This window comes from Sander vitreus, chromosome 20 (assembly GCF_031162955.1).
Source record: "Sander vitreus isolate 19-12246 chromosome 20, sanVit1, whole genome shotgun sequence".
In the NCBI taxonomy this organism is placed as follows: Eukaryota; Metazoa; Chordata; class Actinopteri; order Perciformes; family Percidae; genus Sander; species Sander vitreus.
Window position 1 is genome coordinate 16,043,464 of NC_135874.1, and position 70,490 is coordinate 16,113,953.

The following is a 70,490-nucleotide window of genomic DNA, read 5'->3' on the forward strand; positions in this document are numbered from 1 at the left end:
TGAAAGGGTGACGTTACTGACATGCGCAGATTCTAGCATCTGCGCATGATCGCCACGCGCTCCGCGGGCTTCGCGCGCAGACTTGGCAAGTACATTCGGTGTGGCGGTTTCAGTAGCTACCTGTAGGACTTCCACATAGGTTCCTTTTTGTTGTTACTAACCTATTCACCGAATTTTACAGATGTATTAATGAGTTTGGTATTATACGTCCATTAACCTGCCTTTGCGAGGTTTTAAAATGTTTCGTAGCAGCACAGAGGAGGTAGGTGACACCCCAGAATATGGACAAACATGGAGGGTGTCCCCAATGGACAGAAGCGGCCTAAATGAAACTACCTCGCACGGTCCCGCATCAACTTCCTCCGGTTCATCCCATCAAAGTTTAGATGAAGGCAGTACGAGCTTCAACCATGGTCCATTACTCCCCCGAATGGCCTCAGGTGATGTTATGGATAGCCAAAGTAGTTTAAGCTAACACTAGCATCTTTTACTTTCACAACAATGGCACACAAAGCGAGGATAGAGACAGTAAGATATAATAATGACATTTCTGATACAAAATGCTCACGTCTGAAATTGTTTTTAAAAAATGTGGATCATAGAAGGACAATGGGGCCCCATTTGTAAGACTGAAAACCTTGTGTCTGGGCAGTATCAACATTAATATGACACAGACCCTCTCCTGATATTTTATCTTGACACAGGTCAGTTCCATCACAGCCTCAGGTTAGGCAGGAACAATTCATCACTCTTTGCATCTACCTCGGATAGCTCTTCCCACCGCAGCCGTGGAGGAACACCAAACCAAAGGAGGCCCCCGGGGTCTGCTGGGGCTACTGGCACACACCCAGCACGGACACCAGTGACTGATCACACTGGTACTTCAGCCCTAGACAATGTTTGACCATGTCAATACGGCTGAAGCTGTACTTCTTATTCTGATTTCTGTGTTTTTGCAGCAACAAGTTGCTCCTCTGCGACCACAACCTCTGGTGCATCTGTGATTGTGGCAGTAGTTGAAGGGCGTGGTTTGGCCAGGGGAGAGATTGGCATGGCCAGTCTCAACTTGAAATATCCAGAGCTTATACTCTCGCAGTTTGCAGACACTGGGACCTATGCCAAGGTAACCCATGCATTGTCAAAAGCTATACCCTACATGCTTGCTGTTAATCATGGCTACACTAAGCAGAGACTCTAAAATAGAGGAAACTCCTGTCTCAGTCATATGTTACTTTTCTGAAGGTCATAACCAAGATTCACATTTTGGTGCCACTGGAAATACTGATGCCAGACACAGCCAGTGAGAAGGGGAAAGGGACAAAGCTGTTCAACCTCATCACGGAAAACTTTCCGGTACCAATGCAGAATAGATGTTATGAGTAAAAATACCCACTTTTCAAAGCATAAAGTAGCTCACTGTACGTTACTACTGCACTGCTGTGAACTGTGTATTGTACGCACATGTTGTACCCCCTATGACGTGTTCCTGTAATATTTTAATATATAATATATTGGGTTTTTTTTGTCAGGGAGTAGCTTTCACTGCTATCCAAAGAAAGTATTTTAATGAAAGGAAAGGACTGGAGTACATTCAGCAGCTGTGTGCTCCAGAATTTGCCACCGTCCTCATGGAAGTACAAGCTAAGTACGCCACTGAGTACAATATGGTATAGAAATAGATGTACTATGTACTGTTTTTTTATGACCAAATGTCTTGATTTGTTCAGATATTATTGCCTAGCAGCAGCAGCTGCTTTGCTGAAATATTTAGAGTTCATTCAGAACTCCGTCTACGCTGCCAAGTCTCTCAAAGTGAGCTTTAAAGGGAGTGAACAGACAGCAATGATTGACTCAGCATCTGCCGCTAATTTGGAGTTGGTGGTCAATAATAGAGACCACAGGTAAGAGGGCAAGACAATGACAGCACCATCTTTGTATGTGTAGTGCATTTATAATCATGTACAGTAAGTATTCAGTCCGTCTGTCTGCTTATCTTTTTATAGGAGCGAGCATACCCTTTTAGGAGTACTTAATCACACCAAAACGCCTGGTGGTGCTAGAAGGTTGCGATCCAATATTCTGGAGCCTCTCGTTGATGTGGACACCATCAACATACGCTTGGACACCATACGAGAGTTGCTGCAGGATGAGGAGCTCTTTTTTGGCCTGAAGAATGGTCAGGAATAAGCACCAACTTTTTTTTAAGCATACATTCAATAATGTGCTTACTGAAAATGAGAGCATGACAAAGTATTTGAATGTCTCTTCTTTTTTACTCTTAGCCATAGGTCATTTCCTTGACATTGACCAGCTGCTCTCTGTTCTTGTCCAGATCCCAAAGCAGGAAACAGTATGTACACTACCTTCAGTACTTCAGATTTTATCGCAATGGAATGTCTGGCATGGAGTGAATTTGTGTGTGTGTGTGTGTGTGTGTTTCGAAATGCTTTACTAACTAAATGTCCCAAAATTGCTGTATTTGTACAGGTTCAGGTGGCTGAAGCAAAAATTACACACATCATTCAGCTGAAACATACATTGGACCTGGTGTCACGGTTAAGGGTCTGTAAAATGTGTTCACAATCATTCTGTAGCCATGGATAGAATTAGAAACAAAATGTTACTCCACAAACCAATAGCATTTTACTAATTGTTATTTAGTTCGTATGCAAATAGTAAGTCCTTTAAGCATTACACTTTATGAACAGATGGTGTTAAAGAACTGCAAGACAACTCTGCTCAAGGCATACTACACCTCACTGGAAGACAACAGGTACCAAGACTTGTGCCTATGTCGGATATACATTTACTATCATGTACTGTCTACTGACTTCTTCCACTGTATATATTTGTGTCTGCCTCAGGTTTGACATGATCCTAGAGCAGATCAAGACGGTAATTAATGATGACACCACCTACCTGAAGGGGAGCCTGAACATGCGCACCCAGAAGTGTTATGCTGTCCGCCCAAATATCAACGAGTTCCTCGACATTGCACGCAGAGCTTACACTGAGATAGTAGACGACATTGCAGGTGTGTATTTTGTCAGTTAATATCTTTGGTTTGCAATATTTGTATGTAGTATTTATACAACACAGCTTGTTAAATGGCATTGTATTGCACAGGGCTAGTGAACCAGATGGGGGAGAGATACGGTTTCCCAATGCGTACCAGCTTCAGCACAGCTCGAGGTTTCTTCATCCAGATGAAGCTTGAAGGAGTGGTCTTGCCTGAAGGGAAACTCCCCTCTGAGTTTATCAAGGTAAAGTCCACTAAAGGTCAGGCATGGTGAAAACACTGAGAGCTAACGGACTAACTAAAAACTGAAAAAATTAGCTCAGCTGTGAGTGAAGAAAGATGAATTTCCCCCATAGGGACAATAAAGTTTGAATCATTGAATGAACACAAAAGCTGGGTTTCAACATCTACCACTGCAGGTCACCAAGCACAAGAACAACTATGGCTTCACTATTGCTGACCTCATGAAGATGAATGACCGCTGTGATGAGGCCCTGAGGGAGATCTTTCACATGTCCTATGTGTAAGGAGATCATGATCCTGTGACTTACAAATGTGCACAGTAATGTATTGTAGGCACTTAATTACACTGTCCTGAATATTGAAAGTGACAGAAGGATTTGTACAGTAAGGGCTGTCCTCAATTAAAGGATTTCTTAGCTAAGTAATCATAGAATTCCTTTGAGTAATTAGTAAATTGAAGCTGTCAAATTGTTTCCCTGGCACTCTTTCCATTTCAAAGATGAATATGATTACACAGAAATGTAGCGAAGTTCAAAGCTTATCTTTCAATATTGTTTTGATACCACAGATGTGACTATTATTGTACTGTAATGGCTTTTAAGTCCCATATAAAAGGCCCCTTAGCTGACAAAGACCTTAACCACCAATTAGTCAACTCAGTCATTAAAAGGTGGAGCTGCAAGTTTTTATATTTCTCTACCTAAGCAAGTTTTTATCTTATTACCCGCCGATTCAATTTATTGTGTTCTACTTTTCGTCCTCTGGTGGGTGCTGTTTGTTAGCTTATTTTCCTCCAGTGCTATGCCCCTGCAGCAGCTAACCTGTCTCCATACAGGGTGATATGTCAACTGCTCAGCACTATCCACGAGCACATTCACTGCCTTTATAAGCTCTCTGATGCCGTATCCATGCTCGACATGTTGCTGTCACTGGCCAATGCTTGCACCATCTCAGACTATGGTAAGTATGATCACTGTTTATTTCTACTCTCGAGTCAGTCAAACTGTAAAATTAACCTTAAAGAAGTCTGATCTGTTGTCTGAGGGAGGGCTGTGTGCACACAAGGCAGGACCCTGCTTCACTGAGCTGGCAGCTCTGCTGGCCTCAGCTCTTTTTTTTTTTGGTGGGTTGTGGGCAGCACCAGCCACGTGGGTGGTGAGCGCTGCCCCTCAGCTGTCTAAAAGTGTATCTCCATGGACATGTGCTGACTGCCTGCCCCCCTCCATCCCAGCCAGCTTGTACTCAGATTACCCTTGTTACATAAGTGTGCCCTGGTGCGCTGCATTTACTGAGACAAATCTCCTCAGCAGAGGGGCTAGCTGGCTATAACCATTGAACACGCCTCTCACAGAAATCCGCTTTTAATATATTGTGACACACATTTCAGTGTAACACCGTAAGAATTCAATTCTATAGATGAAATAATACACCTAATAATTGACTCACAGTTTACTGGCTATATAGGTTTGTAACAAAACTGCCAAATACTAACTCATACAGTGTAGCTGTATTTTAATGCATTTTGATCATTCCATGGAAATGCATGACAGAGTTATTATATAAACAGAATACAAACAAATAGAGGTATGTTTGATTGTTGCTTCTTTTCTGCTGTGTCTGCCAGTGCGCCCAGAGTTCACAGACACACTGGCCATCAAGCAGGGTCGTCACCCCATTCTGGAGAGAATAGTTGGACAGCAGCCTATATCGAACAATAGCTACATCTCCGAGGGCAGCAACTTTGTCATCATCACTGGACCCAACATGAGCGGCAAATCCACCTACCTCAAACAGGTGGCGCTGTGTCAGATCATGGCTCAGATAGGTCAGCAGCGGCAAACCTTTTAGCCTCACGTGAATTTGGAATGCTTAGTGCTAGGCATTGACTTGTCCCGATTATTGAGTAACGCTTTTGCATTATTGTTGCAGGTTCTTTTGTCCCTGCTGAGTATGCCTCTTTTCGTGTTGCTGATCAGGTTTTCACCAGAATTGGTGTGGATGATGATTTTGAAACTAACTCTTCCACCTTCATGTTGGAAATGAAGGAGGTATTTTGTGTTTGTGTTCTCTTTTAGCATTAGGGCTGCTCATGTTCTTTAGTTACATATATGAGGAAAATAAATTGTGAAATTATGATTGACTGCATTTTCACTTCCCAAAGATCTCTTATATAATTCACAACGTAAGTGACAGGTCCCTGATCATCATAGATGAGTTGGGACGTGGTACCAGTGCTGAGGAGGGCATTGGCATCTGTCACTCAGTTTGTGAGTTCCTCCTTAGCCACAAGGTAGAGTATGCACTTATACAGTCCTGCACTGACACTCCTTTCTGTGAAATGAAAACCAGATCAATTAGATTCCTATGCTCTATATTTATAATTTAAGCTGTTATTGTCTGTTGTGGTACACCTCTTAAGTCAACATTAAAGCTGTAAAGTCAATACGTGTATAGTGTTTGTTTTCCAGTGTTTTCATTTTTAAGGTGTGTGCTGTTTCCCTGCTGTTTGCAGGCGTTCACCCTGTTTGCCACACACTTTATGGAGCTGTGCCAACTCGAGTCTCTTTATCCCAATGTGGAGAACCAGCACATGGAGGTTCAGCACACACGCAGTGGTGACACTGGCACAGAGAGTGTGGTGTATACATACCTGCTGAATCGAGGATGCTCTGAAGAAAGACACTATGGTACAGAGTCAGTGCAATCTTAGTACAATCCTGTTGAAATTGATCATGAAAATTGTAACAGATTTTTTTGCTCTTCTAGGTCTGAGAGCAGCAGAAATGACTGCACTTCCTTCAGACATAATCCAAGAGGCAAAGATAATTGCCTCCAAAGTTAACCAGCAGCTTTTGGTATGGTTCAGATCAGCTTTTGCCTATTTCTCCTACCATCTTTGGTGCCTCAACCTGTTCTGTGGGCCTTTTATTTACAGTACATTTTAGCGTGTGCTTTTATAGCATGTCCATTTGTGAAACAGGAAAACTGGCTTTAATGTACAAGAAACCAATATTTGACCCTGAGTGAGTCTAATGCTGTACCGTGGCCTCTCATGACAGATAGCGCAACCATTTGTGTGTCATAAATAATTCTGTTTTATATCAGAGAAGTGCTGAGTAAAGAGACACGACCCATGGTGTTGTTTATTATTGCTCTAGGCCAAACATCACAGTGATCCGGAAACACAGAGGCAAAGAGCTGTGTACCACCTGGCCACCCGCCTCCTGCAGACTGCTAGGAACTCCAGACTGGACCCTGACAGCTTGCGTATGTATCTGAAGGGCCTGAAGAAGCAGTATGAGGCAGAGCTGCAGGCAGCAGGGCAACTAGCATCCATTGACACAGAGGAGGAATGACTGATTCAGCCTGAGGCAGTGATACATTTACAAAATGAAAGATCAGTGTCATCTGGGCATATTGTATTTAGTTTTTACGTTTTTTTATATTAAATTGATTTCTTTGAATTCCAGTGTTCATGGGTTTCTTTTTGGCCATCATATTAAAAACAATACAATATCACATGTTCATTTTGAAAATATTGTTGTTGAAAAATATTGTAGCAAAATATGTTAAATCCCCCAAAGAAATACTGTCCTTATATCATCATTAAAGAAGTATGGTTAGTTCACTAAATACCACAGATATACTGGAGGTCCCCTCCCATATAATATTGCGCTTTTTGTACTCGTGTTTAATGGACTTTGGGGAAGTGCAATGACCACTCCCCTCTTTGCTTTTGTCTATAGTAAGATTTACGAATCAAGACTGTCTCGAAAAGGTGGGGCTATCTCCTGCTTTGCCCTGCGTAGTAACGGCTCCGGCCGGTGTGCCTGGAATCTCAAAACAAGCGTTCCCCAGCAGCCTGACTATGACCCGCCCCCGCGAACCAGAAACAGCAGATAGTCTGACGGATAGCGCAGAAGAAACCCAAGCTGGAGCTGCTCTGGGAAGTCGAGAGTCTGCCAGAGTCAACGCAGAACTACGCCATTTCACTACTGGCTAAGGGAACAACAAACTGAAGCTACAGGTATGCTGTGTTTAGCGGTCATCGGCGATATCATGTTTATTGATTGTGAAAAAAGCCGCTCTTCCCATTCTTAGCGCAGCTACACTCTTTACCCAGGCCTGGGAACGGCCCTTAGGACTTGAACGGAAGAATGAAGCAGCAGACCGGGTCAGAGATTTCAGGAGAGGGGGAGGCTGGGTCACTATCAAGACGAGGCCCCCGTCTTGGGGGGGCAGATGTCCACGCCTCCATACGGGCTGAGAGTGTGTGTAAAAAAATTAACTTGGGTGTTCCTGTTAACATTTTTGCTGGTCAGTTCTATTCCTATCGCTGAAGACTTCCTCTGTTCTATTACCGTAATTGGATTGGTCGGCTAACGTTAGTAACGTTACCTGGATCACGTTAGTTGGCTAGCTTTTACGTTAGCTAGCTCATTCATAATACTGAGCTTTATCCACTCTGATACGAACTTGAGTGGCGACAAGCCTTTTCCTGTATGGATATAACTATTATAGCAGCTACTTGTAGCCCTGTCCAGGTCACTATTGAACCTCCACTGTTTAAATAAAAAAAAATGTTGCTAGTCATTTCGGCGCAGTGAGTCTTTCGTCGACATGTGTGCCTCCTTTCGCTTTCATAGTTGATTTGATTATAACATGTCGTGTGACTTCAGGAGCGAGCTAGGCTAACTTAGCAAGGAAGATTAACGCTATAGATAGATCATTTCTGCTATTTCTGTGATAAGAGACTGTCCACATGCAGCCTTTTTTTGTTGTAAGAACAGCTGCCATTACGTATCTTGGTTCAGTTGTGTGCACAAGGCCGACATTAGACATGACTGAGCATGCTGGGACATGGTACTCCACCATAGTGATCTGCCCTTGTTTCATTTTGAGGAAGCTTGCTTGACATCAAAGTCGAGGTATTGTTACTTTTTTCTGGTACTTCACACTTGTGTTGGCAATCCTACTACATCTGCAATAAAGTGGTGACTAAACATATGACTAACTGTCTAGTTGACTTCTAGATATAGTTTTTGTTTTAACTAACTTTAATGCTGAATAAACTCTAAACCTAAGAACCTTTCTGGAGATCCTTGGAAATCCTTTAAGCACCCCATTGGCCCCACTTTGAGAAACGTCTGCAAAGAGTCCATAAAGGTGACTGTTTTGTGGATTAGTATAAGTTCTTTGTCAATTTCTTTGAGGTCTTTGTTGGTTGTACTTGATTCAATATGTACCACGCTCGGGGAAGAGCAGACCATTTCAGAGGAACAATACTTATGGGTTGGTTTCCCCACTATAATCAAAAGCCCTACTGTGTACTTTGCTACTTTCTGTTTAGTTTATTACCAGAATACTGATAATGGTAAATTATCAGTGTGTCCTCCTTAGAGCTTAACTATTTAGACATAACCATCTCTCAATTGTCTTAAACTAGATAACTTTTAACCCTAGTTCTAATTCTGAGTTAAGATTACACTTGTCTGTATGTAAATATATACTAGAGAAATTGTTTACTCAGTTTCTGTGCTTTCCTGGACCTTTTTTTTTTTTTAACGTGCTTTTCAGTGAATTGTTGTCATCTGGCCTAGTTTTCAAGTACTGTCTGCGCCACTTTTTGGGCCCGATAGTTATCAGGAGTTCCCTCTCTGTCAATGCCTGCCAAATCAGGAGGCCTGGCCAGCCAAGTGGCTAGATTCCGAGGAGCCAACAGCCCGAAAGGGCTTTGTCCTCCTGGCTCATTTTGATGCTGGGACAAGGCTCAGGCTGCACTATGAAACTCATGCACCTTCCACTCTGAGGCCTGGGGCTAAAAGAAAGAAAGAAGGCAAGCAGGCTTCTAACTTTTACACCACTTACTCCACCCATGCTAAGACGACAATGTTGCTTCAAGTTTAATTTCACAACTTCATTTGGTCTGACATGGGAGTTTCCTGGAACATACAATGAATGTGATTTGTGTAGCCACTGAAAGTAAGTTACCGTATTCACCGATGCTGTGCATGTACAGTAGTAAATACTTTACTATGGCTTCTTTATGTCTTCGGTTTTATTTTTATAAAACTTTGATCTAGTTGGTTTATGACTAGGTTTCAGACATAATCTCTAGGCCACTGAAAGGCTTTTTTTGGTCTTGGCATGTTGCTTCAGTTCACAGGTAAGAAAACTATAGAGCAGATGGGAAGAGATTTAAAAAAAAAAAAAAACACTCAAGTAAATGTATAATATTTTCATCTTGGTACGGGTTTTTGACTGTACTGGTTTCAACTGTGCTCTCTAAACAAACTGCTGTTTTTTTTCTGCTCACAGTTACATATTTTCTATGAGTTTGCCCCCAGCTGTAACCTTTTGGAGTGTGGAGGAATGCACCAGTAAGCCTATCGAATGGGATCGTCAAAATCAAAGCACTACAGAAAATGTTACGTAAAAGTTTTTTTTAGTCAATGCTCAGAGGAAAAGCTTGGTGCTTAAAAGGCTAAATATTTTTTTCCAGGAAAAGGTGCGTCAAATATTAAACGTAACAGACCTGGTACATTTTTGTGTGTGTTGTGGAAGATGTAATGACAGATTTTCAAGGTGTGAGTGAAAAAACGGGGTCAACATTACACTATAAGGCTAAGCCTGCCATTCCTAAGGAAGCCCTGCAGTGGAAAGTTATTCTTAAATGTATTATCATGGGTAATCTGCTTAATCCAAATTACTAAAGAGGTCTGCTCTACGGCGCTGACTCCTATGCTATATTACTACCACAGATCCTGGGTAAATGATGGGATTGTGCAACACTTCAGGTCACTCACTGTCTGTGCAACTCTGTATTGTTGACAACACAATACTGTTGTGGTCACCCAGGGCTTAACTTGTAAAACCAGAGGCTTTTGTGTATCATGACGGTGGATCACTTGTTACCGGGTTACATCGCCGTGGTAACATGCTGAACACCTAACCTGGTCGGGAGCAGGTTATGTTGGAGATTAGAGATCAACCGGTGTTAAAGCACCGCCTACTGACCAATCAATACTCGATTGATAACGGCATCACCGTTCTTAGAAGATCCGGGGGAGCTCTGTGCGCGGAGAGAGGTTCGCTCATAAAAGTTAAAACATTTAGAGACCGACAACCCCGTTAACATTCCCTGATGGGTATCTTTATGAAAGATATAGATTTTCAGCGGAGGGAATTACGTATAGGTTAGGTATTTGTCGGCTTCTTGAGCTGTGTGTTGCCAATGTCACACATCGGTTTGAATGATGTTTTTATATATATTTTTTTATTTTCTCTCACGATCGCTTACTCACTGCCAGGGTTGCAACTGATAATATAATAGGCTAAAGCAACGACAGTTTATGGAAAGCAAAAGTGTAATTATGGTCAGATCTTGTGCCTGACTGATGGGGAAGTGATATCGATAGCGTTGTGATTTACGCATTTACAGCATCGGCTTTCTTTTTTTTTTTTGCCAGCTTTCCTTCCTGTTTTAGGAAGCAGTGACTGTATTGTGTTTTGCCTGTGAAACCGTGTCAGTGTTCTTCATATTTATGTAGAATTATAGTTTGCTCTTCTTATGTAAAATATGCGGCTCGGGTAGATGTTGAATGCGATTGGTCATGCTGTGCAAACACCGCCTCTTTTATGTGAACGCGTGTTGCTGGATTGGGAAACCCTGGGCTGATTGAACTAGTTGTTAACCACCGTCGTGACACAGTTTATGCAGGATTAGATTAGGTGAAGCCGGGTAACAAATGAATCCAGGGCATGTTGATCTTGATTTGTAGTACAGGCCTCAGGAAAAGACAACACGTGTGTCATATCACGATATTACGATATCCAAAATGTAAGATGATCTCTAGCCTCATATATCGATGTCAAATATCGATATCGATATATTGCCCAGCCCTAGCACCACCTCTGTGATTTTCACATCAAACATGGTATCTGAGGTGTAATCAGGTTGATTAAACAGAAAGAAATAAGATAAGGACATATATAAGAGGAAAATCAAGAGAAACTGCAAGCTCCCTGCTTAAAATGTTGGCATTGTTTGAATGTTTCTTAGACTAATCACATTACTTGGCTAAGTAGCCACATTTATTAACATACAGCAACTTCATTTTCACAGCCATCATGCCGCCATTTTTTTTTGTTTTTTTTATGCCAAGACAATATGACAATAATGCTTACAGTTGGTTTGGTTAATAATAGTGGCTTCTAGTGAGCAATAAGATGCCTTGTGTCTCAAATTATTACAGCTTTATCTGCACTGATTCCACCCCAGGAGACAACACACAGTTCCTAAGAATATCTTTAGCAAATGCTAAACTGATGAAGTCTCACTCTCAGGGCCTCTTCACTCCGTAAACTTTGCCTGCAATGGAAGAAGAACCTCCTCTCCCTTGGCTTAAAGCAGGCAGGGGTCAAACTGCAGCTGCAGCAGACCTAAGCGGGTGACACTTGCATGTGGGTGTATTTTTGCCTCTTGCAAATCCATCCTGATATGAGTTTAGAATTCCACCATGTCGTCTTTGTGGGGGCTGAAGGAGGGAAGTGACTAAAAGACAGCGGGCCATCTTCTTTTTTGGCCTAGTTGTCTTTCTGATGTTCTTGGTTTATTTTGCCCACCTTTTTAAACCAATGTAAGGTTTCAAGTTTTCAATCTGGCTCCTACCAAGCTGGGTTTCAAGTACATACCCCTTATTGTCTGTGTATGTAAAGGTGGGGAGGATGCTAAGCTGTGTAGCTGGGGTAGTGTTATCTAAATTGGGTTATAGCGCTATGAGAGGAGAGGGGGTTATTAAGTCCTCAACGCTAATGATGTACCAACACCTCCACCTCCATATCTCATACTTGCACCAGTTCACACATCGCAGGCTAGCTCTCATGGATGGCAGGTGTGGTTGACCTGCAAATAAATCTGAATATACAGCAAGACTTGTATTGGATGGATATGATCAGATTCATGTACATAATGTCGTTGAGTTATTGTGATCTCTGGATTTGAGCAGCGTTTGCTAGTTGCATTTGTTGGTAGAAAGCTATTACCATAATGGCATGCATTCAGTATGTGGGAAATATTGGCAGATGCATACCATGATGTGGAATGGAGCAGGTCTGCATTTTAACAGTGACTGTGTGCCAAGTAGCCTAAATTAAAGTTTTTCCCTTCATTCTCCTCTTCAGAATGGCTGTGGATATCTATGACTCTCAGTACCTGCTCATCCTGGCCCCTTCCCTAGTCATCGCCCTCATGTTCCTCTTCTTCTGGCTCTTCATGAAGGAAACCTCCTACGATGAGGTGCTGGCCAGGCAGAAACGCGACCTCAAGCTACCACCATCTAAGCCAGACACCCGTAAGAAGAATGAAAAAAAGAAGAGCAAGAAGAAGGAGAGTGCCAGCGGAGGTGGAGGGGAGTCGGAAGAGGATCTTCGGGATTTTGATGTGGCTGATGGTGCCAACAGCTCCACTCTGGAGGTAGAAGAGGAACCTGCACTAGTGGCTACTCCAGATCCTGATCCTCCAACACCTATTCCCTATGTGCCTGTTTCAGTGTCACCTGATGCTCCTGCTGGTCTGAGGGAGAGAAAGAAGAAGGAGAAAAAGGCTGCCAAGGCCGCCGCTGCTGCTGCAGCTGCCACCGCAGCAGCAGCAGCTGCTGCTCCTCCTTCTGAGGAGCCAGAAGTGAACGGCTCAAAGCCGGTCAGCCGCAGGACAGAGCCATTCCTGGCTGCAGGCAAACAGTCCAGCCTTCCCTCTCCCCAGCTTGAGGTTCAGGTACAGGTCCAAGCCACTCAGGCTCCTGTTCAGGCTCAGACACCTCCACAGATTTCTGGAAAGAAAAAGGAGAAGAAGAAACAAAAAGCAGAGCCAGGTGAGTAGCCAAGAGTACAGTTTAAAGTGGGGTTGTCACTTAGATTCTCGTGGAAAAATGGAAATAGCTAAATCTTTTGTTTAATAAATTCCTCCTAAGTTACAGTGGATGACCAGCAGCCAGAGGTTAAGGCTGAGCAAGCTCCAGCTCTAGTCAAGAAGGAAGCTCCCATTGTGGCTGAAACCAAAGTTCTGGACGGTGCAACCCCAAGTGCTACCAGTGGCAGGAAGAAGAACTCTGCCAAGAGGCAGAAGACTGAGCATGGTAATGGTGATACAATGGTCTCACATGCTAAATTATATCTAAATTTCTTCACAATATCAGGACATGCGCTCAAGCCTAAACTTCTCGCTTTGTAATCAAATGTTTTTCCTCAAATCCAGTAGATGAAGCCCATGTGCTGGCTGACTCAGCAGCTTCTGCGAACCACCAGGCAGGCCATAACGATGATGTACATTCCAAAGGGAGTGGCAAGAAACAGAAGAATGAGACTGACAAAGGTAAGGGGAGCGGGGGGGGGGAGAGAAACAAGTCTGATCCAGTATTTCAGTCTTTGTTGTTGTCCCTGCCATTTAATAACATGCTAAATTGCATGGTCTTGTGTGTCTTAAACAGAGAACACGGAGGTGAAGCTGAAGGAGCTGCTGTCTGGTTTGTCCAGCCTGGCTCTGTCAGAGGCCGAGGCTGTCAGCGTGATCGCTCTCCTCGGGGAGAAGAGCCCTAATGCTTTGGATGCTTGGCACAAAGTGAGAGATTAATAAATGATACATTTGAATTGGGTGTTGTGACAAGTGACATTTCACACTATTTGGCAGGAGACCTGGTATTTGTAGTTGGGACTTGCCATGCCTGCTTTCTTAATGTTATGTGTCTCACCACCAGTCTGCGGCTAGGCCTGACCCAGCTGCACAGGAACGAGAGAGACTTCTTACAACTCTGCAGGAGGAGGCTTCCATTGCCAAGGACAAAGTGAAACAGCTTAACCAGGTCTGGATTCCCATGCTCTTCTTAATGAAGTACATACTATGATACAACTTATTTTAGAGTAATTTAACAGCTTCATATGCACTCTTCTGTGCTTTAGGAGCTTCAAGTTGAGAAGCAAAAGACAGGCCGGGTGGAGGCCATGATGAGAGAGCAACGTGGAGCCATGGAGAAAGAACTGGGTAGCATGCAGGGCAAAGCACAAGGCAGCTACCAGGAGCTCCAGACCATGCAGATAAAGGTGATTTGACTTATTGCATAAGTATGGACATTAAATCACTTGTTTTCCATTTTGTTTACATACAGCCCTCTATATCATCAATACTGTGGGGGGGAGCAGAATTAAAAAAATGTAAAGGAACCCAGACCTTTTGGCATTCCCTTAAGGCTGCATGCAGACTGAATCATCTTGTACATTTGTAGTTTCAGCAGGTAAGGGAGCAGCTGGAAAGCCAGATCACTCGACTGCAGCAGGAGAACAGCATCCTGAGGGACGCAGTCAGCTCTGCTACCAACCAGATGGAGAGCAAGTCAGTGTTACACTACTAGTCACTACAATAGATAAGACCCTACTGGTCATGCTCACTAGAGCTTCATGCATGTCTCATCTGCTCGTCTTGGTGAAACTATCATAGTGATCCAATTCATATAAGAATTTCAGCTCATTATCTTTGCATTTTAGCTCAGACTTCTCATCTTAAAATGATTCTCCATTTCTTCTGGCTGTGTTGCTCACTTAAGAGATCCATCTGGATGCATAGTTGCACAATGTGAAATGCCCCCATTTTCATATCACTCATTTGTGTGCATGTGTTGCTTGATAGGAATTCAGCAGAGCTGAACAAGCTGCGTTCTGAGTATGCCAGCCTGATGAAAGAGCTGGCGGACAACAACAGCAAGCTGCAGCAGGAGGAGCACCAGAGGAAGTCACTGGAGGTCAACTATAAGCAGAACGTGTCCCAGCTGGAGGTACGCTAATCCAGATGTACAATGTGTTGCTATGTAGGCCGTGCTTCAGTTTCCCCGGGTGAGACAAAAATGAACTGGGCTGTACAAAACCTGGGCCATGCCGCACAGCCTCAAATCTGGTTAACAGCAGTGGTAGCATTACCAAGGAAATGGGAGGAGGTTGAAGTGGAAGTCCTAGGCAGGGGTGTGGGAAATACAACTTGGGTTGGGAGGAGTGTGTTGGCTGTGGAAGCTGGAATGTTTGAGGCTTTGTGCTGTGTATGAACAACCCTTTCCTGCGAGACACCCAGATCAGCCCTTCCTGTCTTTTCATTGACTGTGATTTAAAGATGGAAATTTGAGTTGCTGGCTTGAAACGGAATGGTCTCGGCAAAGAACCTGAGAGCCATGGCAAGAGTTGAGATTTTGATGACAGAAATCTGGTTTTCTTTATTGCACAGACTAGAAAAATCAATTAAAGCGTCTACAAGATGTTTTGTAATTTGGACTATCCATTAACTTAGTTTAGAACATCCAGAGCTTTGTTTGAGTTGAGGAGGACTTAAAGGAACACGCCGACTTATTGGGACTTTAGGTTATTCACCGTAACCCCCAGAGTTAGATAAGGCCATACATACCCTTCTCATCTCCGTGCGTGTTGTAACTCTGTCCGACGGCTCCACCGGTAGCTTAGCCTAGCACGGATCCTGAAGGTAATCGGTTCCAACTAGCCTACTGCTCCGAATAAGTGACAAAATAACGCTAACATGTTCCTATTTACATGTTGTGATTTGTCTAGTCACAGCGTGTACAAATAACAAGGTCACATGAGACACAGCCATCTTCTAACCGTATATAAACTGGGAACTATATTCTCAGAAAGGCAAAGCACTGCTACTTCTGTTACTTGGGCGGAGTGATATGCTTGCAGCACCTGAGAAGCCCCGAGCAGAGAGTAGCAATGCTTTGCCTTTCTGAGAATATAGTTCCTAGTTTATATACGGTTAGAAGATTGCTGTGTCTCATGTGACCTTGTTAGTTTAGTGTAGTGTGGCAGTACAACACTTGTTTTCTATCATATGGATTGGGAGAAACGTGTTCACCAAATTGGATCTATGTCTCCATCCCCAGGCCCAACTGCAAGATGCTAAGCGAAGTTGGGACGAACTGCAGAAGTTCCTCCACAGTGTCAATGCTGAGAGAGAGAAACTTCAGGCCTCAAAGCAAGGTAATAAAATATGTCGCACTAAACATTCAATCCTTTTAACTTGTTGCTTCTACTACATTAAAGAGAATTGTCAATTACATTCAGCAACTGATTGTCTGTCTGTGTATTTGTGGGTGCAGAGCTTCACAGCAAGTTGTTGGCAGTGGAGACGGAGATGAACAACAAGAACAAGGAGATCCAGACCCTACACAGCAGCCTGACTGAAGCAATGGTTTCCAAGGATCTGCTGGAGCAGAGAGTGATGGAGCTTATGTCCCAGCACAGTATGCCTGATGACTCAATGCAAGCCCGGGTTCAGGTGAGCTGCTACAACATCCCATTTTAGTACTCTGAAGTGTTGATTCCATATTGAGATGCACAGTGAATTTCTCTGTGAAGCAGAGCAACACACTTGTATACACTAATACAGTCTGTGTTTAACAGGACCTTATGAATGAAAACAAAGGTCTTCAGGTCCAGAGCGAGACCCTGCAAGTCCAGAATGAGACCCTGCATGCCCAGATCTCCTCACAGGTATATTGGACAACCTTATTTACCTATGTTTAGTTGGACAAATATGCTCACATGCCTAACTGTATGCATGTAGGATAACATAGATTTTCTTCTAATTTAGGTCACCCATGTCTCTCACATTGAGGAGCTACAGAAGCTGTGAGAAACTATTTAGACCTTTTCAGACATATAGTGACGGCATTACAAGTGATACTGTTGAACCATTTCTCATGCACTCTCCCAACTTTTCCCCTGTGCTGTTTAGATTGGCTGATAAGGAGTTGCAGAGAAAGAGTCTGGAGGATTCTTTAAATGCGGAGAGAAGCAGTGGGGCCAGTAGGGAAACTAACATGCAGGTATATTTGCAAGAGCACTTCATCGACAGCTTTTTATACTACCATTGCATTAGTTTATTAGTCTGCTGGAATTTGGCCAACATGTTCTGTGCCTCTCATTGCGTTCAGAGGGGAATATAAATTGAAGACCATGTACACCACCCTGCCAGAAAAAGGGTTGACATTTGCAGATATTTTGTGTTCAGATGCCAAACCGATATAATTAATTTCACGGTTTTATAAACCTAAGACAGAATTATGAGTGCTATGTCAGATCCTGTATCATCTTGGCATAATAAATCTCTCTTTCTTGTGTTTCCTCTGCAGTCCTTGCACAATGAGAACATGTCACTGAAGGCAGAGATTCAGAATCTGCAGGCACAGATTTCTGATCAGGTTAGCCATGTACCTTGTCTGTTTTAAGTGTTTCAAGTTTAAAAGGCCCCTATGGGTTTGTGTTTTTCTCTTTGACACACACTCTCTATTTGACTCTCCCCATGCAGACTGCCTCCCAACTGGCTTTGGACCAGTTCCAAAAGAGGTGTGTGTGAAAACTGGAACATATTTTAAATGTCATCTGGTTAGCCTTGTTACTCTGTCCATTAAACTAGTAAGCCATAATGAATAACTGAATGACGTCATAAAACATTGCTCCCTACCCAGTGTCCGGGAGAAGGAGGACAACATGAAAACCGTAGAGGACCTTCTGGAGAAGGGGCTGATTGAGGTGGCCAACAAAGAGGAAGAGCTCAAGGTGTTTGTTTTTCTCTTTTGCTGCCTCACACACATTTGACTGACGTCAGCATGCTTTAAGTGACTCTGCATTTCACTGCTTGCCTTGTAATCACAATCCCTAATTGGACAGAAAATCTATAAGTAATTTCTCTCCCTGATGCAGGCTATAAGAGAAGAAAACAAGGCACTAAAACAAGAAATAGAGACCCTTCAGAGAAAGACAGCAGAACAGGTGAGTTGTATAAAATTCACTCCCCATGCACACGCACATGCCGGCCCTGCTATTCTCTTAAAGAGATCGACGCAGGCACCAACGCACAAGTATAAACTTCAGGCCACTTACGTAGGCTACGGCGAAAGCTCTGCGTGGAGCCTCCACAGAAGCATAAATCCCGCTTTACTTTTTGCCATTGTTCTCTCTCTCCAAGTATTTTCTGTTTTTTCAACTCCTATAAATCAATTTTCAACCGCAGAGCAACGGTAGAGAATCTGCTTCCTGTTTACACCAGCACGTCCATGCCCAGTGTATGCAAATGATCGTGTGATATGCGTTGTCAGACGTGTTAATATGGATGAAGATTAGTTCTGCTACACAGCTAAAACGCTTGTGTGGACGAAGATCATTTTTCTTTCAAAATGCTGTTTAGTAGCATAGTAGTGTGGATGTAGCCTGTGAATGTAAAGTGTGTTCTCTTAATCGGTATGGATTCCTTTTTAAATTGTCTTTTACCCTTATCACAGGCATCATCAGAGTCGATAGTGGAAGAACTTCACAGCAAGTAAGATCAATCATTGACTTTGGTATTATATTACGATTATGGCAATGTAATAGTACCATAGTCTTATGATCGCCCAACATCTACAACAAACAAAGACTAACTTTAGTTTCCGTAACACCAGTCTGTGAGTGGCGGCAACTTTGCCAACTTGCTGAGATACAGAGCAACTGATACAAGTCATAATTACATGTTATAAAACCAAAGGCCACTCCACTGTAAGCATTTAAAAACAAATTCCTCCTGGCACTCCAGGCCACTCCTGAGACACACACCTGATAATTCTCCGCTGGCACAAGAGGCTGTGCATTGTTAAATGTCCTCTTGTCACGGATGTCATTATATATGTACGTTATCAGCAGATTCTGTGTGACGTCAAACTGTTCTCTATGATGAACCATTGTTTGACTTTTGCTTTATAGGATCCAAGAGAAGGATGTGAAGCTAAAATCATTGGAGGAGAGTCTACAGATGGCACAAGACAGCAGCTCTACCAAAGAGAAGACAGTTGAGGTGTGGGCTTTTCTGTTTCAATGGAATACTGTGTTTGCAAATTTAGAGTGCTCTACCTTTTTATATTGTTCATGTTGTATTGTCTTACTTTGAGCTCTTGTCTAAAGCTGTTTTTGTCTCGCAGGCTCTGGAGCAGCAGTTGGCTGCCTTGCAGGTAGAGGTAGAGCAGCTGAGACAGAAGGAGACATCAGAAGAGCTGACCAGATCTGGTACCCAGATCCAAGAACTCCAGGCTCAGTAAGTTAATCCCTATACTTCAACATGTCGTCGTCCAGCGTTGCCTTCACAAATCAGACTAATGGTAAGAGCATCTGACCCACAGGCTAGCAGCAAAGGACCATGAGATCCAGATGCTACAGGCTGAGCTGGAGGCAAGGACTAAGGAGCTGAGTGAGAAGGTGGAGCAGATACACCAACAGGTGAGGAACGATCTCAAAGAATTGCAAGTGTGACACATTCTATGGTTTGAATCAGGAAGATTTGTCTAGCTACCAAGTATGCATAGTAGAACAAACGGGCCACTTCTGACCAGTGACTCAGACAAAACTGTTCATGTTTGAATTGTTCTTAAATTTAGATTTTTTTTTAAATTTTATTTTGGTTTTGTTACGAGGGACATAAGAGATAAAATCCTCATTCAGTCCTATTTTTAATGGAGTCTTTTCCCCTCCTTAAACAGCAGTCCCACACAGCAGTGCCAAGCCCAGAGCTTCTTACAGCGTGAGTAATGTTGCATTCCATATGATAACGTACATATTTTCTACACACATTTTCATTTTAAAGGACCCGTAACTACATAATAATTCAAAATGAGTGGTTATGTTGTCGTCTATTAGGTTGTCAGAGAAGGAGAAGCAGGTCTCAGATCTCCAGGGTGAGCTGGCTGAGCTGAGGGACTCCCTGGAGCTTCATAGGAAGAAGAACAACGTAGGTTTGCTACAGTGTTGCCCTGAACTGTATACCACCAGTGACTGCTCTGGTCTAGCCCTGCGAGACATCATCCCCTCCCCTTGTGTTGTTCCCCGAAACACTCCCCTCACACTGGAGTTGCACATAGCATACATCCATACTTCCCGTTGTCCACTGCCGCTTGGTCCCACTTGTTTTGCTTTGTGCTTTCTTTAGCTAAGGTTGTGTTTTCAACATGATTGTACACATCAGTACGGATGTCTAATTTGATTTGGATTGCTTAAGCTGAGCGTTTCATAACTGGGCTTCCAGCCTACTCCTGTTATGCTCACAATTGGCCATGACTGTTTCAGCAAGCTTGTCTGTGCTTGTGGGTGATTCAGAGCGTTAGAAACTCTCCTACCTTTTTTTTCTTTTCTTTTTTTTTTTTTGGGTATTTGCATTGAAAAGCATATTTATGTGACCTTTGTTTTCAAATTTTTGTATCTCCCTTATATATATATCCAGACATCATTACCTAAATTTGAATAGACTAGTAGTTGAAATACTAGCAGAACTTGAAGTACCAGCAGAACATTGTTACAATACATATCTTGCATACTGTGTATTTTGCTTTTACCCACACAAGGTGCGAGACTGTGACTCTCAAGGCTATTTGTTCATACTTATTTTTAGCGGCTGGAGCATGGGTGAAAAACAGAGTGTAGCAATTTTAAAATGAGAAATGCGTTCAGTTTGTTCTGTTACTTTACCAGTCTTCATTTGAGGGTCACTGAATGCATATATCCTGAGGCTGAACTGAAAGTAGCATCTCTCTGGAACTGACCAAAACAGGAGCTTCGGGAGAAAAACTGGAGTGCAATGGAAGCTCTGTCAGCTACCGAGGCCATGCTTCAAGGGAAACTCAGCAAAGCTGTCAAGGTTCGACACCCCACCTCAGTCTCCTTCACTCTAGTTCCAATCTGATGCATCCCCCAAAAATGCTGTTTTTTGCCATAATTGACCCAATGAGATTTATTTTTCGTCATCATCCATTACAAAGCTGCATACTCATTTACCTCACTCTCGCCCCTCCCCTCTGTTGTTTGGCTTCAAGTTTTCAATTGGCCTTGTGTTAAGCTGTTGAACTATGCTACTCCCCTTGGGAATCTCAGACTTTATTAACTTAACATATATTGGTTTCATTAGCGGATACATTTTTGCATTAAGCTCTGAAATATATAGAAGATTTCTCCTCTCCCAAAGCTCAGGCTGATGCTTGGAAATGAGTGCGCAGTGACCTAGAAATTGTTTCACTAGATGTCATTAGGTTGAGATTCATGGTAATCATTTCTGCCGCTTTCTGTCTGTCATGCCACTTCTAGCATGTTCTCCGCCCCCCCTCCAATTCTGCTTTGTGACATCCATACTGTCAATGTCACCCGTTTTTCAGTCAATGAAAATCTGTGTAATTCACTTTGATTTTAATGCATTCTTTTTAAAGGAAGTGTGATCATTTAAAATGTTGAATGAATATGCAACAGTGGCCTTATGTTTCTCAATGCTGTGTACTCCTGACTGAAAGATCTTTGTGAAACTAAATGTAACTACAGTATATGTCTTGTAGCTGCAGGTCCATTTCGTGTAGACAGAGTTGGCTACCAGATAGCTGGTCTATTAACAGTTATAGTAAGCATATATGTCTGCCCTCCTCGCTTTACGTCAGGGTAGGGTACATGCTGAACCATCGACACAGCAGCTGCTCTTCAGCCATCTGAGTACAGTAGAAACCACCTTCTTAGAGCGGAGCCAGGGAGTTCCTTGGCAGCTGTTGTGTACTGTCAGTGCACACTGTTTGTATTCAACTCTATACACTCGTTTCAGAGCTGCCTTGTGACACGGTGTGTTAATGTGAATAGTGGTTAGAGTGCCAGCTGGCTAGTGCTTGGCATACGCTCTCCCTTCAGGCCCTCAGAGTGACAGTGCATGATGCTAGCCTATTGTGGGAGGATTGATAGCTACCTTTTTTTTTTATTTATTGAAGAGTTTCAAGGTACTTTGTACAATTTCATGAAAACATGTTGATGTATTTGTGGTTGCAGGAGGACTGAAGATGTGATGTGCTCTGAATGTGAGGTTGCTGACAGTCGGTGTAGGTGTGGCCTGTTGAAAGATGCTGATGTTTTCTTAGGGTAAATGGAAGTAGGAGTGAGACAGCGTTTATCCTGATCCTCTACAATTATAATTACAAAGATTATGTTAAGTGAATCATTCCTGTAACATTGATTGGAGCAGCTTGATGCATGGCTTGGTTTAAAACGGCCTCATAGAAATTAGAATAAGGAAGAAGGAAAGGTGGTGGTCATATCTGCTCCGATGACCACTGGACTTTGTCTTCGAAGTGACTGAACTATGTGAATAGCCGGTGCTCAATCTCCTCTCCTGTCTTTTTGTCTCTTTGCCCGCTCCTGTCGCCTTGTAGGAGAACCAGACAGCACTGACAATGTGTCAGGCCGAGTGTCGAGATGTTCTGCACAGACTTCTGCCCCATGTGCCTCTGCCCAATGAGCAGGTATGGATAATATTGGATTTTTACCTCCCATGCAAATTGGTGTTTGAAAATCAGTTTTATTTCGTTGCACTTACTCCTCCTGTGTTGTGATTTTTCTCTTTACTCTTCATCTCCTCTTTCTAATAGAACCATCAGGAGTGGCTCCACAGATTTGAGGGGGCAGTAGCTGAAAGCTCAGCTGCACAATCCACCCCTGCACCAGGGGACTCTAAGGTAAATAAAGTGGAAGTAAAGTAAATTTGAACATCTTTCCTCTCAAACTGAAAATATTTTTTAGCAAGAAATACTTTTCACTCACTCACTCAAACTAGGGACTGGCTGAGAAGCTGAAAGAAGCTGAGGAAGCTCAGAGGATTCTACAGAAAGACTGTGACACATACAAGAAGGTGTTGGCAGAGACGGTGAGATGAGGTTTTAACATTTGTGCTTCCTTAGTGGTGTCTCTTGCCAAACTGAGCTGTCATTCCTGCTGTATCCACAGGAGGGCATCCTGCAGCGCCTCCAGAACAGCGTGGAGCAGGAGGAGTCTCGCTGGAGGGTGAAGCTGGAGCTATCTCAGGGAGAGCTCCGAGAGGTGTGTTCAGGTTTAGCCGGAAACAACTCCCAGATTGAATTATTAAATCTACATTATTGCACCATGTGTGGGTTTCATTGCATAATTCTGCTGTCTCTTCCCTTAGATGAGCCTGAAAGTCACAGCTCTGGAGCAAGATGTTGAGAGACTAACTGATGGCGCAGAGTTGGAAAATGTCAGTCCAGTAGAAACGCAAACTCAATCTCAAACTAACACTCTGACCGAATGTAGTTCAAACATTCTGCCATTTTAACTTGTGTTTGTCTCGGTCACAAGTATCTTTTGAACCTCTGTTGTGCTCTGTAGCTTAGAAGAGGAAAGGAGCACTTGGAGTCTGAGTTGGAGAGGGCGGAGCGTGAGAGTGCCACCTATGTAACAGAGGTCCGAGAGGTGAGCAGAAACTTTACTCCTTCACCCAGTCATGTCATAGTGTTCATTCTCATGTGGCAAAAGAACAAGCTCTGTTTTAAATTTCATGTCCATGGCATGTTTTAATGTTTTTGTGACATCCTGTTTATTTGGGGCTTATGAAATCCACACAACACATTAAATAGTCCATATTCAGCTCTAGCAATGACTCTATTTGACTTACCAAACTAACTTAATAGACCTGCTTTTGGAAATTTACAGTCATACACAGGATTCTGTGGTTTATTTATCACTACAGGACTCTGCTAAATAGTAAGAGCATTCCCTTTTTGTAGAAGTCTTGTGGCCTGATCAGCTCATATCACTGCGTAGACAGGTTGTGTGCTCGTAGGGCTGTCCTGGACTGACTCTCACAGACTCCCATTAAACATATCATCTCAAAACTCAATTTCAGCTCAAAGATCTGTTGACTGAATTGCAGACCAGACTTGATGGCTCATATACAGAGGCTATCAGACAGAATGAGGAGCTGAATTTGGTAAGCGTTGCTCACCCTCTAGCTAGAACCTCAGTGACATGCTAACTCAACCCTTAAGGAGCCAGGACTCCTGTAAAGTAGCAAAAACCTAGAAGTGCATAATGATGACTGATGTTCACACTCGGTGATACTTACAAGACTAACTCTTTGTTTTCTTTCTACACTGGCACTACATTCATCTCATGTTGCCTTTTTCAGGCTTCTAACAAATGGCCTATTAGAACTTCCTTCTGCAGAGTCCAAAAATATCAAATGTGCTCCATTTTGTCCATCTTCAGCTATGATTTTTACTCTACACCTTGAACTGCACCTCTTCAGCCTTCTTACAAACCATGTCTGTCTGTCTCGTGACCTTTGTCTTTCAATGTAGCTGGACACTTTACTGTGGTCTTTGTGTAGCATCAAGTCATTTGTTTTTTGACAATATATTGGCTGCGTTCAGACCAACAATAGCACTATCAAAAATGTAGCTTCCTGATTAATTACAATGAGGACTTGAACAACAAAAAAACAACACCGGACCATTGAACTTCTGTTGCAACGCATTGTTACATTGTCCAGCAACAATGCTTGGCCATGGCCTATGTAGGACAAGCAAAAACTGTTAGATCTGTGCAAGTCTTGAGCACTTTTTATATGTGCATTTAATGTAGGCAATGTTGGCAGGAGGCTCTCAAAAAATGCTCTGTGTACATGTAATGCTAAATTATGAATGGGATTCACATGTGTGAATGGCATGCTATAATGTGCTATTGAGCGTGTGCTAAGTGACTGTTTTGGTTCCAGCTGAAAACCCAGCTCACTGAGACGCTGTCCAAGCTGGAGACCGAAGAGAACGAGAGGCAAAAGGTGGCTGGTGACCTGTATACGGTAAGAATATTTGTTTATATTTTTATCCCACTGCTGATGTGTATCCATCTCCAGGACACATTGTTAACATGTGGAACGTTCTGGTCCTTAATCCAGGCACAGCAGTCTCTTGATCTGATCCAAGGGGAGCTCTCAAAAGTGACTGACAACGGTGATGACCTGATAGAGAATAGCAGTCTGTCGTCACAGAGAGTAAGAGTCTGGGGCAGTATGGGTGCTGTAACAGTTGGTGTTCTATGTCTTTGCATGTATGGTAATTAAGTGGTTACATTGAGCTCTAAATCAGCCATTCTGTCTCTGACAGGAAGAGATTGACAGAAAGGAGAAAATGACTGCAGGACTGAACCAAACAGTCAGGGAACTGCAGCAGCTGCTACAAGGCGTCAGCCGGCAACTCGCCAAGAGAAAGGAAGGGGTAAGGCCTGTTACTGTGCTGTTCTTACAGCCCAAAAAAAACATTATAGTATCATAATCTCTCACATTTGTGTATTTGAATGTGGAGTCTGAACATTCTGCTTTCCTCCAGGAGGCTGACAAAGATCTGCCCAAGGTATAGTGAGAGGAGGACAGCCCACCCCTTCCTCCTCCTCCACGCAGCCACCCTGACTGCACTACAGAGACCACCTTTGACCTTCGGTCTCATCACTACCACCGTCGCACCATACTGTCACACCAAGCCACACCCTTTCCCCAACCTCTGTCGCCTCACCTGTACTGTAGGCAGCCTCCAACTGACTCTGGCCCAGTCTCACTGTTGGCAGAGGTTACTGTTAATTCCAAACACTCCAGACACTATACCAAATCACACTACACCACTCCCACCACATTCCTCTTTATCAGCAGCATCGCCAGTTAATTTTTATTCTAAACTTAAAAATGACATCCAGCATAATTTAAACTGCGTGGCAACCATTCCTCTGTTTAAAACACCTGTATTTTTCAATGAAATCCGTTTGAATACTACAGTAGTTTTTGTTGTTTGTCAAGAGAGGACAGTGATACAAATTTCCAACTTGATGACACAAACTTTGGGTTTTTAGTCCTTTTTTCTTAACTTAATAAAGATATGTATAGTTTGCATGTACCAGTTAGGACCTGCTGAAATACACTGTTGTTGATCTGTTTACCTCCTGACCAGTAAACGATCACAAACTGTGAATTCATGAATTCATAGCTCCATGCATACCTTGGCTCGGTATTGGGTGGGAGAAGGGAGATTTAAAAGGGGTCTTCAGCATATCAGAAGGGCCACTACGTGACTATGGAGATGCATGGACATATTGTAGTCAAGTCTGTACTCCAGCTCCAGAGAGAAGGGAGTCTGACCCTGGCTGTGGAAAGAGAAGGCCAGGTCAACAGTGTAAAGGTTTTTAATCCTACTGCAACTACTCTAGGAGTAAGCGTCCCATATCATCTGTAATCAACACTCGCTATATTGTTGCTAAGTTCATTAACACTGAAGATTTTGTTCTTTTTGTAACAGGCGATGTTAATAAAAAGGGATGCTTGATAAATCTGTCCAGTTTCATGGGTTGAATCTTTTTCTTCCACTGCACTTCTTTCTCCCTACCACTGTGGGGCAGCATGCAACCTTACTGTAGTTGACATTTCAAACTAATTTGATTCAGTCTTGAAAAACCTGAATATGCACAGGGAAATTACAAAGCTTCTGCTCATAAAGCTTTTGCTGGCAGGTATAATTATTCCTTGGCAAAGTATTCATCTGGCTTCCCTGTACACGATAAACATGTTTGTCATGTAGTGGTGATATTTTAGGCAAGTGGTTTGTAGAGAAGGTAATTTACATGAGGACATACAAAACATTTCCCATCAGTAAGAAGACGTGAAAGGAAGTGAGAATTTAACTGGTAGCTTAAACAATCAAAGATTACCATGGACAACGTCTGACGGGGGAAAGAAATCACTTGTTAATGCTGTGAGTGGCTGAGTGTGAAAGTGTACTGTAAACCCAGATGGGCCATGGTTGTGATTTTTTTTTTTTTTTTCTTCTTTTCTTATTTGTAATGTTTTAGATTTAGCCTCCACCGCTACCAGCTTTCTATTTTTATTATTTAAAAGAAATCAGGTTCTGCGGGACTGAACCTGACTTGACTTTGGGTATCTGCACTGTACAGCTCTCATCTTTGCATGTTATAAGGCCTTTAAAACAACAGGAGTGTTGTGCGGGCTGGGGGGGGGGTCAGGTCAGTGGCGCGAGCAACATGGGATCAGCACATTCCTCACATTCTCCCACACTGTCATGCTGCAGTCAGCTGATTGGAGATCTGGCTTTTACCTCCATGGAAACCTCGCGACGAAACCGGCATTAGTGTATCTTCAACATACACGTCATTAACTGGATAACAAAGTGTCTTTCACAACCTGCTGATTTAAATGTCCTCTGAATGAAATGAACTATGAAGCTATTTGTATTACATTTCGTTGTATGATCATCTCTAAATGTGACAAATGTGTGATGATTCTACAGTTTTGTCACTTTTATCTTTCATGATGTGTCTCACAGTTCTTGGGAAAAGCCTGTCATCTTGTGTGGGTAAATGACAAGGTTTAAATTTGTGGGAAAAACCAGCAATAAATCTACCCGAGGTTCGTCACACTTGCGGATAGCCTCATGACTTCCAAAGAAGGTCTGTGCCAAAGAGCAGTTAATAGGGGCTTCGTCTTTCCTATGTCATCATTACTCACACTGATTATCTCAATTGCGCAATTTAGCTTGTTGCGGTAGGCCTCTGCTCTGCATGCTTCTTGCCTGGTAACATTAAACTCCTCCTCCTAAACATAGATTTGCACTCGCACTATGCCAGCACAACTTCAGCAAAGCAGCCCACTCCCTGCATCTGCTCTTCATCAGTGTGGTATGAGCTAGAGAGCCTTTGATCCCCCCCCTAACACTACTGTGTGTGTGTGTGTGTGCACGCGCATGCGGGAGGGTGAGTCAGACACATAGAAAAGACTGTAGTGCTCGTTTACACAGACAATGCCCAATGGATGAAGGCAAGCGGAAAGAGCTAGGGACACAAAAGAGCAGTAAACATTCATTATACCCACAGTTTTAAGTCCAGCCCCTAGGCCTGTAGTTAAAGGCATAATGCAGCTTGATCCTTGTGCACAACTGCTGAAGCTCACTCCACTGTACTATTAATGGACAAGTATGTGCAGCTATGAACAGAACCAACAAATGTCATGGATTAATCTGAGTTGCATTGCTTACAAATGGAATAACACATCAATGTATCTTATAGTACTGCAGAGTTTAAGTACATATGGGTGGGGAGGCAAGTACCTTCATGGGCCCCAGTGACCCCCTACTATCTTTTGTTTTTGTGCCAAGTGTTATTTCACTTCAGTTCCAGTTCAAACAGAAGGTCATTATTGCAGAGGCAATAGGACCACTGAAGGAGCCTGAAGCAGTAAGGGCACCTCCAGCCATGCAGGTTCTTGTGAAAACAAGACAGAGGCAGTAAAATGTTGATGAGACTGCCAGACAAAAGTGGAGTGGCACATTCATCAGAAAGGCGTGAGAACAACATGTGGGATATTGGGTTGAGAAGTTCTTTACATCCTCTAATAAGGTCTAACATTTGGTTACATTAGACAGCCTGTGAGTCATTTTCACATGGAGTCAGGTGACTAATAAGATTTTACAAAAAGAAATAAGCATATACCTGAAGGCTGATAACCAAGAAAAGGAAAGATGTTAATAGAAAGCGAGACAACAAAATAAAAGGATCAAAATAAGCAATGGTAATGTGAAAATAAAACTCCCAGGCATGCAGATAAATAGTCACATCATTAGGATTAGGTTGCGTAAACAATCGCATGCATTAGCCAACTGCAATAAAGTCATAATCAAATAAAACGGCCCAGGGGCTCACCAATAAAATAAGCAAACCTGATTTCACCATCCTTTCACTCTTTGCATGTTATAGTCAGGAAATGTACCAGGATGATTATTTTCACCATGTGTTTCCCACTATTAAGGCCCCACCTTCTGCCCCACTTAGACCTGTGTAACTTTATACAAAAGCAGTCATTTGTAATAAAATGTTGTGATCCTTAATACATTTGTGCTGAAAAAGAACTAAGCCGTATAATATATTCAAAGGATGTTACGACAAAAACGTGTATAAACCCTTATTCTCGTTAGACATGGGAAACTGGAAACTCTGCAAACATATCATGAAAAGTATGATCCCTTTAAGAATTCCCAGATTGTACCCTTTGTTTACATAACACAGGGTGCGATCCATGAAACATGTGAGGTGGCAGAAGCAGGAGGTTTCACTCCCAAGTACGATAACGTTGTTTACCCAACAATAAATTAAAGGCAAAATACTTTCCTCTAGTGTAATTAATAACTTGTCAGACTAGACATAGCACACTTAGGCTCAAAAACACTATTTTAAACAAATGTTTGGTATGGAGTCCCCCTACACAAAGTAAAGAAAAATTGAATGGTACATTCCGGCCCTGCTCCTCGCTGTTTTTCTATCTGCTTCAGAGCGGATTCAACCGCCAAGTAAGTAACATTTTGCCATGTCACGCTAAAGAAGTTTACGATCAGTTTATTTATAGAAAACTGGATTGGCGTGGGTACAGAGACATATGCCGCTGGATATATGATCTGAAATGAGACCCTGTCGTGTTTTTTTGAAGGTAATTCCCGGTGATTTTTGAACCGCTGTTATTACTGTATAACGTTAGCTAATGTTACACAGTGAAGCCAGAAGCCTCATGTTTTCGTCAAGCCAAGAGGAGCACTGCGCCCCGTCCAAAGACCCAGTGAAATACGGGGAGCTGGTGGTGCTAGGGTGAGTTTTGCCTTGCTGATATATATTTTGGGACAACTTTACAGACTCCTCTACGTTGACGTTAAGGCCAGTATTTCTTAAGGAAGTTTTACAAGAGGGCACTCACATAGCTTAGCTCACTTAGCGACGTGAGTGTACGTTTAGAAAATAAGGTGTGTAACGTTACTTTCGTAATGTGCTTTTTATTTTAGACAAACATCGACTTCTACACAGCTAAGTTAACTTTCTGGAAATAGTCAAGAAAAACGTTAAGCCCAGTTTGGATTCACGCACTCACGTTACTCCACTAATCAGACACGTGCGCAATCAGAAATGTGTACATTTTCGTGTTGGTGGCAATGTTTTCATTCTCTGACAATTGAGGAATAAATAACATTTCTGCTACATCAATCAACCAATGTCCACACAATATAAAAGTTGAGGACAACTGTAGAAACCCGGGTGCATGATCCCCAGACTCTGACCGGGGCGCTCCGAATTCCTACCTTAAAAGTTGGATTCATGGGGTTTAAGGAATTCGGATGTGGTGTTGGTCCCCTCCCCCCATCCCCCAAGGTTCTTCCTATTTTCAAAACAATCTGTAGCTCAGATCGCACAACTTTACATCTTTAAAACACACATTTTCTGTAGTCGCGCGCATGCACTACAGGACCATGGTTTGTTTCCAAGATGCTGAAATTGGCCTACATATCATTGTTGCAGTTCAGTAGTTTAAAATCACACACCTTGCTTATCCCAACACAAAGCTGATTTCTTTACATTCACTAATGTCTGCTGTCCACATGGTCAGGTAGGGGACCTTAACCGTTACCAGGTTCTTGGACCACTAATGACTAACATCAGGAGTGGGGAATATGGATACAATCCTTTATCACAATATCCAATTTTATATCACAATATCCATGGAAATCGTGATATGGGTAAAAGTGGACTGTTTATTGATGAAATTACTACACGGGATATATCTGTTCTTAGGTACTCCAACAAATTAACTAAATTGGAATCAATGACTGTTTAGCATTTTATGAGAAATAATCACTTAAACCATCAATCACAGTCATCAGATTAATTTTCCATTGATTGACTAATCAATCAATTATCATTACATCAGATGGATGTTATCATATTGGCACTAGTATTGCAAAATTTAAAACAATACCCAGCCCTAATCTGCAATGTTTAAAAAAAAAAAAAAACAAGCCAGTTATAGTGGCATTAGTATACGTGTCTCATCCTGCCGCTGAGTAAAAACTGCTGTGGCTTTTTCTTGTCAGAACTATTTTAAAACCACTACTGTGTAGCTTTGTTGACGAGAAACTGCAGCCAGTTATCATTCTGAACAATCATGTTTATATTGATAAACTGTCAAGGGCAACAGCTGCCACAGATTATGGAAAACACCTGCTGTGTCATCATCAGTGATTGGAGTTTGGCCAGTACTGCAAACTACTTAAAACTAGCACTTTTAGGTGTTTGTGCTGTGGAAATTACATGTACTGTATATGGCTTTTGTTTGAAGCCCTTGAAATGATATGCCTATAAAGGTTATATATGCAGAGCATGGTAGAGTGTGGTTTGTGTCCCTTGCCCTCCACCCATACACTCACAGCCATGCTGTTATTATATGGGACAACAAGTGCTGACTGCTTATTACCCCAGGCTGAACATGTGGCATGTTTGAAGCTGATACTTTTGTTCTCTCTCCTGACATAAAGACACATATTTGAATCAGATGTGACGGGTGTATAATCACTGCCATGACATCACATCCCACTGATAAAACTGATGGTAGACAAGATAGCTGACAGCATGGAACAAAGCTTGTTTGAGCAGCAGTTCCCCCAGTGGTTTGTTGCCATGACCGTGGTGGCTCTTATTACTTGCATGGCTGCCCCCCATCTCTGCCTGGGCAGATTGGCTTGGTGCTGGTCAGTGAGGGGTGGGGTGGTTGCGTGGGTATCCTGGAAATGAAAGGATGGATTGATCAGGACTCAGCCTTTGCCTCTCTTCGGCTTCCTCTGTCCATTGTGGCTGGGAGACTAGGCCTATTGATTGAACTTTGTACATTTCTCCCTAAAGAACCGCTCGGTAAAGGAAGTGTACAAATCAAGTTGGGGGCATCTTTGGTGCAAACTGGCACTGATTGTTGAGATGGCTTTTCTTTTTTAGAAATCCTATTAATCCAAGAAGGAAAAGAGTTACCCTTTTGCGTTCCTCAACTCCACAACAAGGCCAGTGTGGAGCTTGTGTGGTGTCAGTGTCTTGTGCAAGGTTATATCAGTCAGATGGATACTTGGGCCCATGACAGCTTAAATCTCAGGTGACTGATGCTCTTCTCATTCACTGTGCCATCTGGCTGCCTCCCATGTAGTGACGATGTACACTTTAGATCAACCTATCTGAAGCACTAATAGCCTGTAGTCTTACTTTGCAGCATCATCAGACCTCTGTGCCATCTTCTGTGACCCTTCTAAGTCCACCCTGCCTCTATGTCATGCTAATGAGGGTTATAACAACTCAGCACATGTCCCTATTCTGCGAACACTAGCCTTTCATTTAAGCATAACAGGTAGGGGGGCTGTTGGCTCCTCAGTGCAACCCTGGAGGATAGGTGATATGCCAGAGTCTTCTAATCCCTGCTCCTAAGTATTGGAAGGTAAAGCCGCTGTCTGTCTGGCACAGGTCAAAAGGGAAAGCGATCACAATTGGTTGGAGCGCAGCTCTAAAAAGCCTGTCCTAGCTAATGTAACTGTGGCAGTTCCTATATAAGGCATGTGTGGTGTTTCTCAAAGAGCCAGGGTTATATTATATTATATTCTGCAGTTAGAATTGTTGAATTGTCGAAATGCTAAGCTTCATAAGATCTTAGTGTGTGTTGTATGTGAGAAGACATCCAGCAGAAGAAAAAAATAAAGTTGAAATTGAATGATATATAGGCCTAGCTGCTCTTTATTTAGATGGGGAGTTTCTAGGGCAGGTTGGGTGAAATTGGAGTATAGAGTCAGCACTGTGTTTATTGTTAGTAATTAGTAATGTTTTGTTCTTTTAATTTGAATGTGCCTTCTGTCCTGTACCTTGTTACCAGAGTGAATGTCTTTTTAAAGCAGCATGTAAAAGGAGACCACTGTGCATACAAAAATCAACATTAGTAGTAAAAGCTAAAGAGTCTTTGCAATAGTGAACAATCTAAACATTTGAAAAAACTAATACAATTATTTATCCACTTTTTATTTTGCCGTTTTCCTCCTGCTGTCAGTGTATTAGCTGTAGTTTTGTCCACAGTATAATCCAGTGCCTCTCTAGCTCTCGGTGGCTTGTCCTACAGGTCAGCTGTGTGCTCTGTGCTGACTGAGACCATGTGTTTCCATGCCTGGCCAGCCATGAGGAGACATGAGACATGGGGCAGGTGGACAAGCTTTGGAGGGAGGTAGGGAGGAGCAGAAAGAGGCTCTTGTTGCTACTGTTGCATTTGTGTTGCAACAAAGCGGAGACATGTCTGTAGTGGTTGATAGAGGTCACTTCTCCATGAAATGTATTACTATGCCATCTTGAAGCTTTTAATAGCGATATTTCTAGTGTCTGTTTAGCACACTGCTTACACGTGAGTGTGTGACAGAAGGTCTGTGTGTTGGATGGGAGTAGGGCATGGGGTGTCCCAGCTGTAGTAACCAGCTGGTGGATGGGGAGAGGAGCAGTCCTTCCGGAAGGGGCTTCTTCATTCACAAGGAGTTGCCCCATGCAGCAGACTGAGACGGGAGTCTGTTATTGAGAAGTGAAAACCGAGAATGCTCTCAGGTGATCTTCTGGTGGTGCTGAGGCATTGAAATTGAGATCTTAGAACTTTCTGTATCAGTGTAAAAAAATCCAGCTATGAGAGGAAGTGTTTCAGTCTTGTGAGCCCAGTTCTCCACCCAGACTGTGCTTTCCCAAAGTGATAGCAAACCTTACGTGAATCTTAAAACCTGCTTCTGCCTGGGACCAGTTTTTGCTGGGGAGCAGCTGCAGTTTACACTGAAATCACAAGTACCAGAGTGCATTATGTAATAACCTGACATTATCCAAGGCAATGCTTAGATTGCTAATAGGGCTACATTAGATTGCCAGTGATGTAATGCACGGCAAAGCTCCTTTTCCAAACACATGATTTTTTTCTAATTCTCCATGTTTACTTTTTATATGATTACAAGTATTTAGCCTGTAAATCTCATTAAACACATCTTTTTGCAGCTACCAAAAATTGTTTTGCATTTTCCCAACATATTTGAACTGTCTTGCTTATTTGCTGTCCTTCCCTCCACCCCTCCCGTGACAGGTACAATGGCTCTCTGCCCAATGGAGATCGGGGTAGACGGAAAAGCAGATTTGCGCTATACAGGAGGACCAAAGCCAATGGTGTTAAGCCAAGCACTGTGCACATCCTCAACACTCCCCAGGCCAGCAAGGTACAGAACAGATCAGTAGATGAAAAAGTGATTTATTGAACAGACTCTCCATGAGAATGAACAATTGTCTGCCTGTTGTCTTTTGATGTATATTTTAGACAAAAATGCATGTAAATGAAAAACTAAGACAGAGGGTGATGAGTAATTTTGTCAGTGTATTTAGGTAGTTTTGAATTCATATTGTGTATGAACACAGCAGATTAAAGAGTATCCACAGCTTAAGGAAAATCTTAAAAAAAAAAAATAAGTGAGTTTTTCAGAGAATGGTAGGTTATGGGACATGCAGTGAACTCCTTTACATTATTGTTGGCAGACCTTAATGTTGACATATTCAGTTCAATAACTGTAGTTCCTAGCCGGGCCTCATAGCTTTTCTCTGCACCGTAGTGCCTGCCAGAAACTGCCCCTTCCAGTATAACACGTCTGCCTTCCTGCATTCCTGCCTTTGGTTCTCAAGCAAAACTGCTAAACAAGCGATAGGACCTGCTTACCTCGGCACCTCTTGGAGGCCAATATCCTAGACATTTGTTGGGAGTTTAGCTCGCTGGCCAAAGGCCCTCTCTGGTTCAGGTTACTCTCAACCTTGTGGAACTTGACTCCTGATATCTCCTCAGAGGTTTTTCTCTGACAGAGGCTTTTTCATCGCACAGATTGTGCATCATTCCATTCGAGTTTGAGCTGAATGTTTTGCTGCAGAGGCCTATGAAATATGGCTAAATGTTCCTGCTGCTCCACACTACAAGTTGTTTCTCAGAAAACCATGTTGCACTGGACCTGGCTGTTTTCACGGCACAGCTCGGTTTAGCAAAGAATGCCCTTTTACAATTAGTCACAGACTGTTTCAGAGATGGGAACGGCTGTGACCTTCTTCCCCTTTCACTGCTGTTCCTCTCTGCCACCCTGTTACCAGGCCTGGGATAAGGAGGGTGAACTGAGGAGGAAGTTGTTGCAGTTGCCTGACCCTGCACTCCCCAGCTGTACACATGGAGAATGCTCTGTGGCTCAGAAGCTAAAAGGGAAAAGCTCACGTGTCTGGGCACACTCTAGTGTTCATGACAGATAATGAGGAGCTCCTGTGATGCCACTGCAAGCCTCCTATTCAAATCCTGCCCATGATTTCTTATCTTCCCACTTGATCTCAATTTGTGTGTGTGTGTGTGTGTGTGTGTGTGTGTGTGTGTGTGTGTGTGTGTGTGTGTGTGTGTGTGTGTGTGTGTGTGTGTGTGTGTGTGTGTGTGTGTGTGTGTGTGTGTGTGTGTGTGTGTGTGTGTGTACTTCTTTTAGCTGTTGAACAGGTGGAGCACCATTTGTTTGTAGCAGCGCAGTCGAGACAAGACTGCATGTGATGATGACATTTGTCCCCGTCTGTCTCTGACGTTACAGCAGAGTGGTAGCGCAGATGACCCACTTTCTCGCTCCCTCTTGCACGTGACAAAGAGAGAGAGGGGGGGAATTTGCAGATTAGAGCGCAATGATAGTGGCATGTGGTAAATTGTTGATGGGAGCTGGGCCTGAGTGGCTTTAACCCACCCTGCCTCACTACACTGACTGAGGCAGTTCAGCTGCTAGGCAAGCTTGTGTTAACTGAGGCCGGTGGTCTGTTTCTGGTCACTGTCATGTCCAGTGTGTCTTTACACGCTCTTCCCCATTCCTCTGCCAGAAATTCCTGCCTCAGATCTTTGGTTGTAAAAAACCCATTACACAGTAATAATCCATTATAATAACAAGCCCGAGAATTTTTGTAGTTGTAAATAACAGGGTGGAAACAAGGACAAATATATTCTCTTCCAACGAGCACTATAGTCGTTCTGAATCTTATGATGTGACTCATCAATTGAGTGTCGTGCATTTTAATAGTGGTATTTGTTTTGCCCTGATCTGTAATTTCCCCTCAGCCAGGATGCAATGATTACATAAGGCATATGGTAGTGTTGCTTATGTTTGTGGACCTTTGGCACTCTCACATCCAGTGTTAAAGCCACAAATCAAAAGACATCAAAGGGTTTTTACCGACTTCAGTATAACACATCAGTTAAACACTCCCTTGTTGTTGGTGTGCTTATACTTTGTTTAAATATATATGTGTGTGTATGTATGTATGTGTATATATATATATATATATATACTTACTGTATATGGTATCACAATGTGTAGCATGTTTTAATGAGTCGCTTGTTATATTTCAGGCTGTGAACTGTAAAGGCCAACACAGCATCTCCTACACACTGTCCAGGAACCATACGGTAGTGGTGGAGTACTGCCATGATAAAGACACGGACATGTTTCAGGTAAAACCCCATTAAAGCTTCAGTGCGGAACTTTTTTTATATTAAAGAACGTCCGTTAAATTCAAGCCAAATGAGTTGATACAAAGCTAATTAAGACTATCAGCTCCACAAAACTCTCTGTATTTCTCAGAATGGCTATGTTCAGAAGATTGTGTCGTCTGGCGACATTCGCGCGCAGAAAAAAAATGGAGCAAAGATAATTACCTTTTCTGAAGAGTCCATGTTTTTTTTAATCCTCGGTGTCGTCATTGGCTACTAGCAACTGCGTGGGGGAGGGGAGGGGTGGTGCGCGATCACTGAAGGCTTGTATCATGTGGACACGCTGACAGTTTTGTTGTCATTACTTAGAATTCCTCACTGGGGAGACAGAAACTACGCACTATAGCTTTAACTGACACTGTTACCTATTTGGGTTGTATTTTGAATAACCTGTTGAATCCTCAACATTTGATTAGGGCTGCAACTGTCCAATTACTGTACCACAACGATTACTTTAATTATTGAACCATTATAATTTCCCAGAGCCCAAAGCTTGACTTGCTGTTTTACTGTACTTTTCTTACAGTCCAAACTCCAAAATCTATACTTTAATACTATATATATATATATATATGATGAAGAAAAGCAGCTTTCATCAAATATTGGCATTTTCTCTTGAACGTTGACTGCACAATAAAAATAGCTGCCATTTTATTCTTTGTCGATTGACTAATGTTTAATTAAGTGAAATTTTCTGCTCTGCATTTAATTAAGAATATTTGCAGCTACGCCTTCAAAATCTATGCACATTTGGTTGTTTTTCCCTTCTCAAACGTTACACTCCACCAGTGAGTGCATGTGTCCTGTATGTGTACTGTCAACAGTTCTGTCAGTGGCATTAATCAGAGTGTACAGCAAGGAGACGATGACCAGAGAGACGTCAGCACTGCAGATACGTGCTTAACATTCAGCCCTGTGTTGTGTCGATGTGTCTTTTAATAACACTGAATTACTAGAAACACAGACACAGCAGAGAAGGGGAAACTACTCAAACAACAGGACTTCAGGACAATTTTGAGATGAGGAAATGAAAGGAGGAAATGCTTGTTTTTACCTCTGCTTGTTCAGCTTGAGAACTGTTTGGACATTGTTCAGTGTTTAACCCTGTGGTCTGCTTAAAAAATAAGCCTGATATATTATTTAAAAAAAGAAACATGGATTCTCTTCAGAGATTCACTTATATGACAACAACATGCCTTGGTAAAAATGCTGAGACACGGCACACACACAGCAACATTATCTTGTGCGCTGTCATTAAAATGTCAAACCGCCACAAGCTGACAAATGGCTGAAAAGCGTGGAACGGTTCAGTACAAATTTCTGCAGGGATTAAAAAGAATCCCCTTTTCACCCATGCCAGTATGAGATCACAAGAAACAATGTAGTAATAAAGCAATAAGCATGAAATTGATTAATGACTGTGTTGCTTTGTAGATTGGGCGTTCCACTGAGAGTCCTATAGACTTTGTGGTGACTGACACAGTAGCAGGAGGCCAGGAGGGAGAGGAGACTCCCATCACACAGAGCACCATCTCCCGTTTTGCCTGCCGAGTTGTCTGCGAGCGTAACCCGCCTTTCACTGCTCGCATCTACGCAGCTGGTTTCGATTCTTCCAAAAACATCTTCCTTGGGGTAATTACTATTTAGTGTACCATGGTGGATACATGGTATCTATGTTAACGCTGCTCTCTTATTGGAAGGTTGAATGTCCAGTTTTAAATCTAGCGCCAGCACAGTTCTAACCACAAAAAACAAATGCAGATTATGTTACTGGCAGTGTTGTGTAAAAGAAGTGGACTTCCAGCCACACAACACATCAGTTTGCATCTATGCTACGTCTCGCCTACAGGAAAAAGCCGCAAAATGGAAGAACCCCGACGGTCACATGGATGGACTAACTACCAATGGTGTGCTGGTAATGCACCCAAAGGGTGGCTTCACGGAGGAGTCGAAGCCTGGCGTATGGAGAGAGATCTCGGTTTGTGGGGATGTTTACACACTGAGAGAGACCCGCTCAGCACAGATTCCAGGCAAACTGGTCAGTAGCTTCATACATATAGTATACGTATACAGCAGAAGTGTCACAGTGACTTAAATGAAGCAGATGTTTCTCAGTTCACAAATAGAATATGTTTATGATGGTTACATGCATGACATAAGCATTCTCATTGTTTTTGCTAAGTGAAACTAAATGTGTCTCTGCTACATCACCCTCTGCAGGTGGAACATGAGAGTAATATACTGCAGGACGGCTCCCTGGTGGATCTATGTGGAGCCACTTTGCTGTGGCGTACTGCAGAAGGCCTCTTTCACACTCCCACCCAAAAGCATCTGGAGGCTCTCAGGCAGGAGATCAACGCAGCGCGCCCCCAGTGCCCCGTGGGTCTCAACACACTCGCCTTCCCCAGCATGCAACGCAGCCGCGCCCTCTCCTCTCTGGAGGACAAGCAGCCTTGGGTCTACTTGGCCTGTGGCCACGTGCACGGCTACCACAACTGGGGCCACCGTTCAGAGCAGGAGCCCAACACTCAGCGAGAGTGTCCCATGTGCCGAGTGGTCGGGCCCTACGTGCCACTGTGGCTGGGCTGTGAGCCGGCCTTCTATGTGGACACAGGTGCACCCACTCATGCCTTTGTGCCATGTGGACACGTGTGTTCGGAGAAGTCAGTCAAGTACTGGGCAGAGATCCCTCTGCCCCACGGCACCCACGCCTTCCACGCCGCCTGCCCCTTCTGTGCCACCCAGCTCAGCCTCACTCAGGGCTTTTCCAAGCTAATCTTCCAGGGCCCGGTGGACTGAGCTGAAGGGTCCTGCTCCGGCAGAGAAGATTAGACAGGAATGCTAACATGCTGTGAAACTGTTCAGATTATTTTGTGCTTTCTTTTGTTCATGTAAGCCAGCTGTGGAAAGGAGTAAGTCTTCTCAAGTTCTGGTCATATACTGTGGATTCTGCACAACAGAGAGCCATTACAGATTGTTCAGGGCCTCTTGTGGCTATTTGGATGGCCACTGTGGGATACAGAGACATGGAGCACACTGGACCGCAGGTGCTTTGCTCCTCCAGAATGAACTACTGTTTCAGCTATCTGTCAACCAACCACTTTAAACAAGGCAATGATTGCTGGTTTTCCATCGGAGGTCCGTAGAATTAAGTTTGTAGAAGGAATTAACAGATTTTACTCATGAATCGGACTGAACCAGATAACATTGGTGTATTTGGATCTGTTGGGTGGGAGCAGGGTTTATAGTTCAATTCCTGGTGGGTCTGAGACAAAGTTTTTACAGAGCCAGACAGCTGGACTGTTGGCTGGGAGAAAAGCACGGAAAAACTTGGTGTCTATGTCTAACTAGTTAAGTGCTCCCCATTGCCCTGTTGGTCCTGAACCCCTAATGGCATCTAGATCATGTAGCTCTCTAGATTTTGGCTTCCATTTGCTAAACGAACTTTGAAAAGACTTTTTGTGTACAGAGATATAATCCAGTGCCTCAAATCCCATTAATTGGTGGGACTATTTTTAATAAATGAGAATAGATATTTTGTTGAAGGCAAAGGGAGAGATAGTTTTGCATACATGAGACATAAGGAAATGACAGCCCACACATGGATCCTTCAACACATTTTTATCTGGCAGAAGAGGTATTTTACTACACTGAGGCCCTTGTACTGTTTTGTAATGCAAATGTTAATATATTTTTCTCCTGCATAAATAATGTGTGAGAATGTTTGAGAGTGTGTGCATGCATGTGTTATTGTGTGTGTGTGGGTGCCCTTGGGCTTTGTTTAAATCGCCCTGCATCATTTTACCCCAATCTCCTTTTCTATCTCATCCACCACCCAAAACACTACCAGAGAGAACCAGGGATTAAACCAACCTTGCAGGGTTTGACAATGAATGTACTGAAATACATTGACTCTCCTCACTGGTGGTGCTTCAATTATACAACTTGCTTTCTCAGTGGCTGTGCTGTTAAAGGTAGAAGTAAGGCCTATTCACAGTGAAAGACAATATTGGAACTGTACTACCAAATGCATCAACCGCACCCGCTTGCTAGCTTTCTGTGTCCCTGCCCCACACGTACTGTATTCAATCTGCCCTGTTGTTAGCTTTATCCCATGCTGGGTCTGATCCAATGATTTGTACGCTGTCAAACCTGGGCACAGTCTCAGCAGCATCCAGAGATTATACCAAATATATGGAAGATCTGTTTCTCCACATGCAAGATCTAACGACCACTCTCTTCGATCCAAAGTGTTCCTGTAAACAATCCTAAACCCAAACTGCTGCTATGGTGGAATGTTGACAGCTCTGGATTACAGTCAAGACTGTTCAGCTGCTTGCAACCAGCTCCATTGGAATAATGATATTATCACACACCAAGCCAAATTTGGTAAGTTATTGTGTGTAGATGAGTCAAGTTGTCCAAAACAAAGTAGCAGATGAATTGAAACTAAAGAATCTGGGACGAATCTGTGCGTTCTTCTGTGATGTTAGCGTTCCAGCCTGTGCCCATATGTAGAGTGTAGTTGAAAGCATTAATTCTGCCTCTAGTTTATCAAATACAGTATTGAGCATTAAGATGATATTTTGAGGGTAATGTTCCTGTTATAGCGTTTAAATTTACTTCAGGTTACATTATGATGAATACAATTCAGAGGTATCAAGGGGCAGATTCCACCTTGATTAATGGACCCTTGACTTCACAAAAAAAAAAGATCTCAACAGCAGTGGTGGACTGCTGGAGTGTCTTTCTTTTTTTGTTCCTTCCTAAGAGAAACATACCAAGCATAAAAGTATCTGCAGCATTACGCTTCACTTCTACCACAGAGCATTTCTGAATAACTGGATTTCTTCAGATGTTTTAACTGCCATCAGGGTCAAGTACTATGCCACTTACACACACACAGTAGCATTCCTCTCCAACACTCTGCTCCAACACTGTGCCCATTGCTTAAGACTGTGTGTTCTGTAACAGCTGCAGAGTAGCTGCCTCAAACATTCCTCCTTGGTAAACATGGGTGGGGCCCTCAGTTCACCCAAGGGCTTGTTCTATGATTTTGTCTCCTACAGGAACTCTGTACACAAGCCATAGAACGCACTGATGCTCCCAATGCCTCCTTTGCAAAGAATAAAATATTTTTTAAAAATAACAAAAGTTCTCTCTGATTTTAGGCCTTCTAAAAATCTGACCTGTCATGTAAGGTATGGTTGCGATATTAATTCAGTGGTTTAAAAAGGTATTTGCAGTTGATAAAGCTACATTTGTGAAGCTACTGCCTTTGATGTCTCAGCTGTATACGCACAACAGAGCAGTAATGTTAAATCACAGTTACATATGTGTTTCATCATTCCTCAGTGGGAGCATTTCCCTGCTATCTTCGTTGCCAAAATGGCCCTGGATTTTGCTAGCTCTATCACACACAGTATTTTGTGAGATAAGGGGCTCATTTTACTTGAAGTCTATTTTATTCACATTTCCTGTTATATCTTATCAGCCTCATCTCAGTCCTAAGTGTAGTTTCCCTCTGAAGCCACAAGAGGGCACTATTTCCTCAACAATAGAGAGGTTGGCACTAAGCCCACCAAACCATTAAGCCTACAGCATTTAAGAGCCACAAAGACAGAGCACAGAAATGGAAGTTTGATGTTTATTATGAAAAATACAATTTGCATGCCCATAGATGCCAGAAAATCCTCTATATGTGCAATTATGCTACCACAGGAGATATGTAGGCTATATATTTATAGTTGGACATTTACTGATTCATCTTTAACATTCCATATGTCTTTGCTTTTGCATTTTGTTTTTCAAATTAATTACACTGTTCTGATATTTATTCCAGATTTAAATCCTGGCATCATACATAAGCCATGGCTGACAGATATGCAGAGTAGTGAGCAATTTTTTGCTTTTATTTTTATGTGCATGCAAAATATTGTACCATGATGATGATGATGACATTTTCCATCAATTGCATGTGACTTCATCTCCTCTATAATAAGGGCACATGAAAGGGATTTAAATACATAACATGTCAGTTAGGCGTTTGGAGAGGAATGGAGCTGTGGGATGCCATGTTTGCTAATTAACATTTCTGCAGTAGATGTGAGATGGGTTCATATGTCTGCACATTTGCCTGTTTTTCTGAATGACAGAAGAGACACTGAAGGTGACAGCATGCTAATTTTGAGATCACTCGGTGGCTCCCCTGCCTTAAGCAGGGCAGGGTTATGCAAATAAAGTAAATTATGCAAGTAAAGTGGAATGATACAATATATATTTTTTTACAGCTTTCTGGAAGAGAAAGTAATGTTCATGTGTTATACTGACGCTGTTCTCTGTAATAGGTTGACACAAACTTTAGTAATTCTATCATCACCTTTTTAAACCTAATTAACTTTAGACATTTTTCACAGAGAGTTCAATTTTACAGGACCATATTTTTCAGCTCTAACAATTGCATTATAACAAAAAAGTTCGTCTTCGGACAAGTAGCACACAAACACATTACTTTTTATTTAGCCTGACAATTTCCTTATGGAATAAGTGAAGTGCTGAGAGAGATGGTATGTCAATGAATACAGTGAATAGACTTGATATTAATTGGTATTGCACTTCCATGAAGTTGGGGAAGTCACAAGAGACAGATACAACTTTTTAAAAAACAAATCAAAGTGGGAAAGGCTGAGATATTCTGACTTTTAATTCCTATAGAACATGTAAAGCTCCAAACACGCTGAATCCATTTCCCACAATGCTACTCAATAGCGTCTTTCATTAGACAAGGCTTCAAAATATTGCTGCTGTCTAAAACTTTAAAACTTCTAAAAATAACCAAATTATTACCTAATCTCAGACTCCAGTCTGCTCTGAGTTGAGAAATGTGTGTAAGACTTGCATCCAAAAAAACATTTTAATGGAAAAATGTAGAATAGTGATCAAGCCATTTTCTTAGTTATACAGTTTTTCAACTGAAAACAGCCAGCAATATGTAGTTTTGAATACAATGTGCAATAGCTGTCTGTCACCTAGCTGTCACATAGCAGAATATACATTCAACTGGCTGTTTTAAAGGGTTCAGCCTCAGTTCTATGTGTTTCTTTGCCCTGAGACCTAAGAAATGCCACAGGTGGCTGCGGGCTGTGCGCCAAGTTATCAGCAGGACACCTTAGCTGGCAAGTTGAAGGCTGTGATATTTACCTCAATTACCCAGCATGCAACTGAGGCAAATTATATGCAGATCATCATCTGTAAATAAGAGCTAGTGCTCTTCCCCTCGCCTGAATTAAGTAACAACTCTCAGAAGCAAACACAAGACACATGTCTCCCCAGTTTTGAATATAGTACACTTGGCAGTCATTTTTTTATTTATTTTTTATCTCGCGGCAAATTGGACTTCCATGGCGTGGTGGCACATATTGGACGATGTTATTAATTCCTCACTATTTCTGTCTTGTGAGGTTAGTCACTATCTAAATTTATTACGGGGAATGTTTTTTTTCTCCCAACACTGCACTGATATTTTGCTGTAAATTAGGTCCACCTTTCTCCATCCAATCCCGAGGTCAAACACCTCACACTGACAGGACTCTCACTTTTGACTCATGCAATTTGGTCTCGTCAAACAAAAGCATTACATATTTTTTTCTGTATTTTTTAGCTTTCAGCGAGCTTTGTAGCACCAACATTACACAATTCAAGCTGTATGCAGTGCAGTTTGAAGAGGATTATGATTATATCAAGCCTATTTACTATTTCATGTGGCTCTTGATGATACTTTGTACTCAGCCTACTCAGCTTATTACTTTCTCAATGAATAACAAATGAGTTGTCAAATAAAAGGCAAATAAACAGGCTAATGTTTGCTGGTACAAATATTTTATTAGAACATATGAGGGGAAAATAGGTTTGGAAAATCAAGCATTATATTCACATTAAAAGCGCACCTCTTTCAGCCACTGATGCCCTCTTTCTCTCATCTGCTCTTACAGAGGCATGTGGCGTCTTGCCTACTCACCCAATCAAGGGGACAAATTACTTTAATTATGGAGTAATTGCAGAGTCTTGTGTTAATTAAATCTTTATCAGTTGAAGTAAATGGATTTCTCCCACATGGAAACCATGCAGAGACGTGCTGTCTTCCTCTCCCCCTTCCTGCTCTATCTAAATTTTCCACCAACAGCACAGTCTGAGACCATCTTTTATTCCCAGTCTCGCCCGACTCTCCCTCTCTCTCTCTCTCCCTCTCTCTCTCTCTCTCTCTCTCTCTCTCCCTCTCTCTCTCTCTCTCTCACCCCTGGGTCTCACACTGACATGATTGGGATTATCATCATTTGGGGAAGGGGGTTGTTTTACCAACTCTGTCAGTAGCCAGCTGTTTCTTCAAAATACCATAACAAACATGATAGCACCGGCGTGAGGCAGTGCCCTCCGCTGGAAAATGAGATACAAGATTTATCTTGGGTTCCTGGTGTTTGACAAAATTGAATCCTCTCATTTTAATTGCTCTCGACTAGGTGTGTTGCTCCAGGCGGTGAAAACAGGAGCTCTGTATGTTGTCCCTTGTTCAGACTATTATGTTTCATTGTGCAAAATGTCGATTATGATTTGCTTTATCCTTGTCATCTATCTTATTTAGGATCATTTAGGTAGCCACATGTTACAAAGGAACAGCAGTCAGCCCTGTTATTACATGTGTTTGAGTTCCCTGCTTCTTGTAATGAGAACAGGATCACAGAGGAGAATTAATCTCTCTGAAGACGTATTCACTGGTTCAAGGCCTCACTGCATTTTAGAGAAAATGCAGGAACATTGACTTGTTTTGTTGATTTCCGTTAGCCCAGCATTTGATCCAAGGTTTGGTATATTAATACAAACACTTGTCATGTGTCTTGCAGCTTTCGCTTGACAGTTTTTGCCCAGAATATTGCTCCATGGTTTTCTGAGTAAAAGGAGATGGTGACAATTTTGCATCATAGGAAGTGGCGAGTCTCCAGAGTGACTTGACTCACTGTCTACCGTATCATATTGTGCCTAAGATGTGTGATGTATTGTTATATTGCTTATTGTTTAAACCTTTTTTAACCTTGGTTTCTCTTTGCAGTGCCTGCATCACACGTGCACAAACGCAAACACCAGTGTTTGTTCTTTTAACATCCACAGTATGTGATTTTTGGCTTGTGCACACTTAGTGAGCTAAATGCTTAGCAGTGCGAATGTTTATGGGACGATGAATGGGTGTTATATGGCTGTGAAGCAGATTCAAAAGGGCTTAACTGGATTACAACTCATTTCAAGGATGCTTAAGGTAAGATTAAAACAGATATGTGGTAAGTGAGGAAAATACAAAATCAAATAGATTGAATTTTACTCACTGGTCGTGTAAGCCACTTGCTCATGCATGGCTATCCTGTGTGCTTTTGTGAGGCACTGAGTTAAAAAAAATCTGATGCTTTTCGATGTGAGACAATATGTAGATTGTTAGTGTAAAAAAATGATTCGGCAATGCGAAAACATACGCACATTTCAAACAACAGTTTTGCTCTGTTGGACCGTCACAATTCACCATTAATGCCCTTTCTTATCTCATGCTACAAATCCCCAGAGCTGGAACATTAGAAGTCTCTAATCACACACACTGGCACACATTGCGTATGTGTACATGCACTAGTACCACTCACACACATACACAAAATCACACACTATACATAGAAAAGATAATGAATTTAATACCACTGCTATTACAGTCAACTAATGTTTGTTAATAGCCTGGTGCCATATGGAATGAGGGCCTCAACTATGTGGGTAATTCCTCTTTTTGGACAAGCTGTCAATAAAAAGGCCTTGCATTTTGTGGATGCATGTGGTGGGGGGGGGGCTGGAGGATGTACCTAATCCAGTAGACTCTCTAATGATTCCTCTGTGCCTTGAATGGGAGCTACAGGCCTCTGTGAATATACTCTCAGCCGTGTTTTAGCTTCCCTATCAGAGCTGAAATGTTCATATACACTCCATTGAGCATTTGTGCATATGCTGTTCAATTTGGCTCTGTGCAAGACTTTGGTTTTCTAATGGAAGTAGTGGTTTTAGAGAGAAAACTTTATGACGTGCCTGATTACTCCCCCACTCCTCTCCACCACCACCTCCCCAAATTCACTCCATCTCCTCCTCATATCCCTCTGGCAGCACTGCAGCCCAGCGGATAACCGAGCGTGGATTAGCAGTGACATCACACTGGAGAGATGGCTGAGCGCGAGTGTGAGGAAGGGTGAGTAGTTGGCTGCATGTACGTGTGAGTGTGTCAGATGGGTGTGAGTGTTATGTGTGTGTTCAACACTGATTAGACGATGAGGGTGGTGGTGAGAGGGAAGCGAGGATTAGAGAGCCATCTGAGAGTTGGCTAGGTGCTGACACCACTCCACCTCACCAAGGGCTCAATTTACTGAGGGATCAGACTCATTTATGGTGGGTTGGGATTATTATCAGTTCAATAGGGCAATTTCTTTATTATAGTCACCCTTCAACCTGTGAAATATGGACACTTGTGAGACATCTATGGGTGCATGTATCTTGTTTCAGTTATAATCTAATACTTTCCTGCTAAAATTAATTGTGTATTAGCAGCAGGAAAAGTGGTATAATAGTGTTTAAATGAAGTAGTATTACTCGTACTACAAGATCTAAATGGAAAGTTTCAGAGGGAAATCAAAGTGTCTGTGTGCTGGCAGTGTGCCACAACAAACTGTCTTTTATTTCTTTTTTAGAAAAGGCGGGCCACAATAAAACATCTATTAGGTATTTCAGACAAATCCATCCGTTATACTTCAACTCCTAGGAGTTTAAAGAGGGCTACAGTGACTGTGGCGTGGATTTTTTTTTTTTTTAAAGGCTCCAAATCGGATGAGACAGGCAGCTATGTTTGAGTTTGGGTTTACCTGGAATGTCAACACTCTTAAGCTGGCCCTCTGTATTGAACCCCTTGTAATGCATCATTCACATGATTCTTCAACAGCACCACCACGGTCCACTAAGAAAACAGGTTTTGGCTGCATCTACAATAACAGAACAATAGTGAAGAGAATGAAGCACGCATTTAGTTGCTGCAACCTAATGTGAAGGAAATGGGGGCTGGGCCATTGAGTCAGGGTTGAGACCTGTTGTGCTAAAGTCAAAGAATGCAAACCACTTTTACAGTTCAAGTTGTAGAAATAAACAGGGTATGCACAAATACATAATTTTCATAATCAAAACTGGAAGTTCATGTTTGATGTTGGAAACAGCTCCCTGCAAAACAATCTCACTAGAAGGTCCATTCATTGGACATTAAGGACTTAGTAGGACTTAGACATAGTACAATTATTTCAAATGTTTTAAATGTTCCTTATAATCTAGCATACATTTATATTACAGACCTACTCGAAAATCTAAAAAATACAATTTAGAAAAAAAATAGGATAAGGTAACACAAATGAAACAAAAAAACAGGCTCAAGTATTTTTTATTTTAGTTATTTTCAGATGAATTTACACAGAAATAGCGTTGTGCTTGTGGAGACAACAGGTGCTGCAGACCATTTTACATCCATGGTTTTTCTACAAGCAACACATCCGCTGCAACAAACATGCATTGTTATGTATTCAGCTACAATATAAAATCACAACTAGTTCAATGACTGCTGTAACTTTAAAAAAAAATATGGCGCGTCCGGTAGTATCGCGAGTTTACCTCGGCTCGTTGGCGTGAACTAAGTTGCTTCATCTCGGGAACAGAAACGTTTCAATTTAGCTAGCTAACTGTTCTAACCTTCAGTTATACCGTAAAGTTAAGTATTTACTTGATGGCATATTAACTTTACTTCAGCTCTAGACTAACATCGGTTTACAGGTATCTGGTAGCTTAGCTACAGTTCTATTTTATGTTTGAGTCCCCAGCGTCCGAAATGTATGGATGCTAACGGCAGCTCGCTCGCAAGTTAGTCGCAGTTGTTTGAAAACCATCGGTATTTATCCATAAAGAAAAATGTCTGCGGAGCAGAGGACAAGCTGGATACTGACAGGCACTACTGTCGCTTGTGTAACCGCTCTGTATGTGCCCTGTGTGCAGAGAACTGTCCCCGGTGGAGACTCAGGTTGGTGCTAGCTAGCTAGCTAGCTAATGCTCGCCTGGTCATGTGGCTTTGTTGTGTTACCAGGCAGCCAATCGTGTGTCTCCTTGTTGGTGTAGCTCCTGCAGCTAAGCGGGTGCTGTCCGTGGTACTTCAGTCTATGGTGGTACTACAGGTACAGGTGCATAACATCGACAAACCCAATCCTATACTAATATGAGAAACATACAGCTTGCTTCAAAACAACATACACTAATACATATATTTTAAAATACACAGCTTAATGACGTAAGAAACACAAGCTATATTCTTAGAGAGCTTTCATAGGTCCGTAATTAATAGCTTTAAGTTTACCTGCAAGAACATACATAGTTCAAACACCAGCACCGTTTTTTCACAGTCTACTCTGTGCTATTTATTTAATATTGATGAAGGCAGAATTGAATAGTGTTAATACATTTGAAATTATGCCTTCTGGACAACATTTCTGGTAAAGAAAAAGATATATAAGGGATTCTTTGTACCATGTGCAGTCAGTATAATGAACAAACGTATATCCCCATGCCCTGAGATTTCAATTACATAAGTTGTAGCCTATTTATTGCACAAATAGTTCTGTATTTTTGATGATTTATGAAGTTTATATTGCTTTCATTGTTTTTACTGTGTTCATTGTCTTTGGTGACACAAATATGAATGTTCTGCCCTGGCGGGGCAACTAAGTTAATTTATTCTATTAAATAAATTAGTTTTGAAAGCTTTTTAAAATGTAGATAATGTCTACAAAAGAAATTCAGTGTTACTTTTGACTGAAAGGATGTGATAAGAAGGTTCCTTTGAAACTAAAAATGTTTTAATGATACTCTGATGTCAGGATCAAAAACAAATTTGGCCCAGTGGATTAACAAAATTAAAATGAGTTTATGCTAAGATAATTATTACAATATTAACTTTTCCCATTTGACCCAAACCTAATTTCAGTCACCTGCACTGAAATTAAACATTTATTAGTTATTAGAAAGTTGACTGTGTCAAAATTGTCTCCCTTTTACAAATCTGCAATAATGATTTGACTAACTTTGGCTGTTTTTTCTTCAGAGCTAGAAGAAAAAGAAAATATTAGAGCATTATTTCTACCACTGACTGCACTGCCATGGTGGATAATATAAACATCATTTGTAATTACAAAGTATTGTTGACAGCCCTTGACTTATACATAATATGGGTTGTTTGTAATTGAATGTGTGTATGCATACATTTAATTTCTTCACTCTTCTTTAACCAGCCTCTACAGTGGACCCAAATGTATTTCACTCAGTACCTTCCTATGTTGTAGGCCAACATATTTTCCAACATTTTTGTAATGCAGTTTATGAAGGACTGCCTTTCACAATTACAGTGTTTAGAAGTGATAGCAAGGTTACAAACTTGTAAATGTGGACTTGATGGCATGAAGGCTCTGCTTGTTAGGTTTTCGCTGCTCTGGAATACAAGCTGCTGTGGAGGGGAATGCACATTTTGCACAGGCAATTGGAGCGCTGAGTAGCCCTGCTGGTTGTGCTGCTGTCTAGCGAATGGAGCCTTTGAAAAAAATGGCCAGCCCCTTCTCCACAGTGTTTAGGGACCGTGCAGGATGCCCGCTCTGATAGTGCCAGCTGAACACCCTTCCGAATTCTCCAGGTCTCCGTCTCTGTGTCCTAATCTCTTTAGGTGTGGTGTGCCCTGGAGAGGCTTGAGCACAGCCCTGCGGGTACGCTGTTGTCTAGGAATGTGAAGTGTGGAAATGATGGGGATTATGGGAAGACTGGTGTGGGTGCCCATGCTCCACTATCACAAAGACTCTTGGCACCGATTCTGCTCCCCTGTTGAGTCAATATTTCTCCCTTTTTAGTATTGGGGCTGCAGAACTGCATCTCTGTGGCACTGAGATGGATGCTTTGGCTCAGTATTAGTTTGAGGTTCTCAGTGTTGAATGTAAAAGTGTGCCACTACTGAGGGAAAATAAGTGAAATTGAGAAACCGATGAGAGATGAAAAAGTGTGATGTAAAATGATGGCAGGTAGCTGGCGGCTCATGCCAGGTGAAATGGAGCTGAGAAAACATTTAAGCTGTGCAGGTGGAGGAGTTCTGACTTCATGGTCAATTAGAGTGATAAGAGTTAGGGCTCCTCATGTGGCAGAAATTTAGGCATAATAATTCACTGTATCGGCAAGGTTGCAAAATACGTGATGCAGCCAATGCCTTCTGAAACTCAGCTGTTCTGTTCAATGTCCTTGCTCTTGAAATGTTTATTTTGAACATGTATAAAAACTTATAGATGCTTTGACTGAAAATAACCACCTCTACTCTGTTGCTGTTTTTCATTTTTGGTCAAAATTTTTACCTTTTTCATATAATTTGTTTACAAGGCTTTGTGTATTAATTTACTAGGCATCCTACTTGTAGCTTGTATGCTGGTGAAGTAATAGACTGACTGTCCTGTCAGTGCTGCTGATGCAGGAAACTAGGTCGCTGTTTTATTGGCTGTATTGGATGGAGAAGATGACTAACCATCTAGTACCAGTAGAGGGAGCTGTCTTGAACCCAAACATTTATCAATGTCATTTAATCTGAACCAAATTTCAATTTTCATGAGTGGGAGATGCAAACATTGGGTAGGAAATCAGTATAATTTGAAACGCTCTGGGTGTATTCTGGCACGAATGTGTTTGTGCCCAGATACATTAAAGCTTTCTCAAAGAGCTTTTATGGGTTTTCTCTGCGCCTCACACAGAGCTTGTCAAAAAATTGTGCAACCAGCTCCTATTTTTACAGCTTACCTCATTCTATGCTGTCACCAACGTTGCCTTTCTGTTTTTGCCCAACGGACTAAACGAGGCATTGGGAGTGTGGGAGCAGGAGAGAGGCACGTAGAGCGGCAGTAAAAAAAGGAAGGGAAAGGACCCTGATGCATGGGGAGGATGGGACTGGAAGCATTATTCTCAGATCAGCATATGTGTGTCCTTGTGTGACAGAGCATTGGAGAGGGAGTCTAATGGTTTGTGTGTGTGTGTGTGTTTATATCTGTGTGTGCTGGAGACGGGGAGGGAAGCATCAGGGGAGAAGCCAGAGATGAAGAGAATGAGCGTGCCGCTTAGGAAATGTCACACTGGGAAGATTTGTAGGTTTTGATCCTGGCAAATTAATGCAAAACCCCAGTGCAAGTATTTGATTTGGGAAAACTTTGGGAGCAGACTTGTCTCTTAATAATAATTATTGGGTTTACATTAATTTCCTTCCCTATTCTCTTCCACAGGAGAGCTGATCACCACTGCTTGTGAGCTGGGGGTAAGTATTAGCTGTATTGTTTAATCAATTCACTCATTAACTCTTATAAGCATTAAGGAAGTTTAATTAAGCATGGGCAGAAAGCAGATTAATTTACTTTCAGTCCACAGGTTTTCCCCTTCTTTTCTATACACTTATTTTACTAAGTTGCAAGTAGAGAATGCTATAATTTGCAACCCGTTTTTCAAATCCAATTAAAGTCAATGGTAAGGCGATGGCTTTTGTAGGCTTTGCCTTATGTACGGTATAAGGCTTATTATATCCACCCCTCTTTTTTGTGTGTGTGTAAGCCGCGAAGAATGAACTAAATCGGGTTAACAGTTATAATAAGTTTTATTATTTAATAAAGTTTATTACGCCGCTGTGATCCTTTTAGGGAGGCTGTGTCGGTGTCACTATGCCAGTAATCCTGCCGTTAGTGCTGCAGTCCGTGTGGCCTCCCTGTCTGCTTTTCAGGCCTCCCCAGGGCCTTGCAGGCCGTCCCTGGGCCCCAGGCTGCTGGCCCCCCCTTCTGATCCCCAGAGCTCCAGAGTTCTGCCTCCCCATGCTCCCTGTGGCCGTTGTCCCTCAGCTGTCCTTCTGTTGCATGTCTGTCCACTCCTTTCGGCCACACAGTGCCTCCTCCACATGCTCTTAACTGATGCTCATTTTGGTGGAGTCACGTACCTGTCTGACGTGAACACTTAGTTCACCAAGCTGTCTGCTATCTTTTTTCTTTCTTTTGTTCACTACATTACTTCTTCTCTTTCTCTCTTTGACTTCTCCTGACCTACATGCTCTGTTCCTAAATTGTCCCTTTGGTTTGGGTGGAGTTGTTTGTGTCTGAGGTGACTGGCGAGGCAGTCCCACTCACCTTTCAGTTCTGTGCTCATTTGAAGAGCTGCCCCTTCTCCCTGCCTGCATGATTCGTGTTATCAGTGCCAGCGAATGAGCCTGTGTTTAATGACTGAGCCCTTATCTGGGTGGAGGAGACTTAGCGGCTAATTGCTGTGATTGCAAAGATCCCCCAGGCGAGAATGACTGCGGCTCGGAGGTGGTTTGGGGGCTGGGGCTGGTGAGCACCACGTGCTCTACCACAGGCTTTAGGGAGCTACACTGTCCTTGGGAAGAGGCCAGAGGAAAATAAGTGAGACGAGGGAGGAAGAGAGGGTGAGGAGGGCTCTTGTATCATAGCAGAGTCAGTTTGCAGTCTGGCCAGAGGAGGTGTGTCTTGCTTTTCCATTACTGCAGCTCTACAGCACACCACTACTGGCATCTACCGAGGGCAGAAGAGCAATTAGATTACCCACTCAGTCAGACGTGGGTAGTAATAATAACACAACCTTACTGCTTCACTCTTGCTTCGTGGTCACCTCCTTTATTCTCATTCTGGCTTTTTTATCCTTGTTTTTTTTCTCAAAATTCTTTACACTCCTCCTAATCCTATATACTAGTACAAAATCTTAGCTTGCTGTCTACTCAAGCACATCGTGAATAAAGCATTACCTTGTTTATGTGCTGCTCTCTTGAAGCAGTGACTTTATCTCTCATTGCGTCTCTGGATTTGGATTTCATACGTTGTCATTTTGTTCTTAGGTGGCCCATCCTCCAGGATACCCTGTCTTTACCCTACTAGCTCGCCTGGCTATGTGTCTTCTGCCCTCACTTTCTCCAGCCCACAGTGTCAACCTGATGAGTAGCCTGCTGGGGGCTGCAGCTTGCGGTGCCCTCTGCATTACTGTCTGCAGGTAGGCAATTTGTTAATGTGTTTGAGTTATTCCTCTGCTGTGCGATTACTGTGCTTTTATTTTAAGGAATGTGCTTTAGTTAAAATAATGCCCAGACAGGGCATTTTAAGTGGTCTAGCTCTCTCTCATAATTGGCATCTGCAAAAGATGTGATGTCACAAAATTGTGCTTGTGTGTGTATATGTCTCAAACTTAGATTTCAGGAAAGCACAGAGAAAGTGTCCCCCTTCAAAAGAGAAATCTGACAGCAACCTTCTAGTGACATGATGCACATGCATCAATCTAAATAGCAAAAGTCAAACATCCAAGGGAAGTAACAATAAAAAGGAGACCTTTTTTTTGAGTGGAGGAGGTCTTTAAACATTCCCTTACTGACATTTTGCATCTTGATGCTGTCTAGAACAGAGAGTGGTATTTTTGGGTCCTGACAGTCTGGCAGTGTCGTTCCTGATCCTCTGTTCAGTATTCAGGAGCAGAGCCCAGCCACAGTCCTCCCTCCCACTACCCTGCGCTGCCCTGTTTACCCGTCAGCCACCCGTTGTGAGCGTGCGTGTGTGTGTATGTATATCACAATTATCGCGCCCTCCAACCCCCACCTCGACGTCCCTGTTCTCCTGCCCCCCCACTGCCCAGCATGCTCCCAATCCTGACATGGCACGATTTCTTATCTCCCTCTTCTGCCTCCTGGGTCTGAGAGGAACAGGGTCACTAACTCTGCTCCTCCCTCTCCCCTCTCTTCAACCATCTCTCCCCTCACTCAGTCATGAACACAGTTTACGGTCTCTGTATTGCCATCTCCCACCCAGCAGTTTTCCCTGCTGCTGACCCTATCACGTAAGGAGTATTTTACCAGTTCCGTCTTTGTGTGTGTGTTTATCTCCCACGGTTGGCCAGACTACCTTACATCACCCTTCTGCTGATCTTAGTAATTTTCCACATTGCATTGTTGGTGGCAGCTTAGTGTCAACATTTTTCCTTTTTGTCACTGTTTATGCATACTGAGGCATTTCCAAGCATGTCATATACTTCTAATTTACTCTTCCAGAATAGGAATTGTTGAATATGATGTAATTTCTTCCTGCTCTACTCCTTGGCAAGCTGTGATGACCCAGTCATAGTGGGAGAAAGCAGGTGAAAAGTTGTGTGTTCCCAGGTGCTCGGCACTGGACCAGGGCTCGACAGTAACTTTTTTTGCCAAGCAGCACGCATAAAGAATTTTAGGTGCGCAATGAGCATGTAGGCTATCAAATATTTTGTGTTTTTCCTTAATAAGACATACGAGGAGACATTTGCAAGGAAGGTGATTTCATTTATTTGAATACAAAAAGTATACTAGGTTTGTAATAATTTTTGCTTCCAACTGTATTTATTTAATTATTTATACTTAAAACTGCTTTAAACAGTGTATGGTTCAAGGTTCAGTTATTGTCATTGTCTAATTCGCGATAAGACAAAACTGTTTTAGAACCTTGCAGGGAAAAGTTGCAGCGGTCTGAACCGGCCTGTCTCCGCTCGACTCAAGCCAGCTGATAGTGGCGCTGCGACTCAGCTGGTCAAGTCTCCAGAGGCTGGTTTTAGAATGTAAGGGAAGTTACCTGTTTCAACAGCCAATAGAGAATTCAGATAGTCAAGTCCGCTACAAACTATAGAACTAAAATGATCCATAACCCATTATTTATTTAGTTTTTTTTTTTTTTTTTTTAAGATTATTTTTTGGGCTTTTTTGCCTTTAATTGACAGGACAGCTAGGTGAGAAAGGTGAGAGAGAGGGGGAAGACATGCAGGAAATCGTCACAGGTCGGACTCGAACCCTGGACCTCTGCGTCAAAGCATAAGCCTCTCAGTATTGTGCGCCTGCTCTACCCACTGAGCCAACCCGGCCACAATCCATTTTATTTCAGTTACAAACTGTCAGCTGGTGGAAATGGCAGAGTTTTAGACGGAGGCTCAACGAGCGCCCGCGAGCACGGTGTATGGTCAAGCGAGTTAGAGTGACTGAAGAGAGGGAGCGGCAGTGAAACAGAGAATAAAACGCTGTTTTCATCAGTACTAGAAATGCAGCTGTAGCAAGTATCTCACCATCACTATCCTCATTCATATTTTAAGACGCTACAAATGATATCCATCTACAAAAAAAGCCCGGAAAGCTGAAAGTTAGAACAGAAGTACAGAGAGTCGTTGCTATAGAGATGATACACTGTCTCGTCTCATTGGTGTAAACTGGCGGGTTTCAGAACGTTGCAGACCGGAGCATTTGTAAGTGCAAGTACCTGCAAGTATCAACTCTTCTCGTCGCGAGTCTTTGGTCTGAACTCGTTATGAATATAATCTGCAAAAAAACGGTGAAAGGGTGAAAATACCCTAATGTTAGGGCATTCGCACATAAAAATACATTAAATGTAAATACATTTTATAGTTAGCACACATCTATGTTTAGTGGCAAATGCGAGTGAAACGCTCGCACTGTCGAGCCCTGTTGGCATACTTCCTGTGTGCTTGGCCAGTGTGTGCTAGGTGGCAGGTGGTCCGGAGTAGGTCAGGGTATAGGGTCAGCCCTGCTGCAGTAGGGCAGGGGCTTGGGAGGAAGTGCTCCCCAGGGGACTGGCCCTAAGCCCAGACTGCATCAGCCTTACACCCTACCAGGTCCAACCACTCTTTCCAGGACAGGACAGGACAGGACAGGAAAAGAATAAAGAGAGGACAACAAGAAAAGGAAGGAAGACTTCTTTGGGGCTTTTAGGCTTCATGTCCATACTGCCCCCCTAGTCTTAATACATTAGATGAGTTACCAGTCAATTGGAGGATTGGACTCTGTTCTTGGCCAGACATTTACAGACAGCTATTTTGAGGGCCAGAAAATATCCATGCAGTCTGAGTGATATTTGGCTCACAGTGTGCATGTTAACTGTAGCCTTGTTTGTAATCTCTGGGGATTTAGATCCAATTTTGGATCATGGTCAAGTAAAAAGTCATTATCAGGACCTCCAACCCTACCCACTCCCCAACAAGGGATGATGGGTAGTTAGGACTTCAGCTAGAGTACCCAGTCACACCATATAAGCTCTTAAGTATGAACGTATAATCTATGCTTTCAATTTGAAAAATAGCATAAAGGTTTTAGTCATTATCTACTCAGGGCCTTTTTTGGGATGAGCTTGTGGCTGTGGATCAGCTGGCAGACTCTGCCTGGTGAGGGGTTATTGGAGAGGGCACAAGATGATGAGGGTGAAAGGGGGGGGGAGAGGGTTTTCTGATGGTCAAGACCTCCCTCTCGGTTCTGGCATGGAGGGCATTGGGTGCTTTGACCATACCAAGACGACTAGCACAGATGACATGTAGGGGTGCAAGATATATCGACTCAATATTGTTATCGCTATATCACTTTGCTCAATATTATATCTAGGGATGCAAGATATATCGACTCAATATCGTTATCGCAATATTATATCGAAAGTGTCGCAATAAGTATGCAATATTTTGTGGAGCGCTGCGTCCCGTCCATTGGCTGTGTGGCTTAGTTGTGTTCGATTTAGAGCCCGTTTGAAACGCTATAATGATCATGTTTCATTGGCCAGTAGGGGTGTAAGAAAAAATCGATACACCGGAGTATCGCAATATTTTATTTTGCAATACTGTATTGATTTAAAAAAAAAAAAAGGCTATATCGATATTTAAAAAAAAAATTTAAATATTCATGTAAGACAGTGGTTCACGTTTTATGTTGTGTTTAAACCCCCTATCGCTAGATGACTATGCTGAGATGCACCACTAGTGTCCTTGCCTAACAGTGCCTGACTTTTTGCTAGAAGCTAACAATGTAGCTATGGCTGAACTTTGGCCTACTTAAGCATATACAAATTTGCTCACCAAGAACCTGTGAACCACAATCCCAAACTTGCAGTTTGATTGTCTGTGTACTGAATTGTTTATCTAAAGTAAACTTCTTTGACTTTTATGAACATCATGTATTTTTCTTTTTTTTTTTAAATATTAGTTTTTCTAAAATTATACTTCCCAATATATCGCCATACGCATAGTATAGAAATATATTGAATCGTGACCCATGTATCGTGATACGTATCGTATCACCAGATTCTTGCCAATACACAGCCCTATTGGCCAGTTACTGTGCCACTTGCACATGTTAGTGCACGTCAGCGCACGGGTCCACTACGTGACAAACCCTTTGGAGCGTACCATGTGTGTGCAGATTTCAACAGAGTGACAGTGTAAGTGAAGAAATTGATAGAGACAACAAAACGGAATGAATCAGAGAAGCGAAAGAAAAGTTGTGTCCTGTTCTTTTTTTATTTATTGTTTTTATACTGTACAACCAGTAAAACACGTCCTGTTCTGTAGACATGGTCATTATTTATTTATTCATGTTGTACTAGTCCAATATGACCGTCAGTTGAAATAAACCTTGCGTTGTAAGAAAACTTGTTTAATTTGTTATGAATCTATTTTGATGCGTTTTCCAGTAACTTTTGTTATTTTACATATGTTTAAAAATATCGAAATTGATATCGCAATATCACATTTTGTCAATATCGTGCAACCCTAATGTCATGCCACATCCCTGCAGGGATTGTCTGGCTAGGCCTTTCCCTCAGATGAAATGCCAAAACTGACCAGTTGACACCTGTTCGTACCTGCTCCATCCTTGCAGACGTCAGTTTGCTGTGTTTTTCCCCCCAACATAATTAAATTCTGAGATGTATTTTGTCGTTTTTGTCCCTTTGAGGCCCTTACAAACTTTTTCAGTACTTCTTATTTCTAGGTTCGCATCAGCTGAGAAGTAGACCCCCCCCAAACAAATCATCACTTTGTGTGATTATTTTCAGATGGCAAAATGTTAATATGGGTACTTGAAGGCAGTTTCTCTCAAATAGTAAATTGTAAGACCTTGAAATTCATCTGGAGTACACCCAACATGGCAAGCCTTTGATGTATCAATTTAAATTAGTCGGCCAGATTGCCGTGTTTAATGTGGGGGAATGTAAATTGATAGGCTTGGAAGCCACTTCTCTCTCTTGCATAAGTTTAAATGTAGCACTTAGCCATCCTTTGATTTGTCAATTACAGTTCTCTTGGCTTGATCATATGGTTTGATGGCCAAATTGCATGTCTTGTTATGTTTTCCCACCATGGCCTGACAAGCCTTTGAGGATGGTGAATGTAATGATAATTACTATTGATTGCACTTGGAGGTTCACAGAAAGAAACATTTTGCCTGTGGAATGCTAAAGGCCTTAGCCAAGAGTCTCTAGAGGAATGCACACTTTATAGTGGGATAATCCAGGCAGCTTGGTATTCTGTGCTCTTTCGTTTCACAGTTTATCTGCTAAAGCTGCTCTGAATCTCTGCTACCTGGGAGGAATCTCTCTCCATTCCCGAGCTTTTCCTGAGAAATCGGCTGCAGACATGTTAGTGTTCTGACAGCCATCAGAGCAGAAAAACAACCTCACAACACAGTCATCAATTTTTGTTACATAACGAGACTGTTGAAGCGCACCAAAGGTACCTGGCCTCCCCTTTCCATGGCGGCCCTAAAAACATAAAGCACACCTGCGAGAGGCTCCCCTACCAAGAGCTGGCCCATGTGGCACAGCTGATACCTCAGTGGACCTGAGGGTGGGCGGTGTGCCATCCCCTGCCTTGTGCTACGTCCCCAGCTCCTTATAAGGAACTTCACCATATGGTCCTGATGGTGCCTTCCCTCCCTGCTCAGGTGGGTCGTTTTTTCACAGGGGTGGGGTTGTGTGTATCTTGTTGGGGTCATGTCAGGAGCAATGTGTGTGGAGATTGTTGTTTTACAGCCATTTGCATAGTTTTGTGTGTGAGTTGTTATATTTCGTAAACAGCTAAATAGAGTTGTTTTGTTGGATAATGTTCTCACCTCTCCCTGCAGGTGGCAAAGCTGCCCCTCCCTCTCACATCTGCTATGGTCAGATAAAATCTTCTACCCAAGTGGCAATATATAATACACCCATTCCTATTTTGCCCTGAAAATGCAGAAGACAATTTTAGGTTTGTCTATTTAAAAGGCCCCAATCTCTGGACCTTTTGTTACATTTCTGCAGGATCTTATTCGTCATATTGTAGTCCAACAGACCTCTTTTACTTCCCTCATCCTCAGCATGACCAATGGTTCCCCCAGGACTCATCCTCTAATACAGTTAAACAGATGTCTAATGAAGATGTTATTTCCTCATTACTGGCTATGGGATGGGGATAGAGAGGAGGAGGGCTAGATAGACAGCAGAATACAGTACCAGTTTAATATTCCTTTCGCCCGTGGGCCCAAGATTGTGTCTGCTTCGGACGTCAATATTACATTTCTCACCCACCACAGGCAGTCTTAATAAGGCACCAGGCACGGAGACGGATCAGACTCGGCAATTACAATTCACCCAGAATTAGTTAATGGAATCTTTACAGCAACATTTGTGTATCACTGGTGTGTGCCTAATGACTTTGTTGGAAAAAGCAGCAATAAAAATGGCATTCAGTGAATTGCATAAACACAGGATTTTTGTAAATAGTTTTTTTTTTTCTTTTTTTTTTTTTTTCCTCTTCCTGTAATTTTTGTGTGTTGGGTGGAGATTAAGATGGCATTCTGGAAGAAATTGTCATGTCAGTGGCTGCATTGTTTGAGCAGAATTGTGGTGATTAATTTTACACGCACTTGGAGCACTGGAGCGGTCTCCTGGAGGAGGGGTTTCTGAGCAGCAGAGCCTGGACCCTTTTTTTACCCCTCCTCTCTGTTTGAGCAAACATCCTCCTCTTGCACACCAAGGGAGGCAGGAAAGACATGGAAGTGCCAGGTTTAGTGACTGGCTGAAAATTAGGCTGTGGCATCCCAGATTCCAATATACTGTTTTGAAAGTCAGTTATAAAAAAGGTTTGGGCTGGGCAATACTGAAAGAATAAAATAATGTATTATATTATTTATTCAATAATGTGATATTTTGGTGATGACTATTGGATTTTTTTAAAGAATTTTCCACCAAATAATTTGGAAAAATGAAAAAGATATGATACAAACAGATGAGAACAGCTTAATGAGTTCAAAATATGTAATATTAGATATTAGAAATGTTGTGTACTTTATGGCAATTTTATGCAAAATTACATAACAAATAGTCATTGCACACGTAAAACAATAACATATCATTCGGTTAATCTTTAATTACAATTTGCTTGAAATCATTAATTTAAATGGGCACTCCAGTGATTTAGTATTGCACTTCCATAAAGTTAGAGGAGATGAATTTAAAAGAAGAATTTTCAAAGTCAAAGCAGCAGGTTGGGATGAGATATTCTGACATTCAGTGTCAAGTATAGCTTAAGCATCCAAAACACTAGATTCTACATTTGCCATAATGCAACTCCATATAATCTGTCTTTAAACTGTTTCTGCCTGGTAAATGTCCCTGTCTTTTTTAGGTCCACGCCCCCAGTTTCTAACACAGGCTTTCTGCTAAAAATCCCAAACCATAATAATGCTGATGTCATCAGGGTTATTGTTTTTAGATGGAGAGCTTCTTCAAAGCCACAGAAGACATTACACATCTGTTTTCACAGGCTGACTAGTATTCCATTTGACAAGTAAACTTAACTACATGTGTAAATTAGAGGAGTGTATTATCATTTTAAAATGATAACATGATATGATATTTTAATGAAACGATTTCACTGAAAAGACATTATTGCTCAACCCTAATCCATACAACTGACTGGCTTTAAAACACTTAGTGGTATTTTATTTAGTGTAATTAGGGTTGGGCATCGAGAACCGATTCCTACTTGAAATCGTTTCAAAAATTACGATTCCATCGGAATCGTTTCTTTATTGGAATCGTTTAGAGGATTTGGTTTCAAATCCGATCATCGCTTCCCAATTTAATATGCGCAAGTTTTGGTTTCCGAAGCGGCCAGGTTTGTTTGTTGTGTTGCAGCCTTGGAGCACAGTAAGCAGCGCTCTAGTGTGGCTTTATTTTACGTTGAAAAAGCTGTAAAACTGCAAACCAACATTGACTCAAAATAAAACTTTCCTCTTATTTGTGAAAATAGGCATGTGACCTGTTTCAACTCCACCCCTCAAAGAATCGGACTCAAGAATCGTCAAGAACCGGAATCGAAAGGAAGAATCGGAATTGGAATCAGAATTGTTAAAATCTTAACGATGCCCAACCCTAAGTGTAATTGTTATTATTTGGTTTCCTGACACATGCACATACTGTAACTTAACATTTCAAAGTTTAATTTGTATATCAATTGCTACTTGGCTTTGAAATTTCAAAGCAGTGCATCAGACACTTACCACTGTCATATAATAGCTACTAAGTACCCTGCCTCGTGTTCTGGCCAGAGGAGAGCCCTAGGGTGTCAGCGAGGGCCAGCTGGAAACCTCAGCCTCATCCCGAGCAGGCCACCTCCTCTCTCGGGCTCTCTACCCTCTTCAGGAATGTGTGATTCTTTTCCAGCGCTTCTTCCCAAACCACTACTCGGTTAGAGAACAGTGTAGCGCTGATCCGCGATGGCACAGCTGTGGTATTGTCTGTTCCTCGGGGTGGTGTGTGACAGTGGCTCCCTTGGCCAGCTCCATTGTGAAGCCTTATTCAGTGCAGAGTGCTGGTGTAGGCTTTTTGTGTGCTGTTATTTAGCACAGACACTGGTGCTGGCACGTCTCTGGCCCATACTGTAGAACTGAGGGGGTAAATGAGGCACGTCCCATTTTGACACTTCAAAGTGATTATATTGAGCTTTTGTTGTGTCCTTGAAGGGGGCATTGCTTACCAAAGCCTGTTGTATCATTGTCATTCATTAGTTTATTTATTTACCTTTGATCTTTCAGTTTGAACTTGTGCTCAGAATAGTTTTGTATTATATTAAATATTTTTTTGAATTATTGGTAATTTCCTTTTCTAACCATGTATTACCAGGTTTGTGCTTCGTTCCAGGCTTTATGCATAATATTTGATTCAGTTAATTACCCAAGTAATGATGACACAGCCATTTTGGCAGGGTGGATCAGTTCAGGGTAGTATAGTCTCGTTGTCAGCCGTGTTATTCTCCTGTCACGTCTCAACCAGGCCATTGTCACTGAGCCACAACATTTCAGCACAGCAGCATCCTGCACTGCATTGAGTCATGATAACAGGGAAGACGGCCACTCTGGTGTCAGAATGTATCCTGCTTTATCTGCGCGCCCTGGGAGCAGCCAGCCTGGAGAATGAGCTGTGGAGAGGCTGAGAGACTGACTGGGACCCAGGTGGTCCCGCGCAGACAGACAGGTCATTTACAGCAGCACTATACACACATCACTGGGCTCTTATGGACTGACGAGCTCTAACAGAGAGATTTGTCAGGCGCTCTGGGAGACTAAAGAAGTTGAAGAACCGGAATGTGTGTGTGTACATGTTTGTGTGTGTCTCTGAATATGTGACGAGTGCTGCCTGACTATCGGACGAGGCTTCAAGGCAGGGACATCCTTGGTGTAATAACCTTGTCCGTGGACCCCCACGACTGTTTTGCACCCAGTGCTGCCCCAAAATCAGCCCCCCTGCTAGGTGTATGAGCTGTGGGTTAATTGTCATGCAGGGAGGGAAATTTATGGGTGCGGGGGGTCTCTGCACCTCAACAAAAGTCCCCATCTGCCCCCCTCCACCCCATCCTTCTTCATCCTTCCTTCAAGTTACAACTAATTCCTGGAGCGGTGCAGCGAGAAAGACGTTGCTATCTCTTATTAAGACCCACTCCTAGACGCCCCATCAACACAGCCCGCCCCTCCCCTCAAGTGCGCGCACACACACACACACACACACACACACACACACACACACACACACACACACACACACGTTCACCAAGCTCGCCTTACAGTGAATACAGAGGAAAAATAGTGGAGAGAAGGAGAGAGAAAACCCAAGAAAAAAAGGGGAAGTAGTCAGCAAGCAAGAGTTTTTTTTTTCTACCCTGCTCTCGCTCTCCCTCTCCTTTTTTTCCTGATTTACCGCGCTTTCCTCAGAAAGCTCCATTGTTCCCCTAGCCTAAGTCTCATCAGGCCTTTTGTGGCTGACTATCACAGCGGCAGGCAGAGAGCTGGAAATGTATAAATGGTATCATGCCTTGTGATTAATGGCGGTGCTTATGAGTCAGGTCTGATAACGGGCCTGCTCTCTACTCAATTTCAGATACCGTTAATGGAATCTGTCTTCTGCGATTGTAATGTGAGAGCGCCTAATTTGCTATGGAGCTTGAAGCTGTCACCGGCAAGGGATTGTGGGGTCATAAGGGACCTGGCAGCCGTTTGGCCTGCAGCTTGTATCTGCGGTGCTGAATAGAGCAGCTCTCTGCCTGTCAGTTAGCTGATAGGCTGATGAGGACTCTAAGCCACTCCACACAATGGTGGAAAGGGCCATACTGCCTGACTTCCCTAATTGTCGAGCCTGCTCATATTTCAGAGCCAGCATGCCGGGACTGGGCTGCTTTTTTCCCCTCCTTTCTCTTTTTTTCCCCTCTCTCTTCTTGAACTTTTTTCTTCCCTTTTCTATATTTCATCCTTTATCCCGCACGCTGTCTCACCCCTTTAACGCACACTTCTCTGCACTATTTTTCTTTTCTTTCCCTTCTCCCCATCATTTGTCGCCTCTCTCTCTCCCCCTCTGTCTCTCATTTTTAGTAAGTGGTGGGTCTTAGCGTATGACAGATTATCCCAAGTTTGCTTCAATTACTGCAAAGGAGATGGAGACAGTACAGGAGAGGAGGAAGGGGAAACTTTTGTGCACACATTATATTTAAGAAGCTGAGGATAAAGTGCTATCTCTGCCACGTTTCTGTGCCAGTCTGCTCAAGATCAACTGGCTGCTGGGGAGGGAGTTCTCATGATACGTGAATGGCCCAATTCACTGGGTGTTTTTCAAGGTCTTGTCCGAAAAGCAAACTTAGGTCGAGGGAAGATTATAATGGGTCCCCAAATTAGTCTGGGTGAAGTGGTAGCTTTTGTTACTGCAAAAATTTAATTTTGTGTGAAGCTGCTGACTTTGTTGTTTTGCCTTTTCTGTGTCAGTGAAGTATAACTTGGATCAAATAAAATACAGAAAAAGTTTAAATTTAAAAGTGACTAAGAACAGAAAGTAAGTATATTTGAATATTGGGTTGTCTGATTACTCAGTTTGGTTGGAATCAGGTACTGTATGGGTTTTTTTAAATACACAAAATATATTCCTCGGTTTGTGTGGGAAAGTGCAAATCTTTCTAAAGTTGTGTATAATAGTAAGTAAGTGTATAATTATGAAGGCCTCTCCTCCCTCACTGTCAGGTTGGCAGGCCCTGGACCCGGAGCAGTACTGGCTGGAGGGCTGTTCGCTGTGTCCAGGCTGAGCTGGCAGTGGTCCATGGTGGCAGAGGTCTTCGCCCTCAACAACCTTTTTGTTGGTCTGCTCTTCTTTTTGTCTGCCAGCTTCCACTGTGCTGAAAACGCCACCCAGAGGGGGAAGGTAACTCTTTCACCCTCATTGGAAACCTGTCTTTCAGTTTCCTCTGATCATTCTTTGGATAACTTCAAATTGAACTCACAGTGCTGTACTAAAATGCTTGACTTTGTCAGATTGCACATTGGGGAGCGCTGTGCTGTGGCTTGGGGCTCTGTAACCAGCACACTCTGGTGCTGTATGTACTGGTCATCATTCCCTGGGTCCTTCACCGACTTTACTCTCTCAGGGTAAGTTCTGAGGTCTTATTTATAAAAGCTCTCATAGAACACATTCTAAATATGTGTTTAAAGAAACCTTAGGACAGGCAAGAAAAGGATAATTGTACAGTAGGTTTCCCCATTCTTGCTGCCATCCCATCTTCAGGGTAGGCACTTGCCATACTGTATATTAAATATCAAGTCATGTGTAATAACAAAAATCTAAAACATTGTTTCTTGGGATGCTGCTTTTTTGAATGTGGGTCAGTTTTACTTCCATTTTGGAGAATATACAAAGATTGAGAACTTCTCTCTCCAAACAATCTCAACAGGAGCTGTCTTTGCGGGGACTTGTGTCTCTGGGAGTGTGTTTCCTTTCTGGCTTTCTGCCGTACATCTACCTGCCCATCTCCTCCTACCTCAACACAGCCCGCTGGAGCTGGGGGGATCAGACCACCTTGTCTGGCCTGCTGACCCACCTGCTGAGGTCTGAATATGGCACATTCAGTTTGGTACGTGCTGCTTGCCCCGCTGTAATAAATCTAACACACTACCCTAGATTTTTTTAAATCATTTGCCATTAGTCTGTATATGTGCTCTGGTGACATTTTTTATTCAATTGTTTTCATTTTATTCTATTTGTTTGCAGGCAAAGATGGAGAGCTCAGTAAACCTGACTTTAATGCTAAAGTGAGTCTGGTTGGTCTTTTTTTTTTTTTATTACTTTTTGTCTTTCTTTTTTCCTGAATTGTTCACACATTTAAATTCTAAATGCAACTGTTTATTACGTATTTTAAATTGAATTGAACTGGATGGCGCCGCATATTTTCAGACAGTCTTTCCTGGAAGGCTCATGGCGTGAATGTCAGATCGTTGGGTTTCAGAAAGTCATTTATTTGGTGTCTGTTTCTACTTAGACTTTAGATTTAAAGATGGAGTAGAAAAAGAACCAATAGAGAAAACTGTGGATTTGATCTGAGGCACAGTACGGGCACACATGGTTCTACAGATGGAGACCCAACCACTTTTTGCGCCGGTTATTGTGTTTTACAGTTTTAACCACGGACAGTCCAATCTGTTCTGAGAGCCCAGAGTCATTTCTGCATCCCATCTCTCTCTCTCTCTTCTCCCCAGCAGCTTTTGTTCTTCCCATTCCACTCTCTCCCATCAAAGCAGAACTGAACCTGCTTAGAGGGCCAAATCTCTGTGTTCTGTTTCTCCAGCAGTTTGAAATGATCACTCAGCTCTGGTGTTTAAGCGTGACAGGCTGTGATGACAGACACTGCAATAGAGCTGGAGAAATTGTATTTTTCCACTCCAGCAACCCCCCCACCTCCTCCACCCGATTTCCTCCCCTGCTCCCTGCTACCACCACCACTACTGCAATCCCTCTCCTGGTATCTTTCTCCAGCTGACGGGATGGGGGTGCATGTGCATCTTAAGACCCCCCACTACCAGCCCCCCCTCTGCCAGGCACCCACCCCTTCCCATCACCCCTGCTGCTTGATGGACAAGCACACCTTCAAGATGGGGAAGAGAGGGGAACATGACAGGCATGTCGCACTGGAGACGTAAACCCGCTGGAGAAGCTGACATTCACAAACACACGCTTGTGAGCACATTCACACATAGTGTACATTGGTAGATATAGAGACTCAATAAGCTTTCAAATAGAGATGGGTATTAAGGAAGAGGCAGGAAACTATCTCTCTGCTCTGAGCAAGCGCTCTGTGACTGACAGGCACTGTGAGGAGAGGATGGTACAGCTGGGGGTGGATGACACAGTCATTCGTATCTGTCAATCCGATTGAAAGAAGGAACGCACAGTCCAAGGAGTTTGTTTTGATAGGGGATGGAGGGCATTTAATAATTGGTGTCCTTGAGTTCAGAAGCAGGGAGGGTAATTGAGCTTGTCTTTGGTGTCCATCATATATGTTATATGTGTGTTTGTGTTTGTGCAGGGCCCAGTTGGACCACTGCCTGGAAGACCTTTCACTTCCTGTTCTGGTGCTGGCAGGAATAGGCCTTCTCCTCTCCTCATGGGACAGGTAGGATGAGCGAGACGCCGGCATACAAAACACCAAACTCTGTCACACACATCTCAGCAGCCACTTCAACCAAAAATCTAATCCCCTGGAGTAAAAGACAGGGAACAAAACCACTGACAAAATGCTGATCTTAGAAAAAGAGAATACAAAAAAACACTGAGGCACCTAACTGTCAAGCTGTCGCAGGGCTCTGCATTCAAATCAAGAGAGGTTAATGTGTATTTTGGATTTTCAAAAAATGTGTGTGTGTACAAGTAAATCGCTGCTTATATGTGGCGGTGTGATCCAGTAATTCATTAAAGCAGTGCCTTTTCTGTGGTCTGTAGGGTGGAGCTGATAAAGCCTAGTGTAGCCCTGGGGCTCTGTAGTGCACTGGCCGCCCCCCCCCCCCCCTCTCCTGGGGTGCACTTTGATAAACTTGGCTTCATACACACACAGATGAAAAAGAGCAAGGTCATGTCATTCGATGCCAAAAGGAAGCCATGCAAATGCTAATTTTCCTAATGTTGAAATGTGGAGTGAAACTATTTTTATGTTAACATCAGAACATTTTACTAAACTAAATAAAAAAATCAGCATTTACTTTTTTAAACTAATTGTGCATAATGTGTATCCTGTTGAGCCAGATGGTTTGTTCCACATAAACGTCTGAGAAGCCGTCATTGAAAACGGAAAGGGCAGGCATTTCAAAAAATACCTGGCAGGTGATTGGATGAACCATCTGTTATCATGTCCGCCATTGTTGTTTTGAACGAACACATACACCTATACCAACACCGTAGCTGCCAGTTGCTCCTCACCGGACACTGATTGGTTCGATACAAACGCTTTTACTTGAAGCCTGATGAGATGGATTTTCGTGTGATATGTGATCCCGCGATTCTCCAGCTGCTGTGCAAGGTAACAACAATGTGAAGAGACAGTATGCATTAGTGGGCAGTCAGTGGAACCGGTTAGATACATTTTTTGGCAGGAAAACCAAAAGTAATTTTCTCTGGCTTGAAAGTGTCTCTTCAGGTTCAGATGATGATATGTTATTCCCACAAGGGTAGCGCCTTTTCTTTTTAGTGCATAAGTACATTTTACAGCTGTACTGTAATGAGTTTGTGATTCAGCGGTTGGCACCAGCTCATTATGACTCAGTCTGCATTAGAAAATCAATCATGCACCTCTTCCCTAGCTGGCGTATACATTTTCTCCCCGGCTTGTGATCTCCATCCTTGCGTTAATGTTTTTATGGACTTATTCAAAACAAGATTAGCTATGTGGAAGCTGCAGCCCAGGAGTATAAGGAACAATATTCATGAAGTGATAATGAAAATGAGAAATATTTGTAAACTGAATAACTACTGGCCTTTCCTATTGTAGGATGTGTCGCTCAGTGTCCTGGCTGCTGACTGCCATGCTGGTGGTCTACTCACTGTTTTTTGCTTGGAGAGCCAACCTGGACATCAGCAGACCCCTACTGCTTGGAGTGGTGAGCCATGAGACTTCAACTCAAATTGACATCCTCTCTCTAATCCAAAGTGTTTCTGATGTTTTCATTTACCTGCAGTGGTCTAAAAAGCATGCTTATGCATTGAGTTACAATTACAGTTCAATTTCCTATGAGAAATCTATTTACAGTGGGCAGTACACACAAATAAATCCAAACAAAAGCAATGAAACTGAATGAAGTGTGTGTGTGTGTGTGTGTGTGTGTGTGTGTGTGTGTGTGTGTGTGTGTGTGTGTGTGTGTGTGTGTGTGTGTGTGTGTGTGTGTACTTCCTGCAGGTTGAGCGTTTCTGGCTCCAGAGTGACGCTGCCGTGTGTGTGCTGGCAGGCCTCGGCTTGAGCCGGACACACACTGAGCTGGAGAGGAGGCTGGGCTGTGGGGGGGTGTGGAAGACCACAGGCTGGGTCCTCACCATGGCTGTGCTGGCACATATGGTGCACACCAATCACAGGTGAGCATTGCACACAGTTACAATAACCAACTTCTTGTTGGGTGTGATGAAAACATACTTTGTAGTCAGAATATAACAAATATCAGATACAATATTATGTATTTTATTGTTTGGGTAAACAACACATTGGGTTTCAAATGAAACAATGACTATGAGATTAAAATGCTGACTTTAAGTTTTAAGATTTTTGTTGGCGTAAATGTGCATTTTAGGTGTGGGACACAGATTGTGATCACAGTACACCAGTGAACTCTAATAGTTTGTCAAGCTGCTCTTGTTTTAAAGTTTCTTTTGGTTGTCCTGATACTGAATCAATTTTACTAAACAATATCCCTGTTGCAGTAACTATACTAGAGCCAAATGTGTCCGAAGTTAGGGATCAATATTCCCAATGATCACAAAAACAGAATAATCGAGAATAACAATTATTTAGCTCATTACGTTTTGCAAGTAAACTCTTATTTTGTCTTGTGTTCTGAATGAAAAAATAAAGTTTTTAAAGGAAAAGTATTAAGGCAAAGTTCACAGTTGTATGTTTTTTTACTGTTGATTTATTTAACTTTATCCACCGTTTTTAAGTTTAATAATTGCAACATCTTTCCAGACGTCAACGAGTAATTCTGTTAAATTATCGTGATTTCAATATTTACCGAAATAATCGTGATTATATTTTTCTTCCCATAATCGAGCAGCCCTATCCGAAGTTACTTTTAAATACTGCCGTTTAGTAAAGTTGTGAAATAAAAAAACTCCCCTCTTATTCTAAAATCCCCATGCATTAGTTTTCCCTGAGTCAACCTGATTTGTTTCTCCTCTGCGCTCCACTGCAGGTCTGAACTCCACATGTCAGGTTTTTCTCTGCTCACCCCATGGTAGGGGCTAAAGAGAGGCACGGTTAGCACATAGATTCCACTCACAGAGCTCAGTCTGAGATGTTAGCTGTCCGAGAAGGCAGATTACACCAGCGTAGTACTGGGGAGTGCCAGACAGCCATCACTGAGCGGCTTTGATCAAGAGGAGAGCATGGCCTGTGCTGTCAGACCCATCACACCTGTCTCCCCACGATTAGATAGGCAGCCAGAGC

General features: G+C 42.5%; 4 protein-coding genes across 9 annotated transcripts in view; all 4 read left to right on the plus strand.

Moving 5' to 3' along the window:
- The first annotated feature begins 238 nt into the window (after positions 1–238).
- Positions 239–6,669, plus strand: msh4 (mutS homolog 4). The gene is made up of 20 exons (XM_078278131.1): positions 239–440; positions 705–878; positions 960–1,123; positions 1,243–1,353; positions 1,530–1,645; positions 1,728–1,901; positions 2,004–2,176; positions 2,283–2,350; positions 2,488–2,562; positions 2,709–2,773; positions 2,865–3,034; positions 3,127–3,263; positions 3,439–3,542; positions 4,098–4,222; positions 4,887–5,087; positions 5,192–5,310; positions 5,424–5,552; positions 5,775–5,949; positions 6,029–6,117; positions 6,421–6,669. The coding sequence occupies exons 1-20, from the start codon at positions 239–241 to the stop codon at positions 6,616–6,618; spliced, it is 2,769 nt and encodes a 922-aa protein (XP_078134257.1). The 3' UTR covers positions 6,619–6,669.
- Positions 6,670–7,150: 481 nt separating this feature from the next.
- On the plus strand, positions 7,151–26,474 carry ktn1 (kinectin 1). 5 transcript variants are annotated; one of them, XM_078276886.1, is made up of 36 exons: positions 7,152–7,289; positions 12,446–13,134; positions 13,234–13,398; positions 13,518–13,634; positions 13,750–13,880; positions 14,017–14,121; positions 14,219–14,359; positions 14,542–14,648; positions 14,943–15,087; positions 16,198–16,294; positions 16,414–16,592; positions 16,718–16,807; positions 16,908–16,945; positions 17,052–17,142; positions 17,449–17,517; positions 17,625–17,662; positions 17,785–17,875; positions 18,020–18,088; positions 18,598–18,635; positions 19,055–19,145; positions 19,270–19,382; positions 19,468–19,564; positions 19,825–19,865; positions 19,982–20,072; positions 20,889–20,975; positions 22,516–22,605; positions 22,732–22,818; positions 22,917–23,006; positions 23,087–23,179; positions 23,286–23,354; positions 23,486–23,569; positions 24,003–24,086; positions 24,873–24,956; positions 25,053–25,148; positions 25,261–25,371; positions 25,483–26,474. In XM_078276886.1, the coding sequence occupies exons 2-36, from the start codon at positions 12,447–12,449 to the stop codon at positions 25,510–25,512; spliced, it is 3,837 nt and encodes a 1,278-aa protein (XP_078133012.1). In that variant the 5' UTR covers positions 7,152–7,289; position 12,446; the 3' UTR covers positions 25,513–26,474. The 5 variants fall into 5 exon arrangements, with proteins under 5 accessions (XP_078133015.1, XP_078133012.1, XP_078133013.1 ...); XM_078276887.1 differs by having other exon boundaries at positions 13,521–13,634; XM_078276888.1 differs by having other exon boundaries at positions 13,240–13,398.
- A 2,980-nt stretch (positions 26,475–29,454) lies between these two features.
- Positions 29,455–41,711, plus strand: peli2 (pellino E3 ubiquitin protein ligase family member 2). The gene is made up of 6 exons (XM_078277335.1): positions 29,455–29,788; positions 34,101–34,230; positions 36,417–36,518; positions 37,992–38,189; positions 38,407–38,595; positions 38,778–41,711. The coding sequence occupies exons 1-6, from the start codon at positions 29,685–29,687 to the stop codon at positions 39,354–39,356; spliced, it is 1,302 nt and encodes a 433-aa protein (XP_078133461.1). The 5' UTR covers positions 29,455–29,684; the 3' UTR covers positions 39,357–41,711.
- Positions 41,712–48,260: 6,549 nt separating this feature from the next.
- The window catches only part of tmem260 (transmembrane protein 260), a 27,764-nt gene continuing 5,534 nt past the window's right edge, over positions 48,261–70,490 (plus strand). Inside the window, exons 1-10 of one of the 2 annotated variants that reach the window (XM_078277814.1) lie at positions 48,261–48,684; positions 51,956–51,987; positions 53,563–53,714; positions 65,041–65,218; positions 65,329–65,442; positions 65,745–65,924; positions 66,062–66,102; positions 67,374–67,460; positions 68,829–68,937; positions 69,234–69,406. In XM_078277814.1, the coding sequence (XP_078133940.1) occupies positions 48,576–48,684; positions 51,956–51,987; positions 53,563–53,714; positions 65,041–65,218; positions 65,329–65,442; positions 65,745–65,924; positions 66,062–66,102; positions 67,374–67,460; positions 68,829–68,937; positions 69,234–69,406 (1,175 nt within the window). In that variant the 5' untranslated portion in view covers positions 48,261–48,575. The remainder of the gene's footprint in view (positions 48,685–51,955; positions 51,988–53,562; positions 53,715–65,040; positions 65,219–65,328; positions 65,443–65,744; positions 65,925–66,061; positions 66,103–67,373; positions 67,461–68,828; positions 68,938–69,233; positions 69,407–70,490) is intronic. The other variant, XM_078277815.1, reaches the window with a different exon arrangement.

Coding starts and splice junctions, on each gene's coding strand:
- msh4 (XM_078278131.1), top strand. CDS start 239: ATGTTTCGTAGCAGCACAGAGGAGGTAGGTGACACCCCAGAATATGGA. Junction 3,264..3,438: donor TCCCCTCTGAGTTTATCAAG/GTAAAGTCCACT, acceptor CTACCACTGCAG/GTCACCAAGCACAAGAACAA. Junction 6,118..6,420: donor AAGTTAACCAGCAGCTTTTG/GTATGGTTCAGA, acceptor TTATTGCTCTAG/GCCAAACATCACAGTGATCC.
- ktn1 (XM_078276886.1), top strand. CDS start 12,447: ATGGCTGTGGATATCTATGACTCTCAGTACCTGCTCATCCTGGCCCCT. Junction 17,518..17,624: donor AGGCACAGATTTCTGATCAG/GTTAGCCATGTA, acceptor CTCCCCATGCAG/ACTGCCTCCCAACTGGCTTT. Junction 23,570..24,002: donor ATGTAACAGAGGTCCGAGAG/GTGAGCAGAAAC, acceptor ACTCAATTTCAG/CTCAAAGATCTGTTGACTGA.
- peli2 (XM_078277335.1), top strand. CDS start 29,685: ATGTTACACAGTGAAGCCAGAAGCCTCATGTTTTCGTCAAGCCAAGAG. Junction 34,231..36,416: donor ACACTCCCCAGGCCAGCAAG/GTACAGAACAGA, acceptor GTTATATTTCAG/GCTGTGAACTGTAAAGGCCA. Junction 36,519..37,991: donor AAGACACGGACATGTTTCAG/GTAAAACCCCAT, acceptor GTTGCTTTGTAG/ATTGGGCGTTCCACTGAGAG.